A 72,007-nucleotide genomic window follows, 5' to 3' on the forward strand; every position below is an offset into this window, starting at 1 on the left:
CCCTGCAGCTGAAAAACACCCCCACAGCATGATGCTGCCACCACCATGCTTCACTGTTGGGACTGTATTGGACAGGTGATGAGCAGTGCCTGGTTTTCTTCACAAATACCGCTTAGATTTAAGGCCAGAAAGTTCTATCTTGGTCTCATCAGACCAGAGAATCTTATTTCTCACTATCTTGGAGTCCTTCAGGTGTTTTTTTTAGCAAACTCCATGCAGGCTTTCATGTGTCTTGCACTGAGGAGAGGCTTCCGTTGGGCACTCTGCCATAAAGCCCTGACTGGTGGAGGGCTGCAGTGATGGTTGACTTTCTACAACTTTCTCCCATCTCCCGACTGCATCTCTGGAGCTCAGCCACAGTGATCTTTGGGTTCTTCTTTACCTCTCTCACCAAGGCTCTTCTCCTCCGATAGCACAGTTTGGCTGGACGGCCAGCTCTAGGAAGGGTTCTGGTCGTCCCAAACGTCTTCCATTTAAGGATTATGGAGGCCACTGTGCTCTTAGGAACCTTAAGTGCAGCATACATTTTTTTGTAACCTTGGCCAGATCTGTGCCTTGCCACAATTCTGTCTCTGAGCTCTTCAGGCAGTTCCTTTGACCTCATGATTCTCATTTGCTCTGACATGCACTGTGAGCTGTAAGGTCTTATATAGACAGGTGTGTGGCTTTCCAAATCAAGTCCAATCAGTATAATCAAACACAGCTGGACTCAAATGAAGGTGTAGAACTACCTCAAGGATGATCAGAAGAAATGGACAGCACCTAAGTTAAATATACGAGTGTCACAGCAAAGGGTCTGAATACTTAGGACCATGTGACATTTCAGTTTTTCTTTTTTAATAAATCTGCAAAAATGTCAACAATTCTGTGTTTTTCTGTCAATATGGGGTGCTGTATGTACATTAATGAGGAAAAAAAAATGAACTTAAATGATTTTAGCAAATGGCTGCAATATAACAAAGAGTGAAAAAATTAAGGGGGTCTGAATACTTTCCGTACCCACTGTATATGTCAAATATGCAGTTTGTTAATAAAGATAACATTTATTTGAAAATTTGCTTTGACGTTTTTAGACGTGTGAGCTTCAGGGCGTCAACTGTCGCTCAGCGCTCATAAACCTGCTGAAAGCAGACTTACCTCGGCCAGATATTCTGGAATTTACCACTGGCTCTGATGTCTCTATAGTGCTTAAACTTTTGTAATTCAATGTAATTCAATTTGGCTAAATCTAACAGGCAGTCTTTGGTCTCATTAGTCTATTATTTGTTCAAGAGCAAATAGTTGTGGCTACATCTCATCATGTTCATTCAGTGCTGTATATCAGAGCGCTGCCTGTGCACTTTTTACTGAATTTAACTTTTGTGATGGTTGTTGTTGTTTAGTAAATATTATTATTCAATAAATAATAAATAATATTTTATTTAAATAATAGTAGTATTAATAATAGTGTTTAGTATTGTGCATGTTTTTGTAACTGTGCATGTATTCGTGATGATGATTTGAGTTATATTGTTCCGCTATTAGATGGTGACAAGACTTTTTACGAGTCAACAGTAAAGACATTTATATTGAAAATAAATGCTGTTGTAAACAGAAGTTATTTTTACTTTTAACAACAGTTTGAATTACCCAACAAATGCACTGAGCAGCGCTGTCATCGGAAATCACCCTTAACAGATGGAAGGATAGTAACATTGCGACAAAGATATCGCTTTCCTCAGTGGACATTCAAACAAATGTTTTATTGTGAACATGAGATTGAGCTAAAGAATGAATGCTGAATCAGATGCAGGTAGTCTGATACTGTTCACACAGTCAAGGCATCCAGTGCCAAAAGCAGCAAAACAACCCCAAAACATCTTTGAACCTCCACCATGCTTGACTGTAGGGACTGTGTTCTTGTCTTTGAAAGCCTCATTTCTTTTTCTGTAAACAGTGCCATGATGTCCTTTACCAAAAAGCTCTACTTTTGTCTTATCTGTCCACAGTACATTCTCCCAGAAGGATTGTGGTTTTGTCACATAAGTTTTGGCAAACTCCAGTCTTGCTTTTTTGTGCAGTGGTGTCCTCCTAGGTCTCCTACCATAGCGTCCCTATTCATTCAGATGGCGACAGATAGTGTGAGCTGACACTGTTGTACCCTGTGTCTGCAGATCAGCTTGAATTTGTTTGGAAGTTAATCAGGGTTCTTTATCCACCATTTGAACAATCCTTCGTTGTAATTTTTTTTATTAATTTTGCTCTTCCCTCCATGTCCAGGGAGGTTAGCTACAGTGCCATGGGCTGTAAACCTCCTAATGATATTGCGCACAGTGGACACAGGAAAATTAAGATCTCTGGAGATGGACTTGTAGCCTTGAGATTGTCCATGTTTTTGATTGTCCAAATCCACAGACAACTCTTTACAGTTCTTTCTTTTCTCCATGCACAGTATGACACACAACACAAAGGTCAACTTTTCTCCATTTTAACTGGTGCAAGTATGATTACTATATTGCCCACACCTGTTACTTGCCACAGGTGTGTCTAAATACAAATTACAGGAGCATCACATGCTTGAAAAGCAATTATTTCTTACAATTTTGACAAGGTGCCATTAATTTTGTCTAGTTCATTTTTAAATTCTGTGTGAATTGTAATGAAGTTTGACTTTTCTTCTCAGTTTGTGTGTGTGTGTGTGTGTGTACTTGTTTTTGCTACATTGTGGGGACCAAATATCCCCACAAGGATAGTAAAACCTGAAATATTTGACACCGCAGGCCGGTCCCCACAATATTAAAAAATTATTAAAAATAGTAAATGATGTTTATCCGAAAGTGTAACGATACAAACATGTTTTCTGTGAGGGCTAGGTTTAGGGTTAGGGTTGGGTTAGGGGATAGACAATATCGTTTGGTCAGTATAAAATCTATATAAGTCTATGGAAAGTCCCCACAATTCACAAAAACAAACATGTGTGTCTGTGTGTTGTTGCAGTGCAAACAAAAACAATAAGCATGTCAATACCAATTTGTTAACATAAAGCTGCAACATAACAAAATGTGAAAAAAGATGGGGTATGAATACTTTTGCAAGGCATTGTATATACTTGATTGTATATAAAGAGTGCTGCATTGTTGGATAATAGTGCAAATGAATTTACATTTAAAGTCACCATTACTGTAATTTGTGTTCTCTTTGATAGACAGCTTGGACCTTATTTACTTTTAATTTTATAGCCACGCAGTGTAATACTGGAAAAAAATAAGGTAAGCATAATAATTGACTCTTAAGTCAAGCAACCCATAACTTAAAATGTATGATACACATTATAAAAATGCTATGCTGTATACATCAGAAATCATACAATCTTTCATAAATAATTAAAGGAGAATGAATTGTTGGAATAAACCTGCTGTAGGTTATGAATCCTCTTCCATTTCTATTTACTATAATGCTTCTCTGACCCATTCTGACTGGCTGCTGTGTGACCCTTGACCTCAACACAGCCGAGGGGATCAGGCAGACATATCTTTCAGTGCTTTCTGTGCATCAAAGTCTTTCATATGACATCCCTGCTCTGCACAACACACCTCTCTGTTTCTCTGTAAAAAAAAAAAAAAAAAAAAAAAAAATGTCAAAAGAGATTTTTCATAAGAAAGGCAAGTGTATGTTTTATAATAAAACAAGGCAGTGTATATTTTAATGCAGCTTTCTATGGAAAGCCGCAAAAGAACATATTGAAGACTTCATACAGATTATACGCCAGTTAAGTGGCCACATCTGTCAAGTGTTCTCATTCAAACCTATGTAGGACTGATATAGGTAACACTTTATTTTGATAGTCCACTTTAGACATTCTATTAAGTAACTTTGCAATTACAGTACGTCAACTCCCAGTCATTAGATTATTAGTAGACTGTCTGCTTAATATCTGCTAACACTTTATTTTGATGGTTCCCCATCTATACCTAACCCTTACAGTCTACTCATATTCTAATGATAATTAGTTGATAACCACATGGTATTTTGGTGTTCAAAATGATTGTGCCACTCAGTGTTCTGTACAATAAAGCTGGTTACAGTGTCTAGCCAGGTACATTTGAGTTTGGTTTGAGTCAACATTGTTTTTTATATATTAACAGGATTCCATACACACTATCAGTCTAACATTTTAAATACCTAAGATTTTCACTAACACTTTATTTTACTGTGTCCTTGTTACATGTTACATTTACTTATTAAAGTAATAACAATACTAATATTATTACATGCAACTTACCCTATACCAATCCTTTATCCTAACCCTAACCATATAGTAAGTACATGTAGGTAACTATTATTACTCAATACTTAAATCTATAATTACACTGTAACAAGGACACCATAAAATAAAGTAACAACATTTTGTAATGTTTTTTGGAAAAACTCTCTTATGCTCACATACTCCTGCATAATTCAAAACCCCTGTCTGCCACGGAGGCCATTCCCAATTTTACTGCCTGTCCTGTCATGGCCATTGAGGCCATCGAAATCTCTGCGTTCTATGTTTCAAGTCCATCCTCATGGTCTCCAGCTCCACTGGCTCCACCTTGACTTCCTGCTTCACCTTGGTGTTCTCCAGTTCCATCAGCACCATTTTAATGGTCTCCTTCTCCGCCTGCTCCATCATGGTGGTCTTTAGCTCTGCCATGGTCATCTTCAATTCCATCTGCTTCACCATGGAGGACTTCAGTCCCATATGCTCTAGCTCGGTTGGTCTAAAGCTCAGCTGCGTTGGTCTTCAGCCCCGTCTGCTCCATTGAGGGGGTTTTCAGTTCCATCTGCATCACTCTGTTGGTTCCCAGCTCCGCCCTGTCTTCCTGCTCTGCTGGCTCTATCTTGGTTTTCAGGCCCACCTCACGAGCGTGGCATCCCTCCCCCTGTTCCGCCTCCGCACCACCTTCCTCCAAGCTTGTTTTTGGAGCTTCTTTGAGGGATGGCACCAAATCAGTACATTTCTAAATGATTGAATGAATGATTTCTAAAGGCTTAAGACTAGAGTAAACATGAAAATATATTCAAAATAGATAACAGTTCTTTTAGATTGTAATAATATTTCACAGTATTGCTGTTTTAATGCCAAGTTCTGTCATGAAACTCTAGATGGCGCAGGCTGATGGGTCCTTAACGCAAAGTGATGATATTCAAAGCCTTAACTACTCGGCACAAGCTGATTGATTCATGTTGTTTCTGCAGCCAATGAGCTTGCTGCTTAACATTTAAATGGCTGGTTAGCATTCATAGAGCAGTTTTCAGCACGCTTTCAGAGCAAATACAGCCTTGGTAAGCATGAAAGTCTTCTTTCAAAAAACTTAAAAAAAAAATATATATATATTCCAAACCTTTGGACCAGTACTGTATCCAACCAATCACACAAAATAACATAGGCTTCTATGACAACAGAATGTGTGTTTGTACAGGGATTTATGCATTACTGTCTTTTATTACAAACATGATTATACAGATTTTTTTCAGGACATATGTTTACAGTGATATGTTTGGAACAAGAGTAAATGTTAGAAGATTTTTCTTTTTTGGGTAACCTATCCCTTTAAACTTTAAAAAGCCCAGAACATTCATTCTGCACAAAAGAATTCAAAACACTGGTAACACTGAGAGTTTAAAGGGAAGCGAAATTCTGTGACATTGAGTTGGAGGTATAGACTGACCTGATCAATATGTGAAACAAACAGCAAAGCCCTTCAGAGGAATTCACAGCACAATATAAAGGGGGAAGCAGTGTACACCAGTCAGAGTACAGAGTGCAATGCATCTGAGCCAATGTCAAACAGAGGTGAAGCGAATTCAAACTCACAAACACATTTAACGCTTTGACACGCTGACCTGTAGACTCTGTGAAGCACTGATGTGTATTCATGAGTGATAGCAAGCGAGAGTGCTAGGAGAAAAAATGTGATAACGCGTATATATGCGCACAAGCATGCACACTGAAATAGCAGTAAACTATTTCAATAATTTTATGGAAGCAGAATAAAAATATGTAAATGTCTATACACAGAGATTAAACACTTTTTAAATGTGTATATATAAAGAACATATGTTCATTTATACTGCTATTCACTTATTTAGCGTGGGTTGACCTTGAGTCTCTGCCCTCGGCTGCTGCATTTTACTTTGATCTAAAGCCCACAGGTCAACATGAATACAGTATCCACAGTATCCACCCACAGGAAGACTCACCTCTGCTTTTCAGTGGATTTTAAACCAGTGGTTTTCAAATGGTTTCACACTGGATATCAAGTGGTCACCCGACACAGTACCCAAATGTTTATCGTATGAAATCTCTTACTTTCATCCTTTTGGCTGCCAATTCTTATACCCACTGAAAGTGCACCAGTATGGAAGTGGGAGACAGGAACTCAAGGTGGAAGTAAAGAAGTCCGATTATATCTTTATTATTAATCAAAAATATTGGTGACGCTTTGTTTTACGGTCTCTTAACTAGTTGCTTATTAGCATGCATATTACTAGAATATTAGCTATTTATTAGTACTAATTAAGCACATATTAATGCCTTATTTTAGTTTATTCTGCATCCCTAATCCTACCCAATACCTAAACTTAACAATTACTTTACTAACTATTAATAAGCAGCAAATTAGGAATTTATTAAGGGAAAAGTCGTTCCCAAGTGTTCCCTATTCTATAGTGTTACCAAAATATTTCTTTACAATTTTCACTAATGATGAAACAAAAAACATTGTGTTAGACATTTGCTAGGCATGAAATAAATTGTTTTCTCCACACTTTTAGAAGTTGATAAATCAATTTATTTTCAGCAGTTGAGAAGCTCTTATCTAAAATACTACTGCAGTAAAAATCAGAATTTAAACATTCAAAGTAATCAGTTCAAAACACTCACGCACTTATGCAATCTACTGTATATATTTCAGAAGTTAAATTAAGTAAAAACTGACTAATAACTCCATTACTGTTTTCTTATGGGATTTTTATTTGAGATGAGTCCTTTTGTAGCTTGTTCACATGGAGCTTAATGTCAGCTTTTGAGCGGACAAATATAAACATATTTAAAAATCATTTTAAAATGCACATTAGCGTACTATGTGCTTAAAGGAGAAGTCCACTTTCAGAACAAAAATTGACAGATAATGTACTCACCCCTTGTCATGCAAGATGTTCATGTCTTTCTTTCTTCAGCCATAAAGAAATTATGTTTTTTGAGGGAAACATTTCAGGATTTTTCTCCATATAATGGACTGATATGGTGCCTCGATTTTGAACTTCCAAAATGCAGTTTAAATGCGGCTTCAAGCGATCCCAAATGCGGTTGTAAACGATCCTAGAAAGATGGGTCTTATCTAGCGTAACGATCGGTTATTTTCATAAAAATAATACAATTTATGTACTTCTTAAATGTCAAAAGCTCGTCTTGTCTCACTCTGCCTGAACTGTTTGATCTTCTTTGCATGTTCACTTTGCAAAGACTGGGTCGGTACTTCTGCAGTGATATAGGATGATTTTGAAGTGATTTTTGAAGTTGAGGGAGAAAATATGATTGGAGTTTTTCGACATTCCCTAACTGTCTTAAACCAGAATACGCAGAGTTCAGGGAGAGCAAGACCAGACGAGCATTTGAGATTAAAATGTATTTAAATTATATATTTTTTAATGAAAATAACCGATCATTTAATGCCGCATTTAAACTGCATTTTGGAAGTTCAAAATCGGGGCACCATATCAGTCCATTATATGGAGAAAAATCCTGAAATGTTTCCCTCAAAAAACATAATTTCTTTATGGCTGAAGAAAAAAGACATGAACATCTTGGATGACAAGGGGGTGAGTATATTATCTGTAAATTTTTGTTCTAGAAGTTGACTTCTCCTTTAAGTTTAATAGTTAGTGTTAGGGGTATGTTCAAAATCCTAAGTATGAGAAATAGCAACAGCGATTTTTGCTTTAGCACAAATAAGTCATTTAGACACTCACAATAGTGAGCAGAAGTTTTTAGGATTAGAAGTATTGAATATTAAAGGCATATAGGCACCTTTGGGGATTTTTAAAAATATATATTTGAAGAATATCATAAAAATGAAAGATAAAGCCTAACAGTTAACTGAATATTAAAATGGTAATTTTAGATTTATCATACAGGCTTAGCCTCCTACAGTGACGCAAGGTCATGGACAACTCGTTCAATGTGACTGATATAAACCTGATCAAACAGAATATAGCTACAAGTAAAAAGTGTGTCCTAAACAAACAATCACTTTACTGACTTCTGTTACTTGCAGTTGAAAGAAAAGAGGGGGAAAAAAGATAGAAGTGAGATTTTGTATGTAAAGTGACCCTTGTTTAAGTAAAAGTGTGGCAATGTAAATTACTGGATGGCAGCAGAAGATAGTATGGCCAAACATTCCAACAGCATGTCAAAAACAATTCTTATAAGAGTGCGCACTCTGCATATTAAATGCTCTTTAAAACCACACAATCTGGCAACGCTTATTCGCGGCACCCATCGTCCTCCCAGCCGCATACGGGGAGCAGGCAAGAGAATTAATGAACGAGAGCAGCTCTTGTAACAAGAATGCCAGAACATGTTAAGACTGTTGTCCGATCATGGTAACCGCCTTTGAGCACTGCAGTATGTGTCTCTTGGGGCGTCACTGTGAGGGGAGCTTGTGTACCTGCTGGCTTGCTAGTTTTGGACCTTTGTTTCCGCATGAACACCATACTTCAAGTGACCTCTTTTTAAAACTTTATGATAAGGAGATGAATGTATGTTTACTTTTACTTCTGCAACATTTACTTCTCCAAATATCTGCATAAATAAATGCAAAAAAAAAAAAACATTTTTATTTCCAAGATTATAACTGGAAACCACGCTGTGAATTAAGCATGTTATGCGTGGAGGAGGTCATGTGACAAATAATACTGTTAAAAAGGAGTATTAAGCACAAAGTGTCAGCTGTTAGACCTTTCATTTCTCCGTCATTGAAACCTTCTCCATTCCAGTAAAATCACAGAATAAAATGTAAACAAATATGCTACCTGACAAATTGATGCTATTTTGATTTGGTTATTTAAAAAAAAAGTCTAACCTTTGGCAATTAAGGCAAGACTCTACTGTTCAGGCTGACTATATCTAAGACTAAAATCATCCTCTGATGTAGAAATCTACTGCCCAATGAGAACTCAGAGAGTGACTCTTTACAACACCCTAAAGGACGAGTTCTATGATGACAACTTTCTGAATTGCTGCTGCTATTGGTTATTGCTGTTGCAAAACAAGTACAGGAATTAACTACTGCCAGTACATACGTCGATGCAGTGATGTGAGTATTTAAAACATACTGCTGCTGCACAAGTGGCACATATAATAAACTTAAGTTAACAGTTAACAACCCATCAGCTTTCACCATCTAGAGCAGGGGTGGCGAACATCGGTCCTGGAGAGCCTCAGCCCTGCATAGTTTTGCTTCAACCCTAATCAAACGCACCTGAACAAGCTAATCAAGGTCTGAAGGGTTACTAGAAATCAACAGGCAGGTGAGTTTTAATTAGGGTTGGAGCTGAACTCTGCAGGGCTGCGGCGCTCCAGGACTGGAGTTTGCCACCCCTGATCTAGAGTATCATGACAGAACTTGGCATTTCACCCAAAAGTAAAAATGTCACCCTTAGGCCATCCAAGATATAAATGAGTTTGTTTCTTCATCGGAACGGATTTTGAGAAATACAGCATTAATTGTTCAACAGTAGATCCTCTGCAGTTAAGGAGTCTGCAGTTTATGTACCATTTTCATAGGGAGGAGTTCTATTGGCGGTTAAGGGCTTCCCTTAGTCTGTCTTTGGGTTTTCACCCCCAAACTAACGGCCAGAGCTAGCGGCCAACAAGGACCTTGAGCTGATGCTTTGTTGTCTTATCTCCCAGAACTCTTAGAGTCAGCACCTTTCCTGGGTTTCTCATAATTCTTTGTCATCTATATAGCATCACCATTACAGTCTTGCTTGGTTTAATCACATCCTTTGTTTCTTTCCCAGTACCTGCATCAGTGTAGATGCTGGTTTCAGACCTGGGTTTGGGTTGGTGAGGAACTGCACCAATGCCCGCACTGATTTGGACCACTTTGATCTTCTGAACCAGTCAAGATTAAATCTTTAAATCTTTCTCATTTTTGTCAGTTTTGCTTTAAATGCCTCTAAATAACAGATATAAATAACCTCAGATACTGCTACATTACCTTTGCACTGTGATCCTTAAAATAACTGTCCTTTGTTGTCCTCTTAATGTTATTTATTATATGAAATTGTTGGCCATTTGTTTGTTATATTTCTTAAAAGAACATAATGTGCATTTTTTCTAGGTGACAGGCACAGAGAAAAGAAAATGCAAACTTAAAAATTGAACTAAAAAAGAGCCAAAGGATACAGCTTCCAGAAGAAAATATAATACGTGAAGTAGTGAGTTGGAAAGATTTCACCTTTTAAGGGTTAGTAACTATCGGAGCGAGACTAGAAGTCTACAGTCAGAAATCTAGCATCCACTTACAGCAATGACTGAATTTAACCATACCTAAATTGGTGCCTGTCTTCATCTTTCATTAGACAGCTAAGAACAGCCATAGCATCATCTTCATCTTTTCATGCAGATGTATCCTACATTGCTCAAGTTGTCCAAGAGAGTATAGCACTGAACAGATTTCCTGTGATGAACTGGCCATCTGTCTGGGCTGTTTTCCTCTTTACAGCCCAAAACAATGAGATACGCTCCAAAATCCTACGACCTTTCATAGGACAAGCGGCTTGGAAAATGGCTAGGTGGACGAAAAGACTTCCAATGCCAGAGCAAGCAGTCTTCATTGAAAGCCACATTAATTTTCTCAAATGGTAGGCCTCATTCCTATTCCTAAATGGAAGCTGTTCTGCATTATCTAAGGTATGTTGGTCTTGCCGCTAAAGGCTGTTGAGGACAGATTTTATAGAAATTATGACTCCAATCTGTGAGATACACAGGCATTAGCTACATCTTGTTATGACTGTAGTAGCAATCAGAGGTGTAAATGAAGTGACAGGACAAATATGCACAGTTCAGAATGTCTTTAATTGCCAGCAAAATTGGTTCTACATTTCTCTCATTTCTCATTTAAGGCAGAGATACTGGGCTGAGAATGTCTGTCACTACATCAGGCACTGCAGCAATTTCACACATGATGCTTGACTCTCAGGAATATATTCTGACCCCTTATCAAAACTGGCATGACCATTACTGCCTCTTCAATGGGAGATCTGTCAAAGAAACGAAGAGGATCCTTTGCCATGGATCTGATGGGTCATCTGGCATTTGTCCCTATACTGAAAAGCTGTCAGAATTTTGTAACCTAGAGAAAGGGTACCTCCAGGCAAGAGTGCTGAAACAATGAATCCATTCCAACAAACCCAGAGAAAAGGCATGGTTGATCAGCTTTAGCAGCACAGCAAATCTCAACAGTGTGCAATGAACAAGGTGGGGCACTGAATGCAAGATGTGATGTGCTGGTACCCTTGTCCTTGAATGGGACTGACCAAGCTATGATATCTTGGCCTTGATTTATTGGGCTGTGGAATATTACTACACTGAGAAGCCTACAATGTACTGTAAAGCATTGCAAGTGCAAGATCCTGATTTGGGAAATCTCCACTGTCACTGTAAAAAAAAAAAAAAAAAATCTCAGGTGTTTGCATAAATTTCAAGACCTCAATCATTATCTGTGTAACATTCATTCAACACAGACAACATCTATATATCAAGGACTCACAAAAAATAAGGCCCATGAATGTATATTTGGAAAATGGGAAACTGACTGATTAAGTTTTTGTTGTTTAAAACTATTTCTAACCTCCACCATAGACTCAGATGAGAGAAAAAAAAAAAGGAAAGAAAGAAAAAAAAACGTTTAGGAACCCTGACTTTCACCTATAATTTGATAAAAGACCACAAGGACAAGGTGAGACTTAATAGCAATTTATTCCTCCCAGGGGGAATTGTGCTGGCTACAGCAATAATTAAAAAGGAGAGAGGACATATAATGGTGACAGACATAAATGATGTCATTTTAAAGCACATGTGATTTTTCTTTCTTTCTTTCTTTCAAAAATTCCACTTTTTTAACCTCTAAAAAACCTCTTACTTTTAAACAATTATTGCGTGTATGTATGGTTTTCTAAGTCATGATTTCAGGGCTGAGACTGTCAAAAAGTGGGGCAGTTCTGAAGAAAACAAGTAAATGAGGGTTTTTCTTCTTCTTTTAAAGGGGTCATCGGATGCCCATTTTCTACAAGTTGATAAGATTCTTTAGGGTCTTGATGAAAAGTCTGTAACATCCTTTGGTTAAAATTACAGGGGGGTGGCCTGTATGACTCTTAGGGGGGGCTATGGGAGGGATATCGGGGTATTATACATGAGTAAAATACATAATCAGATTTTAACTGAAAGGAATATTGCCGCTTTCCTTACACACCAGTGCATTAACAAACTCACAAACATCAGGGTGTATTTAACAAATGTATTTTTTTGCTAGTAATTAATTTTAATGTCTGAAACATTATTTTCATGTGGTTGAAAACACTGAATCGTGGTGATATAGGCTACAAGCACTAAGCTTCTAGCCTATATCTATTTGGCTCAGCGCCAGACAAGGCGCAAAAGCCCGTTGGAATTTAGCAGTTAAAGTTTAAATACACCTGTGATTGTCTGCAAGTTTTGGGGGGGTTGGAGTGGGTCAAATAGAATCTGAGGTGGTACAAATCAGATCGGAGCGGTAGCCCTCGGTTGAAATCACATTCAATTTACCTTTTCGCGTTTAAAATCGTATTCCAGGGGTGAAGGGGTCGGTCCTTCAGATCTTCGCAGGGGGGGCTTTACGAAGTCATGGGGGGACTAAGCCCCCCCGAGCCCCCCTTGACACCAGGCCTGCGGAGAGTTGTACCCCCCGACGAGCTGTACTGTTTAACTTTAACCACATTTAGCCGCAGAACTTGCTAACTAGCACATTATTAGGAAAGACGATTTGCGAAGATTCATTAAAAAACCCTAATATTAATTTCTTCTGCAAGTGAAGCTGGATCACGAACGATTCACACGAACATACACACATTTACGCAAATTAGGGGTGCATTCTCTTCAAAAACAAAAGTAATCCACTGCGTCTTCAGCGGTTCAGATGTCGGGAGTAAGTGATGACTGCTATGTTCATTATTACATTCAGCAACAATACATCTCAGTCATTAAGGAGACATTCTTGTCTACACCTGCTTCTGCATTGAAACAATGGCGGACTGTTTACAGCTCACTCAGGGCAGGTCTAAGGTAAGACAACCATGTCAATCAACAATAATAGGAGCGGCCTTGGTCTGTGTGACATCACACATCCAAGAATCTAAGAATGGCTTGATTTGAAAAATTAATAATTATAATAATTTAAAGGGATTTAAAGGGGGAAAAAAACACTGGGTGGATTTTTATCTTTATAGGATGGTTGTGTACACACACTGCCAACATATTTATGTTCAAACAACATGTAAAAGTGAATTTTGCATCCGATGACACTTTTAAGCAGCTTTATGTTCAAACACTGCAGTTTACATCACTAAGTTATATGTTCCAAAGATGCAATCACAGGAGACCAACAGGAGATTCAATAAGTTCATCTTGGTGTTGAGGTCAGGGGCAAAGTGTCTGGGTATACAGGGTATGCAGGTGCATATGGGCTCGGCAAACTGGGGGCCTGCCAAGCCCAGGGTGAACTTTTACATGAAACGATAGAGCCCTGCACGAGACGCTCGGGCCAAGCTCTGCCCTTGTCTCACAACTTATCAGAACAGAGACCGTGTTTATTACACAGCTGCTGTTGCAGCCATTAAAATAGTTTAGTTTTTGGTTTTAATGGCAAAGTGGTTAGATTTCGTTTCGTTTCTTTATTAATAAAGAATTATTTATTAAATAAATAATTTATAAGTTAATTTAGAAATACGTTTGGAACATTTTATGTTTGTTAAATTCACGCTTTTGTTTTTAAAAATAAGTAACGACCAAGCGGCCAGCGGCAATGAGTTGAGCATATGTTTGATCAGTTTAGCCTTCTCAAATCAACACGACTTGCCTAAAATAAAATATATAGACATAAAACATTTGATGGATTTCAAAATATTTATGTTAGACGCATATCTATTCGTTTGTGCAGAGAGTGGAAGCTAAATCGCGCTTTGCAGGACATGGAAGCGCCAGCGCGATCACTTATATATATATATATATATTTTCTTCTTCCTCTTCTTAATAACAGTGGAAATCTAAAATAGGGGAGCGCGGGGCACAACCTAACACGTTTTGAATCTCTCAGTTTGTGTAAATCCACGTGGAGGTCAGAGTATAATTTTTTATCCAGGTTATTTTCACACTTCTCTATAGTACAAATATGTAGCTTTGTTTCATAATTGCAGTGTGTACGTTTTTTTGTTATTTACCTCAAAAGAAAGGAAGTGAAAAGTGACAATTAACATGCCCCGTAGGTGGGGTACATTGTAACGTGAGGGGCACGTTGTAACATGACCATATGACAGCTTAAAATGTTGTCCGATCGAATGAAAAAAAAATATACATGACAAACTAAAATATTTTGTCAATAAAATAAAATGATTAAATGTTTCAAATAAAATAATGGCGTTTTTTAAGAATTAAAAAAATGTCTAATTTCTGAGGTTTACAATGAACACATCGCAACCATGCGTGGGAAGGCTATGGTCGCAAAACACAGCTATACAGTATAGTTGTAAACAATGTGCACAAATAGATGAAACACATTCAGTCATTCAGAAAAACACTTCCCTCCCTCCAAACACAGCTCTCATAGAACACGAGACACATAAACGAGCCAAAATGCTTTACATGTCTTGAAATAATAATTTCTCAACATTAAACATCGATTGTCAGTCTTTATTCACCTGTTTTTTATGGTTTCTTTTTTAAAATCCATAATAGTAAATAGTGAAAATTACATTGCTAATGTCATAGAAAGGCATAGTTTAATAATAGAGGGGCAGAGGCAGTGTTACAACGTTCCCCATCAGCGCGACTGGAATATAAAAGTGTTTTCTGCCGTCTCTTGAGAAAGAACGCATCACAAAAATGATCCAAATATTTGCCTCACAAACATGATAAATAGATCTATACAGTGCCATAAATTACTATTTTAAAACGAAAGAAATTTAATAAAATCATGTTATATTGCGTAAAGTTAATAAGAAAATTCCACCTACTCCGCCCAAAAAAAAAAAAAAAAAAAAAAGTCTGTGGCAAAAACGTCAACTCAGTTAACTGGCTGATATGAGAAAACTAAAAACAATGTTGGCAAAGTTATAGGCTTGTTGGCTTTTCTGAGGTAATCTGAATGTTGTTACTTCTATTATGACTATTTAGAAGATGTTTTATTTACGTTTTTACTTTATTTTATTTTTTTATTTATTTTTTTTTTTTAATTCTGAGACATCGTTTTTATTAACATACATTCAAATACTTTTCATGTTTATTTCGTGCTGCAAATATTAAATAGGAAAAGATCATTGATTGACATGCCGCTTTGATCTAAGACGAATATAGTTATCTCACTACAAATTAAAGGGCGTAAAAAATGTATTGTTTGTATTTTATCATAAAATTTACAGAATTTATAGGCTGAGACTTGCCTGCCACAAACAGATAATGAATGGACTTAAAAATGTTAAATATTATTTCCAAACATTTATACTGTAAATAAAACAGCTTGATACTCATGTAGCGTTATGTACTTAAGAAAAATCAACAAGTTAACCGAGTTGGAGCCCATAATGATTGTGGGGGCCGCACAGATTTTTTGCATATGGGCCTGGGGCTGACTTGCTACGCCACTGGTTGAGGCAGTAACATAAATGACCCAGAAAACCCAACAAAAGGACTGCATTGAAGAACAGGGGGTAAAGTTCAGCCTCTGCAATCTCCTACTCAGTGTACAAAGACAACGGAAAATGACACACATATGATTGTACTCCACAAATGAATTCTGATGTTAGATAAAATTGTTGTGGCATCACACAACAAGCAATGGCACATGAGCTGTGCCATTATTCTATGATCTGTTAATCATTGGAATATTGTTTTTTGATGTTGATAAACATTAGATCAAGGACAAAAGTGTTGTTCTTGCAGATCGCGTGACTTACCATGAGATGCTTAACAGAAGTTATCACACAAAACCATGTTGCGTTGTTGGACATGAGTTGGACATGTGCGTGCTTCTCATTCAGGAGGCTGCATCCTTTTAAAGCTACATACCTTGGCTGTCATGTCATCAAGTACCATTGAAGGCCATCTCAGTTTGAAGGATTCTTGGAAGGCAGCCTTCATTTCATGTAACTCATTCATTTTGAAGGATGTATATCCTTTGTGTCCTCCAATTACCCACAATTCTTTGCACACATTCCAATTCAACAAAAAGAATTGGCAGAAAATGAGTCGGCTCTGAGATTGTCCAATGCCATTATGAAATGTAAAAAAAAAAAAATTGTTTCAGAGGTGAAGGCATATATTTTTTATGTTGGTTTTAAAGGGTTCATTCAGCCAAAAATTAAAATTCTGTCATTAATTACTCACCCTCATGTCGTTCCAAACCTGTAAGAATTTCATTAATCTTTGGAACACAAATTAAGATATTTTTGTTGAGAGCTTTATGACCCTGCAGAGACAGCAACGGAACTACCACGTTCAGTACCCAGAAAAGTAGTTAGGACATCAATAAAATAGTCAATGTGACATCAGTGGTTCAACTTTAATTTTACGAGGCTACAAGAATACTTTTTGTGCGCAAAGAAAACAAAAATAACAACTTTATTCAACAACTTCCTCTTTTCCATGTCAGACTGGCATTCATGGGCTTTATAGCAAGGTCAACTGACTCCACTTCTGACTGACATGGTAATTGACCAATAACAGTTTGTTTTGTTTGTTACCATGTTTAGGGGTGGATAAATGTCATTAAAATAACAGACCAGTGTGCAACCATGCATCATCTATCATGATGGGCATGGAAATAAATAGGCAGCATTAAAAACACATATTGGTTGAATTTGTGAAGTTTAGTCTTGGAATTATAATCCACCTACAGTGATTAAACTCTGATAATTTCAGCAATGTGCACTTTGTCCAAAGGGGTCAGATGCTACTGGTACATGTCTGCTTAGAGCACATTGGTTTTTACTGCGCACAAGCAATATGGGTAATTCAAATCCAAAGCTAAATTGTCCGCCTGTAATGTCAATGTTGATCCGGCAGACATTCCCTTTTCAGTGAGGTCCCTGCTGAAAAAAAATAAATAAATAAAAAAATAAATAAAAAGAATTTGTACTGATTTTACTGGATATAATGGGAATTTTACTGGTTTTAATGTCAACTAATGGTGCCTGTTGGTCTCTACTGGCAATTTGTCACCTTCTGTTAGTGGCTTGTTAAAACCACTAAATCCTAATGGGATATGTCTCAAAACACACTACGAGAAATTACACACTACAAGGTTTTAATGGTTAAAAGTTGATGGTTTTTAATGTTTGTAATATTTGTAGTGGAAACCATTAGAATTTCTGTGATGGTTTATATTTCTTTTTTTTTTAGCAGGGCAGATCTTAACCTGATCTTCTTAGTTAAAATAAGTTCACCTGGGCATCCATTCCTAGAGAATAAACTACAAACAGAGTTGTCAGGCTTTATATAAAATGTAGAATTCAAAGTAACAACTTAACCAAAAACACTGAATCATAGAAAATCCATGGCTATGTGTGCATTACACGATTTTAATGCACAGCGTGGAGGCAAAGCACCTCCAGACTTGCAGCATTTTCTGCTGGACCTTTAAAGAATACCACACAGGCTCCTGGAAATCCAATAAAAGCCATCGGCAGATTACTTAATGAATGATTTGATTGTGAACAACCCCTTAAATTTTTATACAAAGTGACTGTATTGCTACAGAAGACTTGGATTAAACCACTTGGTTATTTTCATGCTTCCTCTATGTCCCTTTTGGAGTGGACACCATTGACTGTTATTATATGGACATAAACAGCTGAAAGATTCTTCAAATATTTGGTCATTCGGCACACAAAGAAAATCATACGAGATTGCCCTGTTATATAAAAAAAAAAAAAAAAAAAAAACAGCGTACGCTGGTTAGGTAAGTTTTAAAGCATAGCAACTGGTTTGAGCTGGTTTAAGTCAGTCTTTGGTTGGTCATGAGTTGGTTTAAGCTGGTCCTTAACTGGTTATAAGCTGGTTCTGAGAAGGAACTAGTTGCTTGGGACCAGCACATGACCAGCTTAAACCATCTTATTGACAGGTAAAGACCAGCTTAAACCAGCACAAACCAGCTACCATGCTTCAAAACATACCTGCCATACCAGCATATGATGTTTTTTTTTTTGTTTTTTTTTTACATGAGGTAAAAAGTAAATGATGACTTTTCATTTTTAGGTGAGCTATTCCTTGAAATATACATTTGAACACACAAGCAGTCATATTTAACGTTGATCAGAACCACTGGTTTTGACTGCACGTTTATTACATTCAAAATACAGTACATGCAAAGATGCATTATCAGTGTTGCATTATTTTGATTTGCATATCTTTTCACAAAGTACCAGTCCATGCAATGATGCAAGTGGGTCATTTTAGTTCATCAGTGGTCTTGTATTTCGCCTTATATCTGTCACCTTGGTTGCTTTTTAAAAGGTGAATTCATCAGTGTGCAGCTTCAGGGTTTGTGTGATGCCTGCGAGAAATGCAAATCTACCGGAACCACCCGCAGGTTAATCAGATCTTATTAGAGCAGAAGCGATCATAAATTGTGTCAAATCCTGAGTATGTCCTGATCCACAGATAATGATGAAAGTTTACCGAATTTCCAACCCCCACACTTCTTAGAGTTTAGATTGTGAAGCGCTAATATAAAACTCTTTTCCATGGTGCCTGTGGAACCTGAAAGTCTCACAGCAAAGTGTTTGGAAACGGCATTTCAACAATGGCAGGATGATTCAGCAGTTGATTACTGTACAATCACATGAGAATCAGAGTTTGACAGAGTAAGAGCTGGATGGATGAAGGTGTCCCAGTGTGGAGCAAAACCTTCCTCCTTCTTTCCAATTTCATGGGCTGGAACTTCAGTTGAACTGGAACAGATTGTAATGGAATGGGATGCAAGAGTTAAAGTCATACATGTCACACAAGAGGGCGTGGAGAGCCAAAAACTTTCTGGAAAAGCACAATAGCATGAAAAGTACAGTCTGTATCAGTTCCATCTGTCCATTGGGGCGCACGATGAACCGCATATCTGTATGTATACTCTATTTTGTCTTATTCTAGTTCCCCCTGCTTCTCTGACTCTTTCAATCTTGTTTTTGCTTGGCTGTCATGGTGACATATGTTTAGTTCGCATCTGTCCCAGCTTCGGGCGAGCCCCCATGCTGAGTCGCTCTAGCTCTGGATGCTGCGTTGCCATGGAGAGCAGCTTGCAATTACAATAGCACTGGCGTAGTGAGCAGGTGATATCAAAACTGCACTTTCGCCAACTGCCAAGGGCCTCATGCACACTACGGTAATAGTGGGCAGAAACCGACGCGTAGCACATTGTAAGGTGCTTGGTCATGTTCATCTGGTGATGAGATGCTGAGCTTAAGCAGAACAAAAATATACCTGGAATTGTTCATGTAGACTTTTGGGTTAACTCAGCATAAAATGTAGTTATTAACTCTAACTGTCACCCTATTTTTGAACATAGACCTGAAAGTGCATCTAAACTTGAATTATTATAATTCATGAACAAAAACATTTTGTAATATGATTTTAAAGTACCATTTCCATTTTAATGCAGTGTCCGATTTCAAAAAGGCTTTCGCGGGAAGAATTTTGAGGTGTCAAGCTTTTATTTGATATATAATGTATTATGATCTCTAAAATGTGATAGGGAAAAAGGTAACAAAAAAAGACTTTTTGTGACAAAGCTCAGAACTCCTGTTATTTTATAGATTATTGAGGTGCACTCTTGTCATAAATTAATCTATTACTGTTCCTACATAATTTGTAGCAAATAACAGTGGCAAAATATGGTATATTTCGGAGTCTTAATCCTTTCCAACGATATATAGTTTGTCATGAATAGATTAGGATTTATTTGTAATATAGTGAAGTAAACTTCCCACTGAGGGGATGGGTGACAGTTAAAAGGTTAAAGAAAGCTGTTTATTATATGGGTTATACACAGAGATTTGGTTTGGTGCTTATACTGCACACAGTGCGACCCATTAAATATACCTATAAAAAAAATAAAAATAAAAATAAAAATAAAATAATAGCATTATTTCACTTAATTTCATTTATTTTCAATACTATTGTATTTTACAATAATAAACAAAGAGTAATAAAAATACTATTATTTTATAGTACACTTTAAAAATACAATGACAATATTTAGCTTTTCTTCTTTTTTCTTTCTTTCTTATAAATTTTTTCAAACCTTAAATCAGTGCATTTTCTATTTTGGTCGTGAATGTGCACGTTTAAGATATTTAGCCTTTTTTTCTACAACACAAAATACATAAGTTTTACACCATTGTGGTTTTTTAAGCTTTTACTTGCCTTGAAAAAGGCAGTTGCTAAGAAGTCAATAAATGGGATTACAGAAGTTGTCAGTGACATTAAGCGCCATCACAGCGGAAAGCTACTCACTAGTACTCCGTAGTACTAGTCCAGGTACTCATACTCACTATTTGCTTTCACAGCCTCATTGTGTTTATAATCATGTTCTTGCAAACTATTCTCAATTCTACATTTAGCTTTTTACGAGGCTTCAAAATTCAGTGTTTATTTGTTAGATAATGATAATGACGAAAAAAGCCGGTAAGAATCATAAACTTTTGGTCACAGAACTTATTTTCAGTAATAATCCAGAAGCCAATGAAAAAATCCTTTTGGGTTTTTGACAAGGGATCCAGGGTGATGCTAACTTCTGGTTGGCTTACAAATATACGTCACCACTGTTAGCGATTAGTTAGAGATTTGTTCAAATAATGGGCTTTAGGAAGGAATTCTTCCTGTGATTTGTGTTACGAACATGAATCATTGGTGAGGTGTGCTATTACTTTCTATCTTGGGAATTGTTTGACTTGGGTAGTTACTACCTAGCATCTTAAAAGGTTGCTTTATACTTAAACAGGAACTATGCTGGATGCTCTGTGTAGCTGCATAGCCTGAAATTCATTGCTCCAAAAATGGAACCTTAAAAACTTAAAGCCTGTGACCTGAGAAAACGTGGTAAAATGGTTAAACAAACACAAATTTAACATCGAAACATTGTTAGTTCATTTGTAATAAAAAGCGTACTTTAATATTTTTGATGCCCCGGTGGGTAATATCCAAAAGATTGTGCAGTATATTCTGTTATTACAAGTACAAAAACAAATTTAAATCCAAAATCATAATAATAAATCAGAATAAATAGATTTATATATCTACATTTTCACGTTAACCACAACCAATAGTAAAGATATGATACATTCCTAAAATGATATGACTTCCCTTTTCAAAATCATTTCATGACATGTCCTTGTTTTACATAAGGAAATTATATGATTTGTTTGTGAGAATATTTGGCACACCTAGAACATTATTTGATACTTTATACTCAATAACTTAACTGCACATAAACAATTTAGACATAAATATAAAATGAAGAATTTCTGGAATATACTGACAACACCATATATAACTAAATACATTTGAGTATGTAAAAATATATAGCCTATGGCACAATAATCATGAAAGAATAAGGAACTTTCTAGACCACTAACTGAAAGCGTGCCACAAGTGACCAATACAACAACACAACAGAAAAAAAAAAAAAATAGTCTTCAATAATATGTTGACAGTTGTCAGTTGTGATAAAAGCTATAAATATTTTACTGTCTCACATGCATCTGCACACACATGCAATTCAAGCATGGCGTGAGTTGAACAGCATTAAATAACTAAAATAATACAGCCTGGAGTACACTTATTAATGTAAAAGAAATCTGACTTTTGCATGTAACAGGCCATTTGGTTTCAGTCATTGGCAAATTTATAAGAGTGAAACAAGAAACCTATGAAGAACATGTCTAAGTCATATTTCACCAAAAAATTTAAAAATAAATGCATAACCTATTTTATCATAAATTAGATTTTGTGGTACTTTAATTTAAAAGTATTTTAATCAATAATATTGCTTATAGTATAAAAAAAAAAAAAAAAAAAAAAAAAAAAAAAAAAAAAAAAAATCACAATGCATGTGATTAAAAAAAAATAAAATAAAAAAATTATTTTGAATTTACGGTGAAATGTGACCTAGACATCCTTTTCACATATGCAAAATATCCTCAGTGCCTGAAGTATCATTAATTCATGTCATTATTCACCGATGTCTTTGTCATGAATTTCCTCATGCCAGAAATAAATAAAAGTAAAGGCTTTTGAATTGAAGTGTTGAAGAATCCCTGAACTGAGCCATATGTGCATTGTGTGTCCATTGAGCAGAATTCTCAGCAAACGCAGAAGCCAGCGTCACGCCATGGTGTATCCGTAACTCCCACAATGCAGTGCAACCAGCAACCGATCACGCAGGACGTCCTTGCTGGGGTATTCTGGGAGTTTCAGCATGTTAATACTAGGAGAAGAGAGAGATTGGTAAGCCATGCTACACTGTGAGAGTCAAACCGGTTTCATTACATGCACTTTTTTCTATTTGTTAGTCTTTGTCACTCTTCCAATTCTTCATCATTACGTTCTAAAGGAGCTCTGTGTTTACAGCTTTAAAAAATAACAGAAGAGCCACATTGCCCTCTAGTGCTTCTATCGGAACAACACTATCCATATGTTTCTCACCATGTACTAGAGGTAGGCAGTAGGTTTGATGTGTAGGGCACAGCGGCGACAGTAAACTTCTGCAGACCACTGCCGCCCATCAGAAAAGCAAATCCTCCATGAGGAACTCTTGAACTGTTAGAAGAAAATAAAAAGTATTACAAAAATAAGAGGTACAAATCCCATGTACCCCATAGCAGTGACCAATGTAGCACGGGTATATTTGTAGCAATAGCCAATAATACATTGTATGGGTGAAAATGATTGATTTTTCTTTTATGCCAAAAATCATTAGGATATTATATAAAGATCATGTTCCATGAAGATATTCTGTAAAGTTCCTACCACAAATATATCAAAACTTTATTTTTGATTAGTAATATGCATTGCTAAGAACTAAATTTGGACAACTTTAAAGTTTTTTTCTCAATATTTTGATTTTTTTGCACCCTCAGATTCCAGATTTTTAAATAGCATCTTTTTAAATAGTTCCAGATCTAATTCCAGATTTTTAAATAGCCAAACCCTTACTTATTCAGCTCAATTAAAGAAAAAAAAAAAAAAAAAAAAAAAAAAAAAAAACTTATGACTGGTTTTGTGGTCCAGGGTCACAAATATTTAAAAGAGCAGACAATAATTGGTTATGTATCAGTTATGTAACAAAAACACATTATCTAGGTTTAAACAAAACAAATGTATGTATCTACATTTTGGCATTTGGCCTGTTTAACCTCAGAGGTTTTGACCTTCTCAGCTATCTTTAACAATTTAAACCAGACAATACGGCCATATTTTTGTAAGTATATACAAATATATAAAGCAAATTTTAAATATCCTATTTCCCTATTACAAAATACATACTATTTTTTAAACAAACAAATAATTTATTCTCTCTGAATTATTTTTTTCCATCCAAAAAAAAAAAAAAAAAAAAAAAACTCTCCTTTTTTCTTTTTCTTTCTTTCTTTCGTTAGTTAATTAAAAAACGGCTTGGTATCAGGATAGTATGGAAGCATGTTTTTACTGTAAAATAAATTAAAATAAAATCTACACATTTTTAGGAAATGAATGAATTAATGAATGAATAAATTAACTTTTACATTTTTTAAACCCTATTTTGTACCCTACAAATAGAACACTTGAAGAAAGTCTGTACACTCTACCAATAAAACATAAGTCATCATAAGTCATGCAAGATAAAAGCAATACTCTACAAGTGTCATACAATTATAAATGGTCAGTAGGTAGGTAATTTCTGACAATATTTATACAGCATATGCATTTAAAGTGCCAGAATACAGCATGAATAAATCACTATACATACCTTCCTGTAACAAACTGTAAGAGAAGGACTCTTTCTTCTTGAGTGAGATTTTCAACCACTTCCCAAAACCACTGCAACAAAAACACAAACAAGTCTGTAATCACAGCCAGGTAAATATTTGTCAACTGCTATACATTTTCATGTATATTTTTTAAATCACCATTATAGTGAAAACAGCAGTCATGAGGCAGTTTACCCTCTGCTAAGCTACTGATATTATCTCTGACAAACTTCCTGACTAGCTATTGTGGTCTCACCATTAATGTATATACTGTGATAATGTAAACATTTGAAATCACTGTTATTTTTTTTTATTCATTAATTAGTTTATTTGCACCAGTCTCTATGAAGCAGCATAATTGTCTTGTATATGCTGATGCTGATGGAATACTGTACCTGTATAACAGGCTCCTGCAGGTCGTAGCCACTAGTGTACTCTGTGTTCTTCTTCCAGTCCATCACATCAATTTCAGGCATGCCTGACAACAGCAGTTCCTGCTCACACAAACATAAAAACATACCATGCCATCAAACATGCATACCAGGTTTCTGGCAAAACAGTTCTCCAAAAATGTTTGAATATGTTGTTTCAAATACACCATAGCTGATATCAAACCTGGTGCAAAGCATCTTACGGCACCGAGTTCTAAGTGCATAAGCAAAGAGGTAGCTTGCCAGCAAATAATTAGTAAAAAGTTTTTTGACAAAACTATTGATCACAAAACTATTTTTTGTCTTCAGAAAACTATTTATTCATTTATGTCTCTTCCACTTGGAAAAAAAGTAGTGTGAACATTCTGCAAAGCTTCTCTTTCACAGTAGAAAGAACAAAAAATAGAATTACATGGATGTGATAAAAACATGAATTTATTTTTGGGGTTAACTATTAATACACAGCAACACATAACACTGCTGAATCCCAAAACATCTGTGATTTTGGGCAAAAACTAACAAAACCTATATGAAGGTATATTTTACCCAAAAATGAAAATTCTGCCATGATTTAATCACAGTTCACTTATTCCAAACCCAAGTTTCTTTCTTCTCTTGAAAAACGATTATTTCTTTTTTATTCTGAAGAATACTGGTAACCAAATGGTTAACGGTAGCCACTGACAAAGCCATTGACTTTCATAGTATGGAAAAAAATGACAATGGGAGTCAATGGCTACCACCAAATGTTTAGTTACCAACATTTTTCAGAATATCTTCTTCTGTGTTCAACAAAAACACAATTTCTATTTATTTTCTGTTTTGTTTTAATCATAGTTTTGTCTTCTGTCTTTTAAATGTAGTCAATATTCCATTGTCTGACAATCACTAACTGCAGTTAATGACTGAAATGGCACAGTGTATCATTTTAGCCAATGAAAATAAAATTTTAGTTAATGATACAGTAAATTCTTCATTATTTAGATGTTCTTTTTTCTCTATTATAGAAGCAGCGTGTCGACAATGGCATATTTACAACACCACTTACACATTCTTACTTGTGCATTCACTACATTACCTGTGCAAAAACAAGTTATAGTATTATGTTTATGTTGTGGAATAATCTTGTATAGACTGACCCTGAGTAAGCTTATTTCCTGCTCATTTTACTGGTGTGCAGGTCTTTCATCATAATCCATATTATGAAACATAACATGGTTGTTGTGTTTGTTTGTGTGTGTGTGTGTGTGTGTGTGTGTGTTTCCTCACTGAGCACAGGAGAGAAAATAGCACAGTGAAACTCCAAATGAAAAATGCAACATGAGAATATAAAGAGATAGAAGCAGGAGTCTCATGCAGAGATGAGAGGAGGAATCTACTGACCAGCTCATATTCATCAAAGAGCTGGATGAGCGAGGGGGGGATGAAAGTGTGAAAGCCCTGCAGGAAGGCATTGATCTGCGGCTGAATCGCTCGGGTCATCCTGAGCTCTGTCACCAGCTGCACATACTCTGCCTGACACACACAGAAACATGACAAATCAGACAAAAAACCCCACCATTCACTTCTTCTCAGTCATGGACAGACTGCTTTATACTCTAAACTCTGAGTGACTAAAATGAGGGCAAATGTCCCTAATAAAAAAAAAAAAAAAAAGCTCTTTATCGCATGCGAGTGTAAATGATTTTTAAATGATCTAGAAAAGTACAGGTCATTTTTTTCTAAAGTACTTTTGATTTCATGAATAAAACTTTTTAATGATAAAGTTATTTAAAAGAGGATGGAGACAACTTTTAAATTTACAATGCTATGAATATTATCCATTTAAATAATAATAATAATAATAATAAAAGTTGATTCCAATGGTTTGATTTTAGAATGTTCCTAAAAAAATTATGGAATTATTATATATACATCTCAGAGGTTGCGCTAGACTCTGACACTGTCCGTCATTTTCACAGACAGAGTCGTTAAAAGTCCATCATAATCTATTACCCATCATTATAATTTTCATATTTTAATTAGAATAAAACACTTAATTGCTTTTATTTTTTGTTTAAAAACATTTTTAATCATGCTATGGCTGTAGTGTTTAAAAACAACAAAACATGCTATGGCTGGGTTAAAAAAAAAAAAAAAAAAAAAATCTATTTCTCAATTTTAATAGATTCTCATTTTAATGAACCAAAATCAGTTCTTAAATTATATGTGTGTGTGTATATATACATACATATATATATATATATATATATATATATATATATATATATATATATATATATTATTCCTATGATGCAAAATTGAATTTTCAGCATAATTACTCCAGTTTTTAGTGTCATGTGACCCTTTAGAGATCATTCTAATATGCTGACTTGCTGCTTAAGAAACATTTCTTATTCTGATCAGTGCTGAAAACAGTTGTGCTGCTTAATAATTTTATAGAAATCATAATGCATTTTCTTCAACTTTTATTTTCATTTGATTTGTGTGTGTAATAATCTATATCATTGCTGTCAGTTTTATCAATGTAATGCATACTTGCTGAAAACAACAACAACAACAACAACAACAACAACTTACAGAACATCTATATATTACCTTGTTGTCTTGGGTGACCTGAATGGTAGTTCCTCCTGGTTTGAGAGGGACCTCTTCCATAGTTCCAAACACATCTGTCTCTACAGAAAAAGTAAGCTCAAGGCCAAGGTCACTGATGTCATTGTCCAGAATCCACTGCAGATTTTTAGCATACTCTGGGTCAATGGACGACACATCCTGATAGCTCACTGGGATGCCTGCAAAATCACACACAAAAACACACTTTTACACATGATGCATGTTGCAGACACTCTTGTTAATAACTGTGTTTACCAGAATATTGGTTTAATCAAGTTGTATTAACATGATGACATAAAATATGAAAATTTATGATTCACATGTGACATTATTCTTGTGCTTATAAACATGATCAGCGATTCTATGGACTTCACTTAATTAAAACATATCAACTGTGTGTCTATACAAGTTCTAATCTGTATGAATGCATGCAAAAAGAAGTATAACAAACAGATTCAATGTAAATAAAAAATGCTGACAGAATTCTGATATAAACACTATGTGAGCGAAGTGGGTTACCCAGTATGTGCTTGTAAAAGGAGCGTGTGAAGTAGATGTTCACCAGCTGTCGATGATAGAGAGCCAGACCCAGGATTTGACCAGCAAATCGGAAATAGTTCAGGTGATCTGGGTTTACAGAAGAATTGCTGTTGGGTTGAAACGTGGTACCTGTAAAAAAGAAGAAAAAAATCCACACATGAGCATGCAACATAAAAAAAAAACATTTAAAAAACACAGTGTATCTGAGAACAGAGGGTAATGTTGTCTAGTTCTGCATAAAACACAGAGGAGATGTTTTATCTAAAGGCTGATTTTTAATCATAAGCTTTGCTGATTTTTAGTCATAAGCTTCATTTACATATTCAAGAATCAGAGGCAACGTCCACATCTCTCAGCGGGAGGACGTTAATGGTCCAAGCAACTCCCTGCTGAGATCATAGCCCTGCAGACCCTCAGCCAACATCAAGCTTCCCCTTGGCAGTGACCAATGAGCTTCTTCACACACTGAAAAATTGAAAAGCCATTGTCTGGCTCAGATCCGATCCAATTTTTTTCCTGTGCAAGTGCTACGTCTCACATGATAAAAGAAGGTTGTTCCATGGTGGGCTCTCCTGCACTTGTTTTCATAGAATGTAAATCGTTTTTCCCATTAAATCTGCGCATATAATTTGTATTGTAAGGGTATGGTCACATTTATTGTTGTTCAGCGACCTTTTGTGTGTGAAATCCAGTCATTTCAATAGGAATTTACAGAACTTCATGTAAGAGTAAGAGTGAAAGATTTCCCCATGCAGATTTAGAAATGGGTTCAAATCGGTCACACAGATTTGCCACAGAATGGCGTGAATGTGATCGCACCTACAGTATGTGAACACTGTGAAAGGAAGTGACTTCAAAGGGATGGACACATTTACTCTGCTCAGTGAATTTTGGTGGAGAAATCTAGTGAAACATTTCCCAACAGTTTTAAGTTGTGAGTTGTGTCTCATACATTGCTACACTACAATAGAAAATTTTTCCTTGTGCATGACCACAACTTTTCCCCAGAAAACATGCATATCACATCCACTTATAGGCCGCTACATGAATTGCGTCCTTATCTGTGACTCTATTTCCATATTAATTGCTGAATGTGACAGATCACCAACAGAAGAGAGTGATATTTCAGTAAGAAAAGATGATAGGTACAGCACCCAACCCCTATTTTACATAAGATTTCATTTACCATCGGCTGATTGTGTAAACAGTGCATAGTCCGGGTTGATGATCTCATTGGAAAGAATGTCAAACCACTCTCTGACCACCCCCTGACCCTGAGAAAAGGACAGAATAAAGTTAATCATGACATGAATCATAGTTCTACTGCCTTGCAGCAAAATCCCAGTATAAATACTTTAAAATCTTGTAAAATACAATACATGCATAATATGCAGCTATTACAAGCATCACGAGTACACTCTTGACAAAAAGCAAGTTAGTGAATATTCTTGTATATTATTGAATAGTAGAGTTTTAATAAATAATAATAATTTCCTATAATGCATGTGTATCTTGTGTATTAAAGGGGTCATGGGATGCCCATTTTCCACAAGTTGATATTATTCTTTAGGATCTTAATGAAAAGTGTATAACATACTTTGGTTAAAAATTATCAATGGTAGGGTAAGGGTGCTTTCACACCTGTAGGTCGAATGCATTGTTCCGAAACAGGGATTAAAATGATTACAATGTTGGTTTTTATTCTTGGTGCAGTTCATTTCACATGGCAAAGTTTCTAAATGGACCAAATGCGTTAATACAAGTCATGCGTGAGTAAACTGTCCTCTCACTGGTCAAAGTTCCATGGTTTATTTTCGCTCAGCTGTCATCCGTCAGGATGGAACAACAAGAAGCTTTTTTTTTTTTTTTATTATTGTTGCATTTCGTCATTATATTAATGTATAATTTTGAGCAGAAGTCCAGCATTCGTCAGGAAAACATTTGTAAAATACACCTACTACCAGTGTTGGGGAAAGATACTTTTAAAAGTAATGCATTACAATTTTGCGTTACTCCCTGAAAAAGTAACTAATTATGTAACTTAGTTACTTTTTATGGAAAGTAATGTGTTACGTTACTTTTGCGTTAATTTTTAAATCTGGGCAGGGCTTTTTTTTTTTTTTTTTTTTTTTTAATTTAAAACAATTCTAATGTAAAAGCCCTTTTACACCAAAAGTGAAATGAATTCACCTCAGGCTGAAAGAAAAGTTCATTTATGCAGGAGATCACTCTTCAGCTATACAAAAAAATGAAGCACAAATGTTAGTTTATCTAAAGTAATTTTTGCTTATTAGTATGGTTGAACTGCATCATCGAAGGTCAGCAGCAAAGACACTGGTTAATAAAATGGGATTAAATACATAAAGGATATTTGTTTTATTTACCATATTTAAATATTGCAGGGTTGCGTCATATTCAGAGTTTGCATTTCACTGTTTTTATTCATTTTGAGGAATACTGAATCTAAATTAACGCATGTTCACATTTAGTCTAGAATACAGTAACATCATGTTTACTCCCGATTTCCCGACAGGAGACTTGTCAATCAAAACATTAGGAAAAAAGTAACTGGCATTACTTATCTGAAAAAGTAACTCAGATATTTTCTTAGAAATTCAAAAATAATGTGTTACTTTACTAGTTACTTGAAAAAAGTAATATTATTATGTAACTTGCGTTACTTGTAATGCGTTACCCCAACACTGCCTACTACAAAGAGAGCAATAAGACAGCATTATACAATGAAAAGGCACGCTTAGATTTTGAATGACAAGGACGTGCCTACACACAGACATTCACAGGTTCATTTTAAGAGGTATTAGCAAACAACAAAGCTACTGCTGTTCACGGAACTGTAATTACCAATTATGCAATGTGATATAGCCTGGTTCATTGGTCCGTTGGATCGAACTGCTTTCTCACTACAGCCGAACTGCTCCAGAGTTCGTTTTCAATCGAGCTGAGACCACCTCGTTCAGGCGATCCCGGACCGATTGTTTTGGCGTGGATCCGAGCACAATTTCCGTGTTTACATATGCCCAATACCGAGCTAAGGGGGGAAACATGCCAGGTTCTGAAACAAAGTGCTAGGTGTGAAAGCACCCTAAAACAACACCATTTTTATCTTGTCAAAATGACGTCTGCAAAAATCAACCCATTCTGATGGACTGCTCCTTTAAATGCAAAAGAGCTCTACTTGCCCTGCCCCTTTCTTCTCTCTGTGGAGTGTTGAGCCTGTTTACTTTAGCCGCATTTACTTGCTAAATAGCACGTTATAAGGAAAGGTGATTGCAGAGATTCATAAAAAAAAAACCTTATACTCATGTCTGCTGTAGGTGAAACTGGATCACGAATTATTTGCGCGAACATAGACGCATTTATACAGATCAGGGGCCAGTTGCATAAAAGGTTAAGACTAGTCTTAAAAGTAAGCCAGCTATTTTTTTTCTTTAAAGCTGGTCGTCATTATTTAAATTCAGTTACATAAAAATGTAGATTAGTCTAAGTTGAATCCAAAAAATAAGACTAATTACCCTTTGGCTAACAGCTAGCTGGTCAAATAGCTCTTAAGACAATGTCTTAACCAGATGCTAAGTTTATTACATCCAGGAGGCACATTCCCTTCACAAACAAATGTAATCCACTGCTTCAGCTAACTTAAATCCCTGCTTTGGCATCGAAACAATGGAGGTCGGACTGATACAGCTGATTTAAGGCGGGTCTGAGGTAAGACACTCATGTCAATCAACTATCGTGGGAGCAGCCTCTGTCGGTGTGGCACCTGAGAATGCCTCAATTTGAAAAAGGGGATATTTTTTTACAGATTAATTAAAAAATAACTGCATGGATTTTTATCATTATAGGGTAGATGTGTACATAGACTGCCAACACACATTAATGTTCAAACAACATGTAGGAGAACTAGATTTTAGTCCCAAACGTAATAAAACACACCTGCCTATAAAGGGCAGTTTCACATTTCCATGATTCTCAAGGGCAAAAGTTGTCATAGCTTTGTAAACCTCTATAGTGATGAACAAGAGACTATGACGAATAGGATTTTTGACCTCCTATTTGCTCCAAAAGCCCAAAAGGGGAAAACAAACAAACAAACAAACAAAAAAAAACTTTCCAAAAAAATGTAGATAAATTATGGCAGTCACAAAAAGTGAAATATGTTGTCCAATTTATATATAGTCCAATCACTTCCTAACACAGCATTATAGTGTAATAATAATAAGAAGAATAATAAACCTATTATGCACATGTATAAAATGCAAAATAAATAAACAAACAAACAAACTGCATCCCTGCTGAAAGGGGGGAGAAAATAAGTAAATAAATAAATAAATAAAAAATAATAATACTAATTTAGCTGGTCTTCCAGCTTTAGCAGGCTGATTTTAGAGAGGTTTTCGACCACTTCTTTAGCTGGTTAGGCTGGGAGACCAGTTTAAACCAGCTAAGACCAGCCAACCAGTATAGACTGGTTTTAGCTGTTTTTCCAGCAGGGCCACAGTCTGTAAGCTGATGTAAAGGGTTTAAGTAATCCTAATAGAGATAGCTTACTATATGAGATATGAACCTCGGCAGAGTTATAAGACAGAATAATGGTCAACTTGGATCCAATGTGCCTTGTAAACCACATTGACAGAATCTCTTTCGGGCTAATGGGACTATCACTAACTGTTTCTGATACTACAGAATGAGTGCCATAAACTACCTTGCAGACAGGATGTCAGTTCATTTAGCAATAAGCTGCTTCCTCACAAAAGCATTTTGTGTAGAATACTGAAGCCTCAACTCCATTTACATTCATTCAAAAATGTCCTTCCCTTTAAAGAGGGGCTCTTAAAGACTTTTATGAGATTGTTCAGTTTTGTTTTACTAGGGTTGGGACTAATATCTATGGTGGTCCCCCTGGAAGAGTTGTCTACCTCTTAAAATAGTGCTATGCTGTTAACTTAGCAACACGCTAAAGCAATTACAAACATATCCCTACTGAATAAAAACAGGCTAAACCTGTAGTTTTTTTTTTCTTTTTTTTTTCTGGTTTTAGCTTGTCTCCCAATCGGAGAGACTGACAAGTGTCCAAACCCTTTCCCAAACAATCAAAACAGATCTGAACTAAAGACTAGATAACCATGCTTCAGGCTAGTTTTCAACAGGAATTTCATTACATTCTGTAGCAATCAATAAAATTACAATTAACTAAAAAAAAAAAAAAAGGTACATGTTGGTGCATTATTATTAATCTTGTTGCATTTATCATGGTATTTTTTTTTTTTTTTTTAACCACTTTGCATTATGGCTAACAACACCACTTACTGTGATAGAATCAGTGCAAGTCAAACTTAATCTTACCATTCCCTCTTCACCATGAAACCGCACAGCAATGCCTTGCTTGAGTTTCTCATTGGAGGATTTGGACACAACCTCACAGCTGCTTCGGAATATTGAGTCTGAAATACAACAATAAAAACTGAATGAAGGAGGTGAAAACTGAAAGATGGAGGAACTTTTGAACAGATAATGAAGAAATTTTTCTACCTCTGTGAACAAGAAGAATATCATTTTCATTAACTGGCCTGTGCACCATATCAGAGTCTGGCTGTCCAGCAAGAAGATGTTCATAAAACCACTCACACCTGTCCTTAAATGGCTAGGGAGAAGAGGTAAACAAAGACCCATTAAAACATGATTACATTCATTAAGCCCTGTTGCACTGCACTTGCATCCTAAATGAATCCTTAGGGCACAAACACAGATCTTCATCTTTAGACACTGATCTTCAGCTTTAGTAGGTCAAATTAAATATAATACGAGCCATTTTCTTTTATGAGGTTTGCAATTTATTCAATCATATATGCATGTCTACAGTTTTTACACTCTAATTGATGTGATTTTTGTGATTATATCAAATGAAAAACAATTGATAAATTCATAAAAGTAATAAAAAATAAATAAAAATACATATATATATATATATATATATATATTAGTTAATTAATATTGAATAATATATTAGTTAATTAATTAATATTACTGTTAGTATTATTTATTATATATTTGTTTATTTATTTAAGGTGGGAAATTATCTGGGAACACAGCTGTGCAAAAAAGTTGGGGTATACCTTAAATACTATATTTTTGACAGTATATTACATAGCAATCCTATTAGCATGCCTACAGTTTTAGTTTAAGAAGAGAGATACAGATGTTGGAAATGATAATTTTCATGTAATGTTAATTTGTAGTTTATCAAATATACAGAATCTACACCTCTAATTCATTTAGATGAAATATTATGAAGACAAATATTCGACTCTGGAGAATAACATGCATTTAATAGGCTCGATTTTGATTGCATTGTAAATCCTAATGTTTTTCAGGCCCTGTGGGAACTGAGAGGCCCTGGTGAAGTCTACATCAAGATCAGGGTCAGAAATGATCTTTTCCATTAATGTTTGGGACATTGGGACAGGGACATTTTTTTGCCCCCTTTTTTTTTTTTTATTAATTTTGTTCGTTAATTTCCCACCCTGATCAGGATCTGATCAGCAAATTATACATCAGCTCCAAGATCTATTTCATTCTATCGTCATGATTACCTGTCCTTTAATAATATGCATGAAGCGAGACATGAGCTCAGGACATTCCAGCAGGAAGTGGAAGTGGTTAAAGATGATTTTGGGATTCCTGAGAACAGTAAGCAAGCAATTGTGAGAAAGTGTTATTTTTAAAAGTACAGGCCTAAACATGTATATGTGCACACATGCATACAAACCACTAGCCGTAATGTAAGGTTAAAGGAATAGTCTACCTGAAAATGTAACTCTTATTAACTATTATTATACTATTACTCATTTTCATAATAGTATAAAATTCTCATGGATGTTTTCTCATTTTTAGTAGACATTTCTTAAGAATTTTAATGCAGCTTGTCATTGAACTATTACCTTTATGAGTAACAATTTATGAACGTATTTTAAAAAATTACTAAACGCTCTTGACTTACCTTGTCACAAAACACTTGAGCACTTCATCATGTTTACAGACGAACTCGATGAATCGAGGGGAGGTCATGCTAGAAGAAAAAGAAAAAAAGAAGAAAATGAAAAAAAGAGTATGCATGGTCTCAGACTTGCCAACGACAGTCTATAAATTACGCAATAATTAAAGAGTGATTTAATGATCTAATAACATTATCATTAGAGAGGCAGTGAGGTCAGGGTGAAGAGACATTATGAACACTCACATCGAATGAGCTCACGAGTGGACGTCTATTAAAACACTCATTTTGGTTCTCCTGTATTTCCCATGAACTTTACAGAGGTCACATTCTATACTTATGTAGCTTTTAGCTCCACTTATGAAGTTCACGTTTTTACCGATGCTTTTATCCAAAGCAGCCTACAGTGCATTCAAGCTATAAACTTTTTCACAATGCATGTTCCCTTTGGGAATCAAACCCATGACCTTAATGCCAGCACCGTTGTCATGATCTCATAACTATGAATACTTCATGTTGTTCTCTGCTGTTCAGTTTCTAAAATTGTCTGTATGAAGTAGAAGGAAACTTTTAATTCTGAGGTCAGCCTTACCCATGTGGCATCTGACAGGAACAGCACATGTAAAAAGCCTGGATCACAGCGCTAAGGCGATTGGCTATCATAGAGATGACATCCTGACCGTCGGCGTATCCCTCAGGCGTTTTCATCACTGACTTGGCATCCAGCAACAGAGGGGGATTTTCACTGGAAACAGAAGGGTCGACCTCCTGCTTTTTCAGGAAAAGTGACGCAATGTCATTTCCTGAGGATGAGGTTGTTGCGTCTGTGTTCTCCTTATCCAGCTCAGTGGAGATGAGGACCAGCCATTCATCAAGAGAGTGCCATAACAGCTCCAGTGGCTAAACAGCAACACAATACAACAACACTTCAACACAGATGTGCTGTACAAGACGAGGGCAGGCTGTGCTTTGTGAGAGAGCCAGTGGTGGATGAAGTACACAAATCAAGTACTTGAGTAAAAGTACAGATACGTATAAATAAATATTACTCCAGTAAAAGTGAAAGTACTCCTTTTTCAATTTTACTCAAGTGAAAGTACAACAGTACTCAATTTTTATGCACTTAAGTAAAAAAGTACTGATAGATTCAGCAATTTTATATACAATATATATTTAAATAATTTTATATATATTTTATATATATTTTTTTATATTCTTACTGCTCAAAACGCCTAGCCTATATGGAGTCCAGATATACTTTTGTTGTTGATATGAACTTTGTTGACGAGAGTGATGTAGTAATGTTCACTGTGAGGCTTACACTGCGGTGTACCGGAGAGAAAACAGATTTGACCACCTAATTTTCACCAGTAAGAAAAAAAGTGTTTTAAAGCTTGTTGTTTAGCAGAACGTCACAGTTTATACGTTACGAGAATAAGGCCTGAAGTTAGGAAGAACATTTTAATGAAAATATAATTATATTTTTATGATATTTTTTTTCTCAAACCTTGTCTATGGTTTAAAAACACCCCTGGACAAATGCCCCCAGTGGGCATCACTTCCCACTTTGATATAACTGTAGTTACCATGTTCTGAACATCACATCCTTTATTTTTCCCTCAGGTGTAATCTGTCTAGGTGGTTAAATAAAAATATTTGGACTTATAATTACCTCAACTTAGCTCCAGCAAGCTTGTTAGCTAGACAGTTAGCATCAGCTAACAATATTTACTTATTTTCAGTACGGTTAAACATTCATATCTGTTTATTTGGCTATAACTTTAGTTGATCCAAACAATATAAAAATTGATACCTTTGATAAACAATATAAAAACAAGGCTAAATGCGTAGCTTTTTTTTTATTTATAAAACTACTAACGTTACAGCAGCGGGGAATATATACGTGCATGAGTTATTTTATTTTATCTGTGTTATGTTGTATATAATGTTTGTTTTTTTGACCTAGAGGCACTGATGTAGATGTGTCTGCATTCAAGCATTTCAGTGGACTTAAATAGACACCAGATTTAGTTCACAACAACTGACAGTTACAATAATTCATCCTAATATTCGACATTAGTAGCCTAACTTACTTTCACAAGATCTCCCGGTTCTTACTTGAGAATTCAGTTCACTGGAGACTCGCTCTAAACAGCTCATTTGAATCAGTGAGTTGTCGACTCGAGAACAGCTGCAATTGGATCAGCCCAATTCGTGAATGAATCGTTTGGTGCGATTTGCGAACCGATTTAACAGGTTCGTTGAAAATAATCAGTTTGTTCATGAATAAGACACTGCTTCTGCGTCTCAGAGCATGTAATATTTATCAAGGAGGAACGATATGTTTTATGAAATGTAGTGAAGTAAAAAGTACGATCTTATGCTTTGGAATGTAGTGAAGTAAAAGTAAAAGTTACTTAAAATAAAACTACTCCAGTAAAGTACAGATACTTGAAAAATGTACTTAAGCACAGTAACGAAGTAAAACTACTTCGTTACTATCCACCACTGGAGAGAGCTTTGGTATTTCCATTTGTGAGAGATTTTTCAATTCTACAGAACCTTGAGTGTTCATCTTTGCAGTGTTGGACACTAGGGTGATGTGATATGTTGACAATCAGACAATGTGTCTGATTGTATTAGACTTATTTGCTCTGGTTTGAATCCTTGTGTCGTAACCTCTATGAGAACATTAAGACAGATATTTTAGTAATATCTTTGGCTAAAACATCAGTTTAAAGACATCAGCAATGCAGGATTGATTTCTTTTCTCAAATCAGTACTTATAAATAGTCTCTTTCAAAACACAGACTCAGTTAAATATGTTCACTGAAGTCTTTGTGTGGAAGCTGGTTTAAATTGTTTTAGTAAATATGGCTGTTATTTCAACTATAAGCATTTCAGCCTTTCAAAAATGCAACTTTAAACACTTCTTTCATTCTCAATAGTTATTGTGTTTAACTGCACTGTGTGCTGGAAATAAATGTGTGTCTAAAGCCAGTATTAAACTGTAGGCAGCATTTTATGTTTTATGTTTTCAATTAAAGTTTTTTTTTAATTTGACAGTAAATGTATGTATGTAAATGTTATGTAAAATTTAGTGTTCAGTTCACTAAAATGTTTACTTTTAATTTTTTTAAAGCATTTTTAATGACACCGTTATCCACCCTTCTGAACAAAACAATTTTGATTGAAAATTGTCCATTGTGATTGAAATGTTGCTTATAGGACATACAAACAAACAAGCAAATAAATAAATATATAAATGAAATATTTTACAATAAATATCATTGTCAGAGTTTATCAATTAAATCAATTAAACCTATATATAACTGCATTTAAGTAGCCAAAATAAACAATCATTGAGTGGAAAATATTTCTGGACAGTTTAAGCACTAAGTTAACTATATTTTAATTGCATTAAACGTTCATTTTCAGTTTAAACCCAGTCCTATTCATCATATGAAGAAAAACTAGAGCCAATCACAAACAACTGAGCATATTAATAATCATTTTATGCATGTCAGTCTTTTAAGCTTTCAAAGTAATGTGCCAAATCTGTCATATTGTCCATCGATCAATGTATGCTACAAGAATTAAACATTGTGTGAAACAGAGCCAGGCCCGTAGCCAGCTATGAGGTCACAGAGGTCTGGACTTTTTCATGTTCAAAAATAAAATCCGTTCTTTGAATGAAAAAAAAATGCTTTTTAAAACTCATATGAATGTCTGCATTGTAATTCAGTTTAGACTGTTTGCAAGAATGTTTAGTGTCCGTGGTATGAAAATGATAGCTGCTAGACGCTGCCGGAGTGAACGAGTCTTGAGAGAGTTGTGAGTGAGGGCGTGGACACAGTCGTATTGCCAGATCTAGCTATTATATGTGTTTCTGGGCTTGTCTTTTCCACTTACTTTGACAATTTAATAAGTGGGAAGTTGCAGTTTAGGGTCAGTGATATCTTTTCCCATCATATTGTAAGAATGTTCAATATTTTTTTTTTTACATTTATTTTTCAGTTCTTATTTGTTTTTATAGCAGTATCTGGCAACACCACATTGCTGGCACTTAAGCTGATAGTAATCAAAAAAAGGCCATCAACATGTTATTGCTGACATGCTAGCACATTCTGTAAGGGAAACGCAAAAAAATATCATGATATTATCTGTCAGAAACATTATCAACACTGCCTAAAGCAGTGGCATTTAACACTAGTACACAGATCTGTAGAACAAGAAGGTTACAGAATGAAACAAAATAGTCCGTGCAAACATTTGCAATAAAGAAGTCAATGCCATTCAGTGTAGTAGTTACATTTTCATAAACTATTAATAAGAGAACTAGACAAAGTAATCTATATAGCAATTATTATTAATGAAAACTATAACAGTAACATGCATTGTTGGATGATTAATAAACAACTGATACAATTATCCACCCTTAACAAATAGTAAAATATGAACAAATTTTGATGTAATAAATATGGTATAATTTAACAGTGCTCATCCCTCCAAAACAGCTTTCACAGACATCTACATCTCTGTCTCTTCTAAAGTGTTAGTGTATATAATGAGATGTATTTGTAGGGGTTAATACAGCACAGTTCTTAACCCCACCCCAGACCTTACTAATTTTTAAACTCTGGCTATGGCCATGAACAGAAACATCACTTTCTTCAAGTATTTGATTTTGAACATTTATAATTTCCATTTGAGTAAGGTTTGCTGGCACTGTAATGGCCACTGACCTTAAACACCTGGTTACGTGGTGTCTTGTTTCCGTTGTAACCCATGTCATTCCCGTTGTTTGGGGAGGATGGCCCAAGACAGAACACGTGACAGAAGATCCGGATAATTCGGAGTAAACTCTTTGTTTGGACCTCAAAGTTACTGGACAAACTAAATGGAAAAAGAGCGAGAAATAGATTTGCATGAAGGAAGTTCTACATAATAATGTTTTTCAAGAATTGTGGTGGATAACATATCCTGAGACACACCTCAGCAGTTTATGTCCGTTAGTAGTGGCAACCTCAGCCAGGCTGGTCAAGATCCTTTGGTAGCTGGGGTCACTCTGCTGTGAAACATGTTCTAGAACCTGCCTTAGCTTAAAAATAATATTCAACATGTAAAAATACACTTTTGTAGATACAGTAAACTCATTAAAGGGGTCCTATAATGCTTTTTCACTTTCTGAATTTTGGTCAGTGTGTGGTGTGTATATATGGGGAAAAAAAAAAATAATAAAAAAAAAAATAATCTCAAAGTCCACTCCAAAGGGTGAGACGTTTCGTGTTTAAAAAAATCCCTTTTCAAGAACTACAACGAATGGCTCGTTTGGACAACAGTGGGTTTTTTTTAGGTGTTGTGATGTCACAAAGCTCATTAGAGTATCATTACAATAAATCCCACCTACGGAAATTCAAATGGTTGGGGGGTGGGTAGGGACGAGGTGGGGGATTAGCCTAACTTTAGCGATGCAGCGCAGTGAGCTGCTTCTGGGATGCTTCAACGAGCCACGGTGCGGCTGGTACAAACACAAGCATTGACTAGTGTGGCCGTGACCTGCTCCAGTGGCTGCATCAGAGCCGTAACATGCCGTAGACATGTGCTGTATAGGGGGTCAAAACACATGCTGAGGCGTGGCTGGTATAAACTCAAGCAGACGTGTGCAGTGTGTGGTAAGAGATTTATTCATCATACAGTGTAGATAGCTTCACTTATAACGTGAGTGTTTTTTAAAATGCATAAACTTACACTAGACTAGGCTAGGCTAATCAGTAATGATGTTCTTTGATAATATTAATGTTCTCTGCTTGTTTTCTGTAGCTGTAATTAGTAACTTACACTGTTTTTATTCAATTGTTGTCACGTTAAATACAAATGAAGTCATATTAAAAACATAAGGCTGCTTTTAGCTTTATGCTGGAGCTGGTTTCGGGCAATGAAACTAAGTATGTAAATAATTAAATAAATTAGCATGATAATATCATGTATGGGCGATCTCACAGGCTGACGATAGGACCCATCAGTACTGTAGCATCAACAATACCTTAATAAATCCTTAACTATAAAAACATTTTTTAAACCACCAAGCATGAGGTGTTCTAGTACACCCCCACAACAAAATCAAGATTTTGTAAAAGAGCGTAATAGGACTCCTTTAAGAAACACAGATCGGGGGGAAAAAAAAAGAAAAAGAAAAAAAGAGGCGTACCATGTTCTCTTTAATGTCATCATTCTGGGTCATCTGTATCAGTGTCTGAAACAATCTGCCATGGTGCTGAATGAGAATTTCACACGTTTCGCCATAGCCACCCTAAAAGTAGTTACACATGAGCTTTAGTATCCTGCATGTGTGTGAATATATATATATATATATATATATATATATATATATATATATATATATATATAGCTATGTATAGGTGTGCTGCATTCACCTGCACACACAGGTCAAGCGGTGTGACTCCATTCTTGTCTGGCAAATACTTGGCTCCTCTGAGGAGCAGTATCTGTGCAGTGTCCCTCTGACCATGACTGCAACACAATGGCAAAAGCTTGTAAATTGCATTAATATCAACATCTTACAGCCACGTGAACAGGTTTGGATCTCACATCTGACTGCATGTAAACAAAGAAGTTCTGTATCACAAACATGACAGATTTGAATGGGTGTCAAGATACTAAGTCAAGATATTAAGTACATGATGACAAATTTTGTTCTGATACTTACATAAAACTATCAAAATGGCTTGAATGAATTTAGTTTGAGGCCCGGCCTTTTACAATATGGTTTACCTTTTCCTGTTGCTTCCTGTTTCTCTCCACTGTTTCTATTTATTATTTAAAAAAAAAAGGCAAAAAAGCCAAAAACTAACTAAAAATGGCTTGAATATAGCGCACAAATCAAATGGATTAATGCCAGTAAGTATGCAAGCATGCATAACATGCACTCTTAGGTAAAGTGGATGAAGAGTTACCTATCATCACCCTGGATGAGACATTATTCTTGTAGCTAGTTATAAACATGTTAACAATTAACAAACTTGACATTTTTTTTTTATATCAGTGATTGTCAATTTTCTTGACAAGATCCCAATGTCCACAACAACATTCAAAGCTCCTCTCACCCTAGCTGTTTGATTTTAGTCTATGGCAGGGTTGCCAGGTTTTCACAACAAAACCCACTTTTAATAGCTGAATGTTCTTCAGTTATCCTTTTTTTTTCCCTTAATCAACTGACATGGCAAACTGCTATTTATATCATTTTCATTACTGCAATCATAAACATTCTGGGGCCAGTTGCATACACTTAGCCTCTGTGTTAAGACAGTGTCTTAAGAATTAGTCCGACCAACTAATAGTTAGCCAAGAGTGATCAGCCTTATTTTTTGGACTGAACTTATATAGTTATATAACTGAATTTTAAAAAATGATGACCAGTCTGAAGAAAAAAAATTGCTGACTAACTTTTAGGACTATTAACCTTTTATGCAACCGGCCCATGGTTTGTAGCACAAATAGTTTTGCATACTGCACTTTATTGTTCTTATAGTTATTTATCTATAGTGGCTACTTTTATTAATTAATTAATTTATTTATTTATTTATTTTACTTTAACACAGACACCCAAAAACAGCTTAGTTCAGCATTGCAAAATAATGTAGAAGACCAAGACATCCCCAAGAATATCCATGATTGTCCACTCTTAATAATGGCCATGCCATTCCCCGAATCGGAACAAATGTGTATGGCTGCTTTACTACACATAATCATCACCAAAATCGATATGAAATTACAAGTCAGAACAGGCCCGGATTTCATGTATTAAAATCCTATCAAGCGTATGTTTAATTACTCGTTTTAATTATCTGTTGTGAGGCATGTTAGTGTTGATCACATCATCATCAGCCTTGAGTGGACTGATATCAGTGGCAAAATGTAATCAAAACAACAGACGGATGGAGTGCTGTTGCTCAGCAACCAAGCTCATGTGAGCGTATCCAAAGCGGCACACTCAGAATACCAACAGTGGCACATCTTCATCAAGCTACATTCTTGTTAGCCTGCCCTTACGGCATAGAAACTTGAATAACCTTTGTTATTCTTATCAAAATCACAAGAAAGCCATGTGTTAAAAGGTTATATACAGGAAAAAAATATCTGTACAAACCACTAATTATCCTAATTATATTTCTTGTGTGGTCAGAAAGCATCCAGATTGAGTCAGTGAATGGAAGTTAATTTTCTTAAGGGGCGACATTTTAATTGTCGACCATATGTGCTACTTTTCCAGTTCAGGCCAGTATGAAATAAACAGTAATCATGGTAAACACTGAACGTTTGGTTGGCAGCTGGTAGTTCTGGGGTTGATGATGGTTAGCTGCTCACCTGCAGGCAAAATAGAGTGGGGTCGCTCCAGAGACATTGGGCCTGTTGATGTCCGCTCCACTGTCCAGAAGACACTGCACTGTCTGTGAGAAACATAAAACATCAGATCAACCTTAACAGAGCTGCTAAAAATAACTTGTTTATAACTTGTTTAGAACTACAAATTGTAAGTGTGCAAGCTATGTAGACAGATCAGTTTTTGTACAGTCTTGTGTCCATTCTGGCAGGCCACATGTAAGGCTGTCTGACCCATGGCGTCCTCCACGTCCACATTAGACACATGCTGCACCAGGTCATGAAGTAGCTCTGTCCTTCCATTTACTGCCAGCCAGTGAATCTAATGACATGAAAGAATGACATAAAGAATAAATCATTAGTAAGTAAGAAGTTCCTTCGGTAAAAGTGCTGTGTACATTTTACTTTCACTTTCAAATTAGTGGTAATTCAGCATCAAGCAGTTGTTTGTTTTTAGTTCATTTGAGTTTTCCCTCTTTTCTTCACTTTCTTTTGGTTTTAAGTGGCTTGTAAACAGGGCCGCTGCTGGCCAAATTGGTCCCCTAAGCAACAATAATAATAAAATAATTAATTGGAATTAAATTGTATTATTTATAAATTGTATTACAGTTGTAGATCTAGACAGTTACCTATGACTATAATTTTCTTAGGCCTAATACAGTTGTCTAATTGATTTTATTGTCTCAAGCATCCACAAAACACAAAAAAGAAAATTAAGCAGTTTTATTACGCTAAAACCATGGTTAATTTTGGCAAGGGCTGTGATGTCCACATGTTTTTGTTGAAGAAATTATAGAGGCTGTAGCATTTCTATCACAAGATTAAGTGGATATTTGAATTAAATGTTTGGTCACTACTAAACAAGGATTTGATCATCCAAGTGTAACAACAACAATTATTAGGCCTCTGGCACCCTTTGCAGGCATTTGTAATATGTAATGTTAATTTCATATTAGCCCACATTATGTATTTTAACAGTGCTATTTAATGAAACCATATAATTATTTTTAATTAACCGATCATTTCTGCCTCATTGTTTATATATATATATATATATATATATATATATATATATACACATACATACATACATACACTCCTGAACAAAATCTTAAGACCAGGGGAAACATTACAAATATTCGCATTTTGTGCTGGTGGATCGTAACCAGGTTGTAAGTACTGCTTCAAAATTGCAAAAGAAGAAACAGGAGCAAGAGCCAAAAAATAGAGAGCAGGCAATTTATAGAAAACTGAAGAAAACTCAAACAGGCTGTTCATCAGCTGATCAAAAGTTTAAGACCATTGCCTAAAAAAACCCCACAATAGAACTAAAAGTGTAAAAAAAAGGACTCAGTAGTGAGTAGCCCCACCATTCTTGTTGATTACTTAAAACATTCATTTTGGCATGCTTGATTTGACTGTTTCCAGGAGGCTGGTGGGAATGTGTGTCCATGTGGTGAAGATGGACTCACAAAGGGCCAAAGGGTTTTTTGTTCTTGAAGCCCTTCTCTTGCAGATGTTGTCTTATGGTTATTGGACTGCATTCAGCATCAGTAAGGGCCTTAATTTGGCTCGTGGATCGGTCTGTGTCTTCATGGACAGCCTGTCGGATCCTCCGGCTCAATACAGGTGAATTTTCTTTGGGTCTACCATTTGACTTTTTTGTCCCATAACTCTCAGGATCTTTTGAGAAATGTAAAATGGCTGTCTTAACTGCGTCCAATCTCGGTAACGATGGCGCGTTGTGCGAGGCGTTACACTTGCAGCTCAATGATCCTGCCACGTTGAAAGACAGAAAGCCTTTTGCCTGTGCCATCAGGAGGTCATGACAGTGTGACTGGCTGAAGAACAATGACATAAAAGCCATATTTTGCGCAGATTTGACCTTTTTAAGGCTATGGTCTTAAACTTTTGATCAGCTGATGAACAGCCTGTTTGAGTTTTCTTCAGTTTTCTATAAATTGCCTGCTCTCTATTTTTTGGCTCTTGCTCCTGTTTCTTCTTTTGCCATTTTGAAGCAGTACTTACAACCTGGTTACGATCCACCAGCGCAAAATGCGAATACTTGTAATGTTTCCCCTGGTCTTAAGATTTTGTTCAGGAGTGTATATATATATTAGGGGTGTGATGAGACACTTATCCCATGAGACGAGACAAGACACGAGACTGGGTTCACGAGAACGAGACAAGACGACATTTTTAAACTTTTCTTAAGAAATCCTCAATGATGAAACTAGTATTTTATTAAACTGAAAAAGACAAAATGCAAAAACATGTAGTTGCATTTTGAACTTTATAATATTAAACTTCCATTTGAATGCATTATATGCCGTAATAAACAACATTTAAACAAGAGCTTCACGATTCTGAATAAACTGAGAATCCCAGTTGTTTTTAATCAATTAGAGACCATGATTCTGGAGAAAAAAAAAGATTAGAAAACTAAACAAAATAATGTAATTTACTAGTGGTTCTGACAAACTGTTAATTGCTTAAGTCTTTTAAAAACATATATTCATTTAAACAAACAAACAAAAAAAATGTTCAATGAAGGAGTCTAAGTCTTACTTCACTAAGACTTGTTTGACTATTGAATCTCTGGTGGAAGAGGATAAGCGTTACAATACATACAAGTATTAAGATACTTTCGTTTTGATCGCTACTGTAGACAATAAGTGTTTATACCCAAACTATAAACTTTTATCCCAGTATTTGTGTTATTTAAATGTCTGTAACACAAATGATGATTTTAAGGTGGTTGACAAGACTGTGTTGCTCCTTCTGTGTTCACATTTACCCCGACCCTCCGATTCATTAACATGAGCAGCAACAAAACATGCTTCTCACGCTCCACTGACACTCGCGATGTGAAACATATGATCGCGTGGGTGTTTGAATTGAGATCTCGAAATTTTAAGGATTAATCGTGCAGCTCTAATGTAAACACTGCAAAATGTTTTATGAGGATATTGTCACGAGATCTCGCGAGACACACTGGATGAGATTTCGCTAGATCCGACTGGCCTCACAAAATCCTACTGGTCTCACGAGAAAACATTAATATATATATATATATATATATATGAAAATATTAAAAACTGTTTTTAAAACTGTTGTTGTTATTACGATCTCAAACATGCAATTGTATCATTATACTTACAGCAGTGAGACCTTCATTATTGCAGATATTAACATCAGCATTGTACTCTAACAGTCTGCCCATACACTTCTTCTGTCTGTGAAAATATAAGAACATGGGAAGAGTGATCATTCATAAATGCCTTTCTCAGTTACCATTTTGAATGCAATGCACACAAAAGCTTAGGCTATTTAAACAAAGCCCGAGGGATAAAGACTAATAAATGTGATTTGTTATGCTCCCAGCAGGTGGCGGTACTGTACAGTTTTTAAAACCCTATGTGTACCCGTTTCTTGCAGCCAGATGCAGAGGTGTGCAGCCGGAGATATCCTGATAGTTTGGATTCGCTCCACGCTTTAACAGCAGGACAAGACACTCTACTGATCCACAACTGAAACAACAGCAAACAACATCCAGAGAAGATGTTCAAACTGGGTCATCAGAAAATAAAAACAATTTGCTGTTTATTTAGGAAACACTACCACTACCGGAAACCACTTTATCAAGAGCTTCGAAAATTTAAAAGAGCAAATAGGGAATACAATAAAAATGTGGCTGTGTAATTTCTGCAATTTTGTGATAATGTGAAAAGAGTAAAACCCTTACTTGGCAGCAATGTGTAGAAGGCTTCTTTTAACACGTCCGAATGCGTAGTTGACATCAAACTTTGAGTTTAAAAGCAATTCAGATACTGACCTATGAGCCAAAAATAAATAAATAAATAAATAAATAAATAGGCAATAAACATGCAATTGTTACAATTATGTGTGTGGCCCAAAAGACAGAAGTTTAAAGAAACAACTACCGCCCAAAGAGGATGTTAAGTTTGACATCCTCTTCTTTAGATTCCATTTATGTCAAATTTATGTCATACATACTGTACTGGAAACAGCAGATGTTAGTATTGGGAAAACTGCAGGAGTGGTTGACCTTTTGGTTTGTTTAGACAGGGACTAAACAAGTTATTGTGTTTTTATTGTGCTTCTCTTGGCCTTTGTTGAGTCATGAATTGTGTTACAGTTGCGTTCATAGGGTAACAATGACACTTACCTGTGCTGGTCAGCCATGACCATGGGCATGAGGGTGTACACCGCTGTTTCACTGTCTATAAGAAGAAAAAAAATGCACATATTTCAAACATATTTTCTTTCAAACAACTTCAACACAGCTTTGGAGAATGGAAAAAGGAAAATATCTCAGGCTAGTATGTATGCAGGATCAAACAAAAACGACAATATTACAATAAAGAAAATAAATTGAGAATCAAAGTCAAAAGTACAATTTCCAGATGCATTACAGACAATCATTAGAGTCATTCTACAATTTAGCATACATAGCATGTCCTAATATAATGTTAGTTATATCATTTCTAACAATTTTCTTCAGAAATACCATCATACATCCATTAAGAGAAAATAAATAATTTTACACAAACAATTGTGCACCCTATTTTTATAATTTGCTTGAAATTGCATTGGTGTCATAATTTAGATTAAGTTAAAATTCAAGAAAATATTTTAATTTGTTTATGTCCACAAAAATTCTGGCAGCTATCTTACTGAACAAACAACCTTCAACAACTAAAAATAGTTTATAAAAACAACATGTGATCAGCATCATACAATGCTATTTTCTTTTTTTTTTTTCTCTCCCTCAGTATTTTTTCTACAATTACATATTGTCAAAGAGTATGTCAACTGACTGTAAATTGTTATGGGCATACTGTCATGGTTTTGTGATTTCAATTTAAATGCATATTCAGATTTGAGGTTAACCAAGAAAATAACATGTGAATGGCAAAAGAAGGCCTGCCACTGAAATACTGAATCAATATGGTGAAACTTTCAACTAGGTTAACAGTTAACAAAGTTACCCAGATGACACTGTAGTAGCCATTACCCTTGTGCTTGACTGTCCACTGATGATAAAGAACTGCTTGTTATAGATTTTATTATCATAACTTAATCTTCTGTGTCCGAACAGATAAAATAACCCTTAAATACATGTTACTAAAATGTAGCACTTTATCAGTTTATAGTGGCATAAAGTAAAATAATTGGCAAATTCACCAGGGAAAAAAATCTCCTGTAATATTATGCTGATGTTTAATTATAATGATGTTTAATGATTTGGTAAGCATATTGTTTTTGTATTTTTAATGCACCTCAACACCTCATTCATGTTTTTCTTTATCGTTTGATTTTGGTGCCAAATATGACCTAACCGGACGTGTTTTGGTGAGAATCACCCCCAAAAATGTTAAGAATTTAGCAGTAATTGACCATATATGGATAAAGCTGGATGAACGTGTATGACAGTGGACAGGTATCCTTCCCGGAAGCCGAGATGATTACAATGTATCAAGGGTCTCCTTGACAACTTCAGTAGTCCTCGGAAATGAAAAATGTTTGTAAATCGACTGTATTGCGTGACGTCTCACCTTCGGGGAGTTCCACGGTCCTTGCGCGGCGCAGGGAGCGCGTCAGTCGATTCAGCTGTACATTCAAATGCTCCATCGCCCGTTCCATCATACGAAATGTCCAACACAGAATTCAGCTCATGGAACGCGTATTCACACACACACTCTCTCTATGAAAAGCCAAAGCCTCAATCTCTTCCATCTGCTGTTGGCTGATGCGCTGTGTTCACGACTCATTCCACCGCACAATATCCCTTCATCGCTCTCTGATTCATTTTGGGAAAATATTTCCTCATGGTGTCTTTCTTCCTGTTTTCATTGCATTGCAGTATGGGAAGTGTAGTCTTGGGACAGATACGTATGTAGACGTAAGGGTCCTTGACGTGACGCCATCCAATTAATTGGTCATTGACCTTTAAATTATTCAAAGCTTATTTAATTTACTTGTGTTAAAAATATTTGTCATTTAAAAATAAATGGGATTTTATATATATATATATATATATATATATATATATATATATATATATATATATATATTAGGGGTGGAGCCGAACCCGAATACGGTATTCGGAAAGGCACAAATAGCGTGTTTTTTACAAATACTTATTTCGAACAAATACTTAAAAAAATATTTGTATTCGGGAACAAGAAAAACTTTATATCAAAAAGCTGCGTTTCCTCATGAGACCGCAGTGCATGCCCGCATGAGCGAGTGAGTGGGTGACATTCAGGAGTCGGAGGGGTTGGGGGCAGGGCATATGCTCCCAAAATTTAATCTGCGCGACCGCAAAATATATTTGGAAGCATTTGTGCGAGTGCGAGAAATCGTTGCGGTGCGACTTGTTTTTATTTCTTTACAAAACTTTCGCTAGCCTAACTACTGCCCAGACTGCTGTGAGCTGATACAGTGACAGTTTCGCCGTTTTCTCCAACATTACATAACTAACTAAACTTGATCTTTACATTCTTAACAGATTTTAGATATTAGCCGTCAATCACTCCCTGTCACTGACACTGCGCTCCGCTGAAACTCGGAACCGGCCGTTTTTTTCTCTCTCTCTTAACCAACCTCTGTTCCAGATTTGTACAAACTACATTGCAATTAGGGGTGTGTGATATGACGATTTTTGATTGTGGACAATTAAAATGTCTCCACAATCTGCTTTTGAAGAAATATACTATATTTTGTGCTACAGCGCACATTCTGGCATACATTCACATCAAATGATAACTCCACTCACGCAGGGGCGTAATTTCCACTGGGGACACACTTTTCAAAATCCCGTTTGTGTCCCACCACTTGAATAGTTTTGTTAAATTAATGTCTTGTATTGTGGAATGCACGCTCAGCACCGCAGAGAGTTTCGCGCCATCGTTAAAACTAAACCGAAAGTAAAACGCGCGCCATTCAAAAGCAATTTTAATACCCCACGTTTAGAGAGCGACTCCCCAGTTCACCTTAGCATAGCTTCCCGTCACTCATTAACTTAGTTGGAACTCCTCACATGGATTTGGGCAACCAAATAGAAAAGAGTGTGGCTGCTGCTGAGATCTCTTGGTCCTCCACCAGCCAAAAAAAGTGTGTAGAAGTGTAACGCAAAAAAAAATGGATTTTTACGCCTATTTTGAATTTTACTCGAATACAAATACAAATACAAATACTTTTCTCCCCTCAACAAATACAAATACAGATACAAATACCGGCTGCTTTGCACACCCCTAATATATATATATATATATATATATATATATATATAATGTAAGAAAGATTGCTGTTAAACACAGTAAAGAACAGAAGCAAAAACTTTGTAAAAAGGAAAAGAAAATTCAGTCTAAACAAGAAATGGTCTACTTAGATTTAGCTAAATGTGTTTTTATTTGTTCAAAATGGCTTGAAGAGAGTAAAAAATAAATAAATAAATAAAAAATACGAGCATTTTAATACTGTATAATACTGTATATACTGTTTCCCTGTATAGTTTAATTCAGTCATTAAAGCTATTCCTCTAACCCTTATTCAGATTGTCAAAAGTCATATTTGATGTAAATCTCCAACAGTGCAGTGACAAACAAACAAACAATAAAACAATAAATAAATAAATAAATAATATTAGAATGTGTTGAACTAACATTTGAAATATTCTTAAAAACTTTTTTTTTTTTTTTTTTTTTTTTTTTTTTTAAAGTTCTATATGCTTGGCTAATTCCCTTTTAAATACTGCATTAATAATAAAGTTAAAGAAGTACACTTCAAAATTTTGCATACCATTTACCATTTTAATTTTTTAATTTCAAGACATACTGGTATTGATGATTTATGCTGCTTTTGTAAAAGTGAAAAAGAGGTGTGGATGCAAAGAGGTACAGGATGATGATGCATAAAAGTTTTAAATATTATATTTAACACATTTATAAGTGATTTCTAATGTTTATAAACATTTAGAATTGATATATAATTGATATAACAAAGTGTTACGTGTGTAACACCTTTCTTTCACAAGTAAAATTGGCCAGAAAAAATAAATTATTAAATGCCCATGAGATGGATACAATACTAGTTTACAGAAATTGCAAAAATTAAGGTGTGGCCATTGGACAAGAAATGCTCATTAGTACAGCAGGGTCACAAACAAACAAACAAACAATAAATTATGTATTATTATTATTAGTAGTAGTAGCAGTATGGTTGTTGTTGTTATTATCAACAACAACAACAACAATAATAACAATAATAATAATAATAATAATAATAATTTTATATGATGTCCTTTTTAAATGACGAACGGGGTTTAGCAAGGTGGAATATTATTGCCTCTTCTTTTTAATTTGTTTATGGATGATCTCTCTGATGAGTTAAATGAGTGTAAAACTGGATGTGTAATAGGTAATAGTCTTATTAACCATTTGATGTATGGTGATGACTTATTCTGTCATCTTATAGTGTTGGGTTACAACAGTTGCTTTGTGTATGTTCAAATTATGGTGTGCTGCATGATATTGTATTTAATACTAAAAAGAGGTTATGATTGTAAAAAGAGGATCGTACACAAACGTTTCCCTTTTTTATTTAGGCAACCAAGTATTAAATGTGGTAAACAAAATAAAATAAAATACATACATACAACATAAATCGTTCAATAATGATATTTGACATTATTTAAATAATACAAAAAGATACTTTAAATGTGGAATTAAAGCCGCCAGTAGGTGGCAGCAAGTCACAGTTATTAAGTGAATCATTGCGATTGAACCGAATCATTTAAACGGTTGAATCATTCAGGAACGAAACACCGTCATGTTGCTCAGGGACGCAAAACAGTACTGTGGCTGCGTTTTAACGATTTTTGTTGGCGAAATAGAGTAAAACAGGCAATATGGCGTCTTAAACGTAAGTCTCTTAACTATTGTCTATTGAACTGTTGTAAAAAATCAATTTCACATTTGTAATCATGGTAATTTTGGGAGAAGAAAACTGCACTCTTCGTGTGATATTGCTTAATTATATGAAGTGGAATAAATCTATAGTTTTTGGTGATCATTCTACATGTATTTTAAAAAACTGAATCATGCAGTGAAAAGACGGGCACTAGTCTAGGCTTCACGTAATGCCTGCAGTGCATTTTGTATGTGTTTTGAATGTTTTCTCACATCAACACTAGATAGAAAGTTTCTCTCACCTGGTCCTTAAGGGGAAAATGGGTTATTTTCTCAATTTATATATGTGTTCCAAAACAAACAAACAAACAAACAAAAACAGCCCCAATTTTCTCAACCGCTCCAACATGATCGAAAGAAACTCAACTGGGCGCAAACCCGCGGGAATCCGCCCAATATGGCAACACGTGATTTGCATGTAATTTTTAGAACGCGTAGAAGAACGTCACGAAAATTCTACTGTAATTCTCAAGCGCGCGCTTGCAGTTTCAGTTGAGTGAGAATTCCAGCAGCAGCGAAGTCAATCGCCTGAGCAGTTTCGTAGTCTATCCAGATAGACAGTTGACAAACTTACAGAAATTTTCGTTTTCATACAGAAAATTTCGCGTTTCTTCTGTGCTGGGGTCAGTGGAGCTCAAATCCAGTAGGTCAGTGTCAGCAGATGTTTAGATCTACACAGACAGCTGGAGGAAACACTACCGACCCAACAGCCTCAATGGAGAATAGCTCAACAGGTACGTTTTTAAAAAATATGGTATGCTATATCTAGAATATATTTTGATGTACTGTTCTTCTATCCCTTGTGAAAATTAAGTATACTTAAGCATACGTTCAAAAAATAAATAAATAAATAAAAAATAAATAAATAAATACATTTAAAAAATAAATAAAAATAACTTATGTAAATAATATTCTGTAAAAGCAGGGCTCAACATTCAATTTTATATTTAGAACATAATGATATGCAACATATGACCGAGAGTGCTGTTTTTCCCGAATATCAGCAAGACTGAAAATTTGACATTGACTTTATACAACAGTTAGGTTTAACTGTTAAGTAAACAGTTAAATAATATTAAATCACTTAGTAATCCACAACCTTGTACTGAATGATTCCGTGTGAACGAATTGTTTGAATAGAAGACCACCTGCTGGCAGTTTAGTTTATTGCATTTTAGAAACATTTCATAATTGTATGTTGTATTAAAAAGTCATTAATCTCCTAAATATTTTGCAATTTAAACGCATTCGCGCTATCTCTGAGCTTCATTATACAAACTATGTAAATGCATCTAAATGCCACTTCAGAAGCAGCTTATGTTTCCTCTGCAGTACATCTTTATATCTTTGAAATATGGTTAAAATGTACCAGCAGAATTTGTAATAAAAATAATTATTAATTTCAGTTCTATTGAAACACGTTTAAATATACTATCATTAGGTATATAACCTTTAAATGTAATATCAAATATAGTAAAATTATAATGCATATAAAATTATAACCATGTTCTTGTTTCTTTATAAAGGCTAACCTCATTATTTAACCTATGGTCTCTGCTAGTAATTTCAATTGTCTTCTATGTCAATTTCTAGAAAAGCAAACCAAAATGAGGAAGAAGAAAGGCATCCGTGCATTCTTCCGCCGAACATGGAAGGCTGTAAAGCGTACAGTCCTCTGTTGCTACAGGGGCAACAAAGTGGCCCCAGAGCCAATCAGCCTCCAGCCAGAGGCTCAGCAAGATCCAGCCGAATCTCAACCAGGTCCATCCGGCCTCGGTTTAGAGTTAACGACTGACCCTGGCTCATCTGGTCTCAAGTCTGAGTTAACAGATGTCTCGGATCCAGTCGATCTCGCTTTTAAGCTAACAGATGTCCCAGGTCCATCCAGTGTTGAGATGACACTTACCACCGATCCAGCTGATCCTGAGCCTTCCTCTGTCTCAGATCCATCCAGTCTCAAGCTGACACCTGACAGCGATCCAACCAGTACCGAGCCGTTACCTGTACCAGGTCCATCCAGCCTTGAGCCAGTGGCTCCCCAAGATGTGGATAATCCCCAGCCAGGTGCATCCAATCCTGAGCTGAGTCCTCATACCGATCTGGTTGATTCTCAGCTGGTGTATGTCTTATGTCAGTCCAATCTTGAGACAACACCTGATCCTGATCCCGATCCTGATCCCGCGCCAGAACCTGTCCCAGGTCCATCTGGCCTTTATGCAGGGTTAACACCTGTTCCAGGTCCATCTGGTTTCGGTCCAGCTGTTGGTGAGGCTACTGTCATTATTATTACTCTGTCCCATTGTTATAGTGTTTTTTTTTTTTTCTCCCCACTTGTTATTCTTACTTTTCTCCATCTGTTTCACATTTGCATTTATGTGCCAGCCCTTGTCCAGTGTTCAACGTGTAGCGTGGCACATTAAGCATTTTAGTTTGATCTTATTTTCTTGATTCCATGGTTAAAAGAACTATTAGCTTATATGCAATAAACAAATCTCTGTAAAAGCTACATTCCATTAATTAATATCCTGACATGCAGCATACAAAATGTCTTATGGAGTTTGTGTACTAATTAAAGACAGTAGCAATATCATGTTATTTTTTTGTGTTTATTTATTTTTTACAGGATCATTTTTCTCCCTTTATGATGTGGGAGTGGCGCTGGGATCTGGAAATTATGGCACTGTGTATGAGGGGACTCGTAGATCCGATGGCCAGAAGGTAGAGCACTCTTGCTTTATTGATTATATGCTGAAAAAGAAATCCTTTAATACTCTACTATAAAATGCCAAAGTGTTAGAAGTGTTAGAATCTTTTCAATATTGTTTTCCCACATAATTTAAAAATGTTTATACCATCTTTAACTTTTTACAATTATTATTTAAATTCCAAATGTGGTATAAACATAATGTAAAGTGTGTAAAATATTCCCTGAATACATCCCAGAAATGAGTTCACTGGAGTGTACATTTATTTTTCAAGTTATTTTTCAAATATTATTCTTTTTTTAAATCATGAATATTGTAAAGATTTCTAGGAGTTACTCTATTTGACTTAAAACAATTTATAGACTGTCATATATACAAACATTGGAAGCTAATATATTTCTTCTCTTTGCAGGTTGCTATCAAATTTTTAACCAAGTCGGTGCAGGACTGCTTCACTTATATTGTAAGTGAGCAAGTTATTAAACATATAAGTGTATAATCAATATAATGTACAGGTTGGTCCAAAAGTCTGAGAGCATATTAAAGATCTGGGAATCTGAAGCATTTGAACTTGGAAATAAACAAGAAGTTTAAGTTTTTTAAAATGTAAAGCAAAAGACAGTTATTATGTAAAATGAAAATTAATAATAATATAATTGTTTAAAAATAATAATGTTTAATTAATCAAATAAGAAATTCTGAGGCATTGACCGTGATAATTCCTTTGTTCAGAAGGTCAAATTTCACAGTCTAACTTTTCACTTAATCTGTTCATTTTAAGTACGATTTTGTATTAAGTTAGAAATTAAGGCCAGATGGAACCATTTTACTAGTGATCTCAGACTTATACCCTACTGTATAAGCTAAATACACATGGTAGCCTTTATATATATAAATATTATTTTATTAAAAATTATTTTATTATAGCTAACTCTTTGCTTATCACTTTTCTCTAGCCTGGGTGTAAAAGACCTCTGCTTGCGGAAGTGGCTCTAAATCTGGTGGTGCGAGAGCCCCCCAGAAGCCCCTACATCGTCCAGATGTATGAGTGGTTTGAGCAGCATTATCGGTACATCTTGATTATGGAATATCCACATCCATGTGAGACTTTGCTCAGCTTGACCATGCGCAAAGGTTACCTAGAAGAAGCTGTGGCACGTGGCTTAATGCGCCAAGCGGTGCTCGCAGCAAAACACTGTCTTGACCGGGGTGTCTTTCACTGTGACATCAAGCCAGACAACATCCTGGTCAACACAGAGACAATGCAGCTCAAATTAATAGACTTTGGCTGTGGCAAACTCTTCAAAACTTCTGACTGTCAAGGTAAATTGACTTTTTAGGGCATTTACTGTAGTTCTGTTTTCTCTAATGTTACGTAAAATAGATTTAACTCTGAAAATCTCTTGTCTACATGAACAGAGTACAAAGAGTGCCCAGCGGTCAAAGCTACGGTCAGGTCTTTGGGTGCTTTGCTGTTCAGAATGTTGAATGGAATCTGCGTTGTCGACATGCAGATGATTCCCTCCTCTAATTTATCCAGTGGTAAGAAGACAGTAACACTGTTAAACACACAGCCTCAGCCATCTTAAGGAGTTCTCACCAACTTAAATATAAATCAAACAAGTGACAGAAAGTCTAAACACGATTAGATGTTTTGTAAACTCTATTTGAACTGAAAAGTGTAATACATAAGGACTGTCACAATATGCTGCAAATTCATACACAGACATATCAGAACATCCATGATAACATTTATGTGCCACATGATCATAAATTGCATACAGTGCATGACTAACCAGTTCTTTTTTGAAAACTTGTCCAGAATGCTGTGATCTGCTAAACCAGTGCAAGGGCAACAGCATGACTTTAGATGAACTCTTGGAACATGAGTGGTTTAGGAGGAGCTGAAGGAAGGATGGGAATATCACTCCGGAGTCAGGTAGTGTAATACAATATTTAAAAAAGGCAGATGACAGAAATTAGCCTCATGAAAGGCCAAGCAAATGCTATAGGATTTTTAATATATCAAATATTTAAAATTGTTATATTCAAAGTTGTATTACAAAATTCTAGGCCAGTTGATTAATTTAAAATAAATAAATTAATAATAATAATAATAATAATAATTTAATTATGAATATATGTTTACATTGAATCCCCAAATTAATGTGGAAAAAAGACAGCCTTTAACATATATTAGATTTTAAATATTTCTTTAATGCCATCTTTAGCCAGTGCTGATACTAATATTGATGCCTCTGTTATTTATTTTTTGTTCTCCAATTTCTGTGGATGAAATTGGTAATTATAGTTATTCAAGAGGCTTAAACTTAAACACTTTATTTTAATATTTTACAATAGTCACATTATAATAAATGTTACATTTAGCTTTTAAATAGAGTATTTGGTAATGTGCCTGTCTGTGTCAGTACTCTATTTCTAATTTCTGTGGATAAAATTAATTATAGTTATTCAACAGGCCTAAACTTAAAAAAAAACAAATGTTTAATACTTTGTTAATACTTCACAATATATTATAATAAATGTTACATTTAGCTTTTAAATAGCTGTCAATACTTTTTATTTTGCATACTCATGTTTACTGTAAATAAGTAATACAGTGTCTAGTTGGTACCAGTATTTTTATATAAGGATTGATTCTCTCAATACAATATCCATTACGCAATTATTCATACTTCTTTTCTAGACCAAACTGCAACCTGTTTTATTTAGGTGTTAAAAGATTAGGTTTTCCTTGTTATGTTACTTCTACTTACTATAGTAATAACTAAAAATTACAATGCAATTACGGTTGCATGCAACTAACCCTAAACCAAACCCTCATCCTAACCCTAACCATAAAGTACATGCAGTTAATTAAAAAAATTAAAAAAGTGTCAAAGTGAACAAATAGCAAGGAACTTGGACAAAATGGCAACTATTACGTTCAACAACTGACAAAGTAACATGGGAAACACAAGGGCTATGTATATACAAGGGGTAGGCCTAACAAGCTTAAAAAAGATAATGAGTTAACAAGACAAACCTAAAAATACTAGTAATCATAAACAAAAAGTACAAACATGGCACAGGAAACACTTCAACATAAAAGTCAAGACGTGAAACAAGTAAAATGTTACAATATTGCTTTAGCTAAAGTATTAGTTTCAGTATGTATCAATATGCAGCACCACTTTTATCCCAAATACAATATTTTTACAAATTTCTTCAGTTATTGAAAAGCTGTTGATGTAATTACCTTAAACAAAACTGAAAATCCATAAAAAAAAATATGTGCCTCAAAATAAACAAATCTCATTTGGTACATAAATATATAACATTTTAATAAATACTTAAAAGATTACAGGTTTAAAAAATAAAATAATCACTATAATGTGTTGAGTATCAAAATAAACAAAAAGAAAAAACTTATATTTCATATTACACCACAATAATTAAACTTAATTAAATCATATTTGCAATGTACTGCAAATCTAAATTTGTAAATAAAGCTCTGTAAAACACTATAAATGTGTCTCATTGTGGAATCAGGTGTTCTACACGTATTTGTGGTCTTCACATCCACTTGAACATTTGGGTCGAATACTGAAAATATGTCATGTAAATAAATAAACAGTCAAGTGTGGGTACTGGGACAGGCTCATATTTCCTGCATGGTGCATAGTGAAACATGAATGATTAGGACAGTGCTGTAGTGAGGTTTTGTGCCATCTAGTGGTTAAGAAGAAAATAAAATAAAATCCAAATTTTAGCCCAAAGAAACTTTACCGCCTGTTTAAATAGGGTACAATGGCCATAAAGTATTACCATTGTAGAAGGAGGACTTTATATTACTTGTTTCCACAATTCATTTGAAACTATACTGTATATGGAATTGAGTGTTAATCAGCCTCTTACTGAAATTACTCATGTATGCGCAGGTTATCGCATAGAAGACTCATCCCCCCAAATGTTTATTACCTTGGAATTTGAGGCTATATGTAGGCCAGTTTTCATGTATCTTGCGCTGAAAAAGAGAGAGACATTATAAATTTATAATATAAGATAAACAAGCATTATGGATTTGCACTTGTATTGCTGTGAATGTAATGTATACTCACTTGGAGTAGGGGAGTAATCACTCAGTGACATTCTGGAGTCTGATCCTGAGTAAGACAGAACTGACATCTTATACAAGAATGTAATATCTTGTTATTTATTCATCAGGTTTTCAGAAATCACTTTAAAAACTGGCAGAATTTGACAAAGATTGAACAATATTTCTTATAATGTAATACCATGAAAGTGTACTGTTATTTCCATTCAAACAGCAGTTAAATTTACCAGCAGCATGGCTTTTCCTCTTCCGTGTAATCAGTGCAGTTATTATAAGAGACACACATATCAACACCGCCAAACAGGTACAGGTAACCAACAAAGTATATAATCCCACATCAGTTTCTTCCAGATCTAAAAACAGAGAGGTTAATCAATCACTGAAATACAAAAAGAACTTTATTATATAAAAGGGGGGAACCTCATAAGACGTGACTGAATGTTTTCTATACCAAACATAATATCCAGTGTGTTGTCCAGACTCAGGTGATTTATTGCACAGCAGTAATTATGTCTGTCATGTAGTTCCTTAACACTGATCACCAAACTCTTCCTTATCTGGTATGTTCCATCTCCATTGGGCAGAAGGTCACCTCCCATGATTTTTCCAACAGCAGGTTGTCCGTCTCTGACCAGAGTCAGGTTAATGTGGCGGGGATAAAAACCAGTCACCAAGCATGTGATTTGAACCTCATGAGATGCTGTAAGCACCTTTTTAAGGAGTCTGACTGTAGGTTTCACTTAAAAAACAGGAGAGAAAAAATATTTAATTAATTGCATCATTCATTAATGTATGGTAACTGTAATTTAAATAGCAAGATAACAAGGTGATCTATTTGGTCATTTTAATTTGGCATGTCTCAAAAACAGAACAAAGAGAGCACATCTGAGGTTAGTGTCAGCCTCAGAGAAGTTTCTGACCCTTCTGATAAAGTGATTTTGTTTGGGTCAGCAACTTGCAGTACACGTGAAGAAGCACGAGAATGATTTCATTTGTTTTTTTACTTTGTGTTTTGCTCTGTATAATTCTGAATGGGCATGTATATTGTATAGTCAGGTTAAGGCAACTGGTATTGTGGTCTGTTGGCAGCTCTGTGTGGTCCTGTTTGGTATTTCAGCTTGACTTGTAGTTAGAAAGTGCTCTAAACAAATGTGACATTTATTTTTTCCTCACAGTTTTTGCTGTTGCACTATATGTATAAGAGATAATTCTAATAAACAATTTTAATTCACAATGTAGAGGCCAAGAACCAAGCACATTAAAATAATTTAATGCAAAGCTAACCGTACATTATCACGCTTATACCATGGTTATTTACCAGCATAGACAAGATAAAGCTGTTAATGATGTTTGCAGTGCAATATTTGACCGGACAGGTAAAAATGAAGGTTATTTTCATCAGTTACGGCTCGTTAGCTCTAGCATTCTGCCTGCTTCAAATTAGACACAGAGATCAAATAGTGTGGCAAGATCACATTTATTTGAATGAATTATAGCATTTAATGACGTTCCAAACCTGGTTTGGGAGGAACCTAATCATTCAGTCCTGTCAATCATCATTACGAGCCTACATAAGCAGCTCTCATTGCACCGTCCCAGCGTCACTTCTTCCGGCATCCCTCCACCTCCCCTTCTCCTCCTCTTTTTCTGTTATTCTCCCTCTGGGTAATATCGCAATGGGGGTTGAACTCGGCGCTCAAGCCAAGCCTCGGGTTCGAGCCTCCATTAAGGACAGCAAGCCAAGTTTATTTACCTGGATGGGCAGGCGAACTCGTGGAATTCAATTAATTATCAATCGAGAGAGAGAGAGGGGGTTGTGTATCAATTAAAGCAGCACATTAATATAGAACGGTGATTAAGCTGACTTGGAGCTACCTGTGCATTAAACAATTGTAATGCATACCTGCCAGCCAATCAGAATTGAGTATTCAGACAGACCCAGACCATAGTATATCATAAATTGTGGATTATGAAAATGTAAAAAAAAAAAAAAAAGTTTTAATTTATTTTAATATTCGCACAGAAAATGTACTTTTATAAGAATCATCCATAATCTTTGATAAAAACAATTGTTTTTATTTAAAATGTTTTAATATTTTTCCTTACACTGGGATGAATCATTCTGGGGTGTATGCTAAAATTGTTGGATGGCGCCCTACCGAGAAAATTTTCCACCAGTTGTCACTGTCTATCACCATACTCCTCATTCCTGCAGTGAGCATCCTGACATCTCAATCAGCTTTAAGCAAAGTGACACATCTCTGACACAATGAAGTCACTCCCCATGTTTCTCTTTCTTCAAATGAACTGTCACTACATAGTAAAAGTTTTTGGAAAGGACATCCAACTTTTAGTAATATATATATTTTTTTATAATTATTTAATGTGCTTTATATAATAATTCTACCTTTAATCTATTGCACATGAGCAATTTTAGTTGAACTTTTTTTCTTTTTTTCCAACTATATAAACTTCACAACTTTCACTTGCACTGATACAGCAATATAGTTTTCTTCTTTTAGTTGTCCTTTTTCATGGACAAGTATTTTTGCAAATGCATTAAAAATTTTCTTTGATCTCTTAATTGAAAGACTTTATTGTGGCACTTTTTTTATATATAATTAGTCTAGCAGTTTGTGTATTTGTGGATCAAAAGCAATCTTGGTGGTAGTTTTGACTCGAGAGGGCAATCGGCCTCAGGAACAGGGAGACCTTGACCACTGTCAGGTGACTCTGTGACTTTATAGCTTACACTAAAAACAGTGTACTGTAAATGTAATGCACTTCTTGTACTGTACTTAAACAGACAAGTTATCTCTAGCTTTCTGCAGAATGCTGCTTTTCTTTGTGTGCAAGTTCCTCCTCAACATTTTCAGGCAAATAGGATGATAAATATTGTCGTAAAGAAAATTTACATAAATCCTTTTTTGCTGGTCCCATGCACGTATTAATGAAAAATTAATCTGGAATATTTTTGTCTCTGTGTCGAAGGTAGCCCACTCTTTAATTTGCCCGTTGAACGCATCCCATGAGTAAATTAGACCCGGTTTGTCATTGTCCAACAGTTCACATCCAGCAAGCCTCTGATGTACATGTACACCTTCAAATAGAGAGAAAGAAAATTTATTTATTTACTTTTGCAGTCCCATTATATAAGCAGTTATGTAAGAACTGATTTCCTTACACAACAAATAGAGAATCAAACAGAATCAAACACACCTGAACCAGTTCTGCATGACACCGGCCCTCCAGAACCAAGTTTAGTGACCCCTGATCTATATCAATTACGCAGTAATATAATTATATAAAACATGCATAGACTGCAACACTTAGAAATAAATAAATAAATAAATAAATAAATACAATTCAGCAACTAAAAAGACTGATCAAAGTGTTATTCTCTATGGGTCTGTGAATTATTCTTACCAGTGACCTGAATTAATGCATTAATGATTAAACATTAAAAAGTACGTGTTCATTTGAAATGAGGCCTAACATGTACATACAGGGTAGGGTTGTGACGATGAGGAAATTTCCCCACCGGTTAATCGACATGTGACAACACCGGTAATACCGGTATCACCGTGGGGGTGGGGGTTTCCTCTTTTCCTCTTTTTTTCTGCGTTTAAATAGCTTATAAATCCGTGCGTATTATACTTTCACTTTCAGTTTTGCGGGAATTGGCAATTCGGCGTCAATTGTTTGAATGGACGACAACGAAAGTACAAAAAAAAAAAAAAAAAAAAAAAATTCACTGATATTAAACAGAACTTTTATTAACATAACGAAAAAAAAAACAACGCCATTCTCTTTCTGTAAATTCGACTCCTCTCGTTCTCCTCACGTGATAAATGAAATATGACGCAATGTAGCCATGTTCAGTTTTTAATTATAGTGCATGCTCTCGTCTTAAGTAAATTATTTAGAATTATATTTTCCATTTAATTCAAATAAATATTTAATAAAAAAACGAATACTTTAAAAAAAAAAAAAATGTGGGGACGGTGTCACGGTGGAAAAGTGATGTCACCGGTGTTGCGTCTTAAAACCGGTAACACCGTCAACACCGTCTATCGTGGCAAGCCTAATACAGGGGTTTGATAATGAAACTGAAACGCTATACAGGCCAGTAGAGCATCAATTTGTATTGGGAATGACAGATACAAGAGGGATTTTCAGCCATTTCTCTTGCAGAAGTGTGGCCAGGTCATTATGTGATGCTATCGGCACCACCTTCAGGGTACAATGTTTCAATCATTGGGTACACATTGTTCTTCAGAATGGTTCGGTAGTCCTTGGCAGGGATCCGCTCATCTAGCACAGTAGGGAATGCCATGATATTGCAGCCAAAGCCTTTAATGATGCACACTCGTGCTTTACTCTGGTGAATGGTCTGGATGGTAAGTCTTTTTGGGCCTTCCCCATACCGTAACTCTCCCAGATCCCACATTTTGTTTGTAGATGTGCCTACTATGCAAACTTCATGATTACGGTTAAATAACCCTAACTTCTGTAGTAAATTCTGCTAGTGGTGTAGAGCAAATCCTTGTTGTTAAGTAAACTTCAGCCGATTTACCATGTGCAGGGAGTTGAGAGCAATGAACACTATGTAGGGAGGGACCATGTCAATTGGAACACAGTTTATTCATGGAGCTCTCTTCTAATGAGCTGGTCATTTGAATCAGGTATGTTAAACCGCATATATATATATATATATATATATATGTACAGTACAGTGCAAAAGTTTTAGGCCACTAGTATTTTCACCAGCTAAAAAATGGTTTAAAGTAAGTCATTTCTATCTTTTGCTGTAGTGTGTCAGTAAAAAATATCGGTTTACATTTCCAAACATTCTGTTTGCCATTAATTGTAATAATCCAGTGAGATTTTTGTTTGCACAAGGAGTCTGACAACAGACAGTGCTCCACACTGATCTAATCTCATCATCATCCAGTCTTCCTGGAATGACATGAAGACACAGAACAAACTGAAACAGAGTAAATCCAGAAGAACTGTGGCAACGTCTCCAAGATGCTTCAAGAGACCTACCTGCAAAGCTACCTGAAAAATTTTGCGCAAGTGCACCTAGGGCAAAAGCTGCTGTAAACGCAAAGAATGGTCGCACCAAATGTTGATTTCATTTAGTTAATAGAAGGTAATTGATAAAGAAAATCTATTTATGACAGCATCCTCATTTTACAGCATTTTTACACAAGTGCCTAAAACTTTTAACAGTGCTGCAGCTTTGCAGGTAGGTTTCTTGAAGCATCCTGGAGACTTTGTCACAGTTCTTCTGGATTTAGTTTGTCTGAGTTTGTTCTGTTTCTTCATGTCATTCCAGACAGACTGGATGATGATGAGATCAGATCTCTGTGAGATCAGATCTCGCTGTTGTCAGACTCCTTGTGCAAACAAAAATCTCACTGGATTATTACGATTAATGGCAAAATGAATGTTTGGAAATGTAATCTGATATTTCCTACTGACACACTACAGCAAAAGACTGACTTTGACTTTAAACCATTTTTTAGCTGATGAAAATACTAGTGGCCTAAGACTTTTGCACAGTACTGTATACTGTGTGTATATATATATATATATATATATATATATATGAAAAATGAATGCGTACACTAGGAACTCACCATCGGAGAGATTAAGGTTGCTCTTCAGATAATGTGCTCGATCTTTTAAGTTGTAATACATATCACGAAATATAACCATGTCATCATTTTGCTCTTCATCATAGTGTTTGGAATCACTGTTGGAGTGACTTGCAGCTCTTTCCGTCACTGAGTCATAGTACCTTACTTGTATATCATCAACCATTCCCACAACAGTGAATTCTGGAAAAGGTGTCTGTCCAATTATATATGTTGCAAAATACATCAGTAAGTGAGAGTCTGTGGGTCATATGAGACTAAAAAGTAATAAGGCATTTTTAATGTGTTTTTGTATTTATGCAATGTAGGTAATCAGATTACATTTTGAAAGTAACAAAAGTATTAATTTCAGAAATTAAGTAACAAAAAAATTAAGGATTATTTCCGTTTATAGAACAATAGTTTGTTTTATTTGGTAGTGAAACTTTGAAGTAAAGCAGTGTTACCGAACACTTTCTGGTGAACATGCAGAAATAGTTTGCCCAAAAATTAATACTGTTATTTTATTTATTTATTTATTTATTTATTTATTTATTAAGTATATATTTAAATGCAATAGTTTTATGTAAAATACAGGCTGCAATATAAAGTGAAATTTTATCCAATATTAAAATAATTTTTGTGTCGCTGATGACAGTTATCAGTTGATCTATTTAAATCCAGAAAGAGGTTTACCTTATTATTTCCAGAGAAACTACAGTTTCTATAGGTTCCTATAGGTAAGTACAGTATAATCATATAGACCTTATGCCTCAAAGAAACAAGTTCATTCATAAATGTCTTATCTTAATACTATGGAAATACAAACCAGAAGACAGAACGGCAAGTGGACAGGGCTACATAAGGTTTACAGACTTTAATCATAGTAATCACTATAATCATAAATCAACATGTTCTCACTCCTAACTCACCACATGTTGATGATTGGTCAGGACCCCTTTGGCGTCACTTCTTGACGCTCAGGGTACCCCTTAATGTCATTTTTGACGTGCAGGGTCCTCCAGTACTTTACATAAGAAACCCAATGTGCTGACGTGGAAGGCGCTGGGAATTTTATCATCATGATTAAATTATATATTGGGCAATAATATTTCTATTATTGCATATATGTTTTGGTGTGATTTTTTTTTTTTTTCAATGCAAACAGTCACAACAGTTTCATTTATATTACACTATTTACATATTTAACCCAACCCCTGCCCCTAAACCTAACCGTTTGTCAACAAAACAAAGATATAACAGGCAGATACAACTATATTCTCCATTTGGCATCCTGTGTGCTCCACTTCAGTCTGTCTGTGCAAATTCTAAAAAATGCCACCAGAAAAAGCAAGCTTTGGTTGTGAAATGCTATTGGCTCTTGGGTGTCTCGTGACCGATTGCATCATGCTGTTGTGAAATGCCATTGGCTCTTACGTGTCTTGAGACCGATTGCATCATGCTAATGTTCGGGAGTATCTTTTCTAATGAGATGTGAGCGCGTTAACGGAGCGTTTATTGTCAGTTTTTGCAATAAATACCTGTGACTGTTCAGAACTGGGTAGGTTTAGGGTAGGGGTGGGGTTAGGTGCTTCAATGAAAGTATACATTTATATAAAATAATTTATATTTTTACAAATGCATGGAAACCATTAAAGTAAGACAAACAACTAAAAACAATGGAGGACCTGTGCATCGAAAAATGACGCTAAAGGGGTACCCTGAGTGTCAAAAAGTGACGCCAAGGGGTCCTGACCTTGGGAGTGAGAACGTGTTGCATAAATATATAGATAACTGCCCTGTAAGAAGAAATCATCTGACACTCACAGTTACCTTATACCACTAGTGAACAAAAACACAATATTAATATTTAAGCCCCAAATCATTTTAAGTTATTAGCATTTCAGTGATAATATTAGTTATCATCCATAATAGCTTGTTAAAACCTTAATTTTGTTGTCACAATATCTAATACAGTCAACCCTAATACCATCATCCCCAGATTCATTTTCGTAATCATCACAACTGTGTGTATTTAACATCAACATATGCTGCAGTAGCAGTAAAGACAGTAAAAAGTATTAATAAAAAGACATACCTGCATAGACAGCTTTCAAACATGACAACAGATACAAAAGAATTAGCATTTTCACGTTGAATTTATTTGTGTTACAGACGAAAAGTGCCTTGTTTGTCTGATTGTTGTGATTGTTCCTTCTACAATACAAACCACAGAAGTGAGTATGATCTGCTGGTTTTACCGGTTTTAGTTCATATACAGTACTGCTCATATACAGAAATACAAATGTGTCAGATGTTGCCTTGGTAATGCATTCAAACAGGTTATTCTCCTCTGGGTAAACACAACGGCATTTCGTAAATGTATAGCTCTGAGTAAGGACACGCATGATAAGTCTGTTAAGTTCTTGGGCTATATCATCAGGCTCAAGTTATCAACTTATCAAGTTATCAGTCTGCAGTCTTAGGCAATAATGTGTTACATGTAGTGATCTTAGTGGGGAAAGTACACTTTCCCCAGTAATGAGTAGTGTAATGAGTTCAGATAAAACAACATCTCTTGTGCAAAACAGGAAAGGTTAACATTAACATACAGTGACCCCCATGCAGTATCTCCCTTGTTCTTATCAAAGTGCGAATGATCGTGAATTCATTAAAACCAACCAAAAGCAATGACAGATTTTGCAGACTATTCCATTACACAATGGAACAAATCTTTTGTTTACAAAACTGTATAGTCTTAATGTATGTGTATGCAAACTAGGGTGGCCCTTATTTTTGGACTTTTGAAAGTTTCTGCTCTCACCCTTGTAGTGAACTCTCCTTAATGAGAAATGGAAATAAACCGAATTTCCCTGATATTGCTTATACAAAACCATTTATTGGGTCTGATATCATTGTGGGCAGCGCGTTGACATGTACCGCTGTTGCGCTTCAGGTGTCCTGAGTTCGAGTCCCTGCTCAAGAACCTGTCCTGATCTCATCCCCCCCTCTCGGAAAGTGGAAACAGATTTTGTTGCTGTCTGACAATCCGCATAATGAACTGCATTTGTTCTTCAGTCTTTGAGAGAAGTCTGTTGTACTCTTGGATATACCTCACTGCAAAACCTCATTCTTGCATTTGCATTGTTTGCCCAGGTATTCATTTAGGAAGAATAACAAAGAAGTTGCGAGTCTTCTGCCATTTTCAAAAAGTGTGGTTTGCATTTAAGTGCACACATACAACAGTAAGTAGTGAACACTGCTCACACATACCCAGAGCTGTGTGCAGCCATTTGCTCCAGAACCAACTGGAGCAACTGGGGGTTTGGTGCTACACAAGCTTTTGTGCTTAAAAAGTATACAAATTTGTATTTTCCAAAAAAAAAATACCCGATCGTTTCGCTAGATAAGACGCTTCTTCCTCGGCTGGGATCGTTTAGAGCCCTTTGAAGCTGAATTTAAGCTACATTTTGGAAGTTCAAAATCGGGGCACCAATCAAGTCCACTATATGAAGAAAAATCCTGAAATGCTTTCCACAAAAACCATGATTTCTTTATGACTGAAGAAGAAGAACGATATGAACATCTTGGATGACAAGGGGGTAAGTAAATTATTTGTGAATTGTTGTTCTGGAAGTGGACTTCTCCTTTAAATTGACCGCATTCCCTCCCATTACATCACTTCCAGTTTGGAGTTTTTCAGATGCAGAAGTAACCTTTTCTCACAAAAATGGCTTCTTTTGGACCTGAGGTAGAAAACTTGGAAACATGGTGAAAAAAAAAAAAATCTTGTTGGTTTTTGACTTATGACTAATACTACAACAGGTATAGTATAACAAAGTTAATGAAGTATTATTAATATAAGACTGATATTAACTTTATTTATCCCACAGGGGAAACTGTTTCTAATGACGGGAATAAACTGAAATATTATTGTAATCAACTGCCATCCATATTCATTTTTAATAATTTTTATAATAATTCATATGATTTTACATGTGGCCTGAGAAAATCATGTCTATTATTTTGATTTGTGTGATCGGAGATCGTGCTGCACACGTATACATACATTCAGGAGGACACAAACAATCCGTAACTTTGTGTCAGGTTGTTCTTGCCTTCACGGCGTGCATTAAAATCGTTCAATGTACAGCTAGCCTAGCTGTGCCCTTATCTATTCACTCTTTAGCAAAAGTTTTTACGGCAATATATTTAAATGACAACCTGGTCATTCTTGGTGCACCCAAAGTAGTCCCACACTATCGACTTAGGGCATTTTTTTTTTGGTGGAAATAAGGCTTCGCTATTTGGTCCCTCTGTCATAGTTAATCCAGTGTGTGTAGCCTCTGTGTCTCTGATTTTAGGCTGGTGCACCGTTAGTGCAAAAACCAGCATATGCTGGTAGGTATGTTTTGATGCTGGTTTAAGCTGGTCCTTTGCTGGTTTATGCTGGTCCTTGACCAGCAACATGACGAGCTAAGGACCAGCAATAACCAGCAAAGGACCAACTTAAACCAGCATCAAAACATACCTAACCAGCATATTCTGTTTTTTTCACCAGGGGGAGCCTTTATGATTAATTAACCGTGACGATTTAAAGTGCGGTTAATTTTGAATCCTGAACTCTGTTCAGGAAGGCCTAGCACAGCCAGAAGCACTTCAATATGATTTCAATACCATTCATACTGTATTATATGTTCCACCAGTAGGCTTTCATCAGTTGGTGCACTCTCAAGTGACTGTACTGCCTTGCAATGGTCTAGTCCAGGAGTGCATTTCCCAAAACCAGCTATGGCCACAAGTTCTGCAGTTGCCAATAGAGTTCAGTGGAACTTGCGACCATAGTTAGCTAACAATGCTTTTTGTAAACGCACCCCAGGGGTGGGCAACTCTGGCCCTCAAGATAACATTTTCCTGTAAAAATCTAGACCCTTGATCAGGGTTGGCGCTAGACTGCAGTAAGTGGATATCCAGAGTTGCACAACGCTGGTCTAGCTGGTCACTCTGTGTTAACTGACCAAAATCTTCTATTTATATGTCTGGCGCCTCTCTCAGACTGGTGGTCCCTGAGTCCTTACAGAAAGGTTACAGGATTTATTTCCAGTATGTAATTTAATTTCCTGACTTGTTTCAGTGGAGACTTTGTGAGCCAGTGAGACAGATACAGAGAGTTATGAATGCAGTGTAGAATTTATGAGAGCTGATGTCTTTCCCAATCTTGTAAAAGTTTAGAAGACAGCCCTGAATATATCATTGCATGATTTTAATTTCAGTTGTCCAATTATGGTATATTTGGTAACAGATCGGTCCTACAGAGACCCTAAAGACTGTGACAACAAACTGACATCAGAGAAGCAGTGACAAAAACTGGAGTGGCAGATGAGTTGGGGAAAAACCAGCAGGATCATATACTCCAGTAGTTTGTCGCATTTTGAGTCACAATGATTGTTGGGTTAAGTTTTGATTGAGTAACTTGTAGATCTGTGCTGCTTGAGCTGGGAACAGTTAGTTCACCAAAAAGAACCGAATTCAAAAGAATGATTTGTTCACAAACCAGACATCACTCTAGACGATTTGCCTATGGATTATGGTAATTAACATTTGAAGTGGATCAAAAAAGTTCACCAAAGTTGTCCTAAGATGAGAATGGGTATTGTTTTGGTTTTAGGACAAATTTTATGAAAGGTTTTCATCCACTTAAAATGTTGGCTACTATATAGGTAACATTGTAAACATTGTATATATATATATATATATATATATATGATTAGTATTAGTATTATTATTATTATTATTATAATTCAGAATTCCAAAGACCATGGTTTGAGCTAAAAATGTTCTTTACTGTCCATCTACATTTTGGATGGCTTCAGGGTGAGTAAATTAACAACACATTTTCACTTTTTTGGGTGAACTGTCCCTGTTAATGTCAGTATTACAACGAATACTAAACTTTCATTAATAATGCTGATTATATTATTCATGTTTCTTCAACAACAGATGGCCCAGAGGAAATAAGTGTTTCTTTGCAAAGAAATCTCACTGTATATTGGGATGGAGGAAACCTTTGAGCCTCATGCCACATCTCCATAATGAAGGTTTACATACAAAGTGTGAAGTTGATGTAAAAGCCACCTCTGCCAAATGGGCAGTTTGAGATGGTCGCATGGTTGCGTTCTTAGAATTTTGGCATGAATTCTTTGGCATGAAGCAGTGCTTACTGGGAAAAGTTTAAAATACTTCTGCCACTTTGGGAAAAAAAATGGGTGGTCAAAGAAAGAAATAGTTATAATTTTTGTCTTAATGTATTTCTTAAAAGAGCCAGCAGATGGCAATGTTAACCGTGTGGTGACAGAAAGAGCTGAGTATAATAAATTTCTAATCTGTATTGTTTATCCTGTTTTATCTTGCATTAAAACAACAACAACAACAACAACAACAAAAAATAATAAAATAAAATCATACAATTCTAACCAATGATTAAAGAAAAACAAAATCTCATTATGAAATATAAAGTTTTTTTTTTTCTCTATTTCACGTTGGCCACAATTATTGGCCCCCAATTATTGCAATGTCCTTTTCCCAAGATAACAGCTATGAGGAATCTCTCCAGATCCTTCAGATTCCCAGCTCCATGTTGGTGATGCTTCTCAGTGCTCTTCACCTCACTCATTTTCAGGTCAGGGAACTGGGACAGCCATGACAGAAGCTTAATTTTGGGCTCAATGACACATTTGTGTGTTGATTTTGATGTTTGTTTTGGATCTTTGTCCTGATGGAAGATCCAACCATGGCCTATTATAAGATTTCTAACAGAGGCAGTCAGGTTTAGATTTTTTGTCTGTTGGTATTTGATAGACTCCACTAAGCCATGTATGTGAACAAGAAAAATAGGCCCACAACATTAAAAATCCAGCAGTATATTTAACTGTGGGCATGAGGTACTTTTTATCCTTGTTTGCACCAAGCCCATCTGGTGTGTTTGCTGCCAAATATCTTTTTTTTTTTTTTGTTTCAGTTTCATTTAACCATAGAAACCAGTCCCGTTTGAAGTTCCGGTCGTGACTGACAACTGGATATGAAGTATGGATGGGCACTGTGTGGATGAATACCTTTAAGTGCTTAACTACAAATATATGTTGACATATAATTGTGGTTTAAAAGCTAGTCTCTTTTTTTCTTTAAAGCACTTAATACCACAGGGATGTAACCAGGCACTCCAGGCACGGAAAAGTGAAAATCATTCCAAGAATGATTCAGGATTCAGGC

The 72,007-nt window shown here is 35.6% G+C and overlaps 2 protein-coding genes across 3 annotated transcripts; both read right to left on the minus strand.

The window, feature by feature from the left end:
* Positions 1-21,943: 21,943 nt before the first annotated feature.
* hace1 (HECT domain and ankyrin repeat containing E3 ubiquitin protein ligase 1) lies at positions 21,944-49,142 on the minus strand. 2 transcript variants are annotated; one of them, XM_051131232.1, is made up of 24 exons: positions 48,858-49,142; positions 47,468-47,522; positions 47,024-47,113; positions 46,704-46,808; positions 46,439-46,514; positions 43,469-43,600; positions 43,264-43,346; positions 41,313-41,409; positions 41,087-41,188; positions 39,870-39,976; positions 39,621-39,771; positions 35,468-35,775; positions 34,882-34,950; positions 34,475-34,562; positions 33,414-33,525; positions 33,228-33,325; positions 29,050-29,137; positions 27,843-27,992; positions 27,306-27,502; positions 26,091-26,222; positions 24,672-24,770; positions 24,276-24,346; positions 22,973-23,086; positions 21,944-22,754 (listed from the first exon to the last, which is right to left on the minus strand). In XM_051131232.1, exons 1-24 carry the CDS (start codon positions 48,946-48,948, stop codon positions 22,652-22,654), a joined length of 2,718 nt encoding a protein of 905 aa, XP_050987189.1. In that variant the 5' UTR covers positions 48,949-49,142; the 3' UTR covers positions 21,944-22,651. The 2 variants fall into 2 exon arrangements, with proteins under 2 accessions (XP_050987189.1, XP_050987190.1); XM_051131233.1 differs by lacking the exons at positions 43,264-43,346; positions 46,439-46,514; positions 46,704-46,808; ... (1 more) ...; positions 47,468-47,522; positions 48,858-49,142 and having other exon boundaries at positions 43,469-43,581.
* Positions 49,143-58,992: 9,850 nt separating this feature from the next.
* LOC127177877 (class I histocompatibility antigen, Gogo-C*0101/C*0102 alpha chain) lies at positions 58,993-64,985 on the minus strand. Its single transcript, XM_051130398.1, has 6 exons — positions 64,742-64,985; positions 61,921-62,196; positions 59,548-59,838; positions 59,324-59,449; positions 59,101-59,145; positions 58,993-59,006 (listed from the first exon to the last, which is right to left on the minus strand). Exons 1-6 carry the CDS (start codon positions 64,983-64,985, stop codon positions 58,993-58,995), a joined length of 996 nt encoding a protein of 331 aa, XP_050986355.1.
* Between the last annotated feature and the right edge of the window lie 7,022 nt (positions 64,986-72,007).

The sequence above is a fragment of the Labeo rohita genome, chromosome 16 (genome assembly GCF_022985175.1).
Source record: "Labeo rohita strain BAU-BD-2019 chromosome 16, IGBB_LRoh.1.0, whole genome shotgun sequence".
Lineage (NCBI taxonomy): Eukaryota > Metazoa > Chordata > Actinopteri > Cypriniformes > Cyprinidae > Labeo > Labeo rohita.

Excerpts from the sequence above, each read along its gene's own strand:
- LOC127177877 (XM_051130398.1), bottom strand. The coding sequence starts at position 64,985 with ATGTATTTTGCAACATATATAATTGGACAGACACCTTTTCCAGAATTC. Across the intron at positions 62,197-64,741 it reads CAACCTTAATCTCTCCGATG|GTGTACATGTACATCAGAGG; the intron begins GTGAGTTCCTAG and ends CTCTATTTGAAG. Across the intron at positions 59,839-61,920 it reads GAAAAGCAGCATTCTGCAGA|AAGTGAAACCTACAGTCAGA; the intron begins AAGCTAGAGATA and ends CTCCTGTTTTTT.
- hace1 (XM_051131232.1), bottom strand. The coding sequence starts at position 48,948 with ATGATGGAACGGGCGATGGAGCATTTGAATGTACAGCTGAATCGACTG. Across the intron at positions 47,523-48,857 it reads GACCGTGGAACTCCCCGAAG|ACAGTGAAACAGCGGTGTAC; the intron begins GTGAGACGTCAC and ends TTCTTCTTATAG. Across the intron at positions 35,776-39,620 it reads CACGTAACCAGGTGTTTAAG|CCACTGGAGCTGTTATGGCA; the intron begins GTCAGTGGCCAT and ends GTTGCTGTTTAG.